The 72,089-nt window shown below is 37.5% G+C and overlaps 1 pseudogene; it reads left to right on the top strand.

Annotated features, from left to right (window-relative positions):
* Positions 1-41,104: 41,104 nt before the first annotated feature.
* On the top strand, positions 41,105-46,775 carry LOC140889276 (caffeic acid 3-O-methyltransferase 2-like; annotated as a pseudogene).
* Positions 46,776-72,089: the final 25,314 nt, after the last annotated feature.

Here is a 72,089-nt window from a genome sequence, read left to right as displayed (position 1 = left end):
CCTTTTGAAAATTATGGTTGGCTGATATTATTCGGGACCATAGTTTGTCAATTGGACTCCATGTTCTCACTAAGGAAAACAATTTCCCGTTTTCACTAGAGGGTAGTGAAATCGTTAAAATATTGGGAGTGAGATTCATAAAATAAATTTCGCCTATTTTATGTCTTAGTAAATTAATTAAACAATCATCGATAATTGTCTGTTTCATCTCAGTAATCCACATGTTTCTATTCTCCAACAAAACAAACTCATTGGCGCAAACAATACAGAATGATTCCATAAGTTAAGATTGTCCTAAGTTCGGAAAAGATTTTCTAAGTGTTAGAAAAGGCTTCTCCGAAAAACAGCCCCGGCTGATGTAACTGCCGAAAGGTTGGCCGAACTAGAGAAGTGGTTGGACCATGATCTCAAGGCCAAATGTTATATGCAAAATTGGACAAGTCTAAACAAGTTTGCCATCACTGCAAGAAACCCGGTCATTGCAAACGTAACTGCAAGGAATACCTCAAGCAGTTGCGAACTGCAAAGGGTATGTTTTACATTAAAATAAATGTTTTTCTTAATACTACTTCTTGGGTATTGGATACCAGATGTAGATCTCATATTTGCAATGAGTTGCAAATGATGACAAGAAGTAATAGGCTAAGGATGGGTGAGACCCAGTCAAGGCTCGGGAATGGTTCCAGAGATAAATCCAAAGCTATAGGAGACATTTATTTTTGCAGAACAATTTTAAGTTATTTTTGAGAGATGTTTTATATGTTCCGGATTTGGTCAAAAACATTATTTCTGTTTCTATGCTTGATAGAGATGGTTATTCTTGCAATTTTGTGAATGAGATTTGCAATATTTACAAGAATGAATGTTTGATTGGAAATGGACAACTTGAAAACGATCTATACAACTTAAAAATAAAAGACGTTCCAATAAATTATGTTGATAAACCGGCAACAACAAACAAAAGGAAAATCGATAGCCAAAACCCGGCAAACCTTTGGCACGCTAGGCTAGGTCATATTTCCTCAAGGAGGATGAACAAGCTAGTGGGAGAGGGCATGTTTGATATGTCTGATATTAACTCTCTACCTACTTGTGAATCCTGCCTGAAAGGAAAAATGACTAAATCTCCTTTTAAGGGGAAACCTGAGCGTAGTCAAAATCTGTTGGATTTGATCCATACAGATGTTTGTGGTCCATTTAGAGTTGGTACTCAATATGGCCACACCTACTTCATTACCTTTACTGATTATTATTCGAGGTATGGGTATTTATATTTAATGAAATATAAGTCTGAAGCATTTGAAAAGTTCAAAGAATTCAAGGCTGAAGTAGAAAACAAGCTAGGTAAAAGTATTAAAGCACTTCGATCGGATCGAGGTGGAGAATACTTAAGTACCGAGTTTTTGGACTATCTAAAAGAGAATGGGATTCTCTCTCAGTGGACTCCTCCTATGACACCACAACTTAATGGTGTATCGGAGCGTCGTAATCGAACTTTGTTGGACATGGTTCGGTCCATGATGAGCTTCACTGAGCTTCCACCTTCGTTTTGGGGCTATGCGCTTGAAACGGCGGTATTGTTGTTGAACAACGTCCACACTAAAGCAGTGGACAAAACATCATACGAGTTATGGAATGGCAAAGCTCCTAAGTATTCGTACTTGAGGATTTGGGGATGTCCTGCTTACGTGAAGCGGACAGTGGGAGATAAGTTGGATAGTCGATCCAGCTTATGTTATTTTGTAGGGTATCCGAAGAATTCAATCGGATATTATTTCTATTATCCTGCTGAAACAAAGGTGTTTGTTTCAAGGAATCCCACCTTCTTGGAGAAGGAGTTCTTATTGGATAAGAAAGGCGAGATGATGGAACTCGAAGAAATTCGAGAAGAACCCGAAATACAAAATAACGATCCTACACCTCAGGAACCATTGCTGGACACGCCTATACCTAGAAGATCCGAGAGGACTTCTAGACCTCCTATTCGATATGGTCTTCTTCTTGAAGGGGATCAAGATGAACCCGATGTTGGATGTGATCCAAGAAACTTCAAAGAAGCAATTTCTGATGCGGATTCAAATTTATGGCTTGAAGCTATGCAGTCGGAAATAGATTCGATGCATACAAACCAAGTTTGGTCTTTAGTAGATCCTCCCGATGGAATTGTTCCAATAGGGTGTAAATGGATCTACAAGAGAAAGCTTGGGCCTGATGGTAAGGTATTGACCTACAAGGCGCGATTGGTGGCAAAAGGTTATACTCAAAGACAAGGAGTTGACTATGATGAAACCTTTTCACCAGTTGCAATGTTCAAGTCCATAAGAATCCTTATTGCCATAGCTGCATGGTATGACTATGAGATATGGCAAATGGATGTGAAGACTGCTTTTCTTAATGGAGACATTAAGGAAGAAATCTATATGAAGCAGCCTGAGGGGTTCACATCCATGGGAAGCGAGCATAAGGTATGCAAGCTTCAGAGATCAATTTATGGTCTAAAACAAGCATCAAGAAGTTGGAACCAGAAATTTGATGAAACAATAAAGGATTTTGGTTTCATCAAGAACCCGGAGGAACCATGCGTGTACAAGAAAGTAGTTAAGGATGCTGTGACATTCTTAGTACTTTATGTTGATGACATCCTACTCATTGGGAAAGATGTAGGGATGTTGCAGTCAACAAAGATATGGTTATTAGGTAGATTCTCGATGAAGGATTTGGGTGAGGCATCCTATATTTTAGGGATACAGATCTATAGAGATAGATCTAAGAGAATGATAGGACTCACTCAATCAACCTACATCGACACCATATTGAAACGGTTTTCAATGGATGGGTCCAAGAGAGGACATCTACCCATGTGTCATGGAGTTTCTCTATCCAAGTCAATGTGTCCCAAGACAGATGAAGAGATAGAGAAAATGACACATGTACCATATGCGTCAGCCATAGGTAGTATCATGTATGGGATGATATCTACCAGACCGGATGTAGCATTTGCTCTGAGTGTCACGAGCAGATATCAAGCTAATCCCGGTCAAATGCATTGGAAAGCCGTGAAGGACATTCTTAAGTACTTACGAAGGACTAAGAATATGTTCATGGTATACGGAGGAAGAGAACTAAAATTGGAAGGCTATACCGACTCTAGCTTCCAAAGTGACGTGGATGACTCGAAGTCAACCTCTGGATTTGTGTTCATACTCAATGGCGGTGCTGTCTCTTGGAAGAGTTTCAAGCAGGACACCACAGCTAATTCCACCACTGAGGCTGAATACATTGCAGCATCAGCTGCTGCTAAAGAGGCCGTTTGGATGAGGAATTTCGTCCAAGAGTTGGGCGTCATTCCTGAAGTTGTTGGTCCAGTCCCGGTGTACTGTGACAACACGGGTGCCGTTGTTCAGGCAAAGGAACCAAGGTCTCATCAAAGATCCAAACACGTACTGAGGAAATACCACATCATCCGGGAGATTGTGGAAAGAGGAGACATCACTGTCGAAAGAGTGGCCTCTGCAGAAAATATCGCTGATCCACTTACTAAGCCCTTGCCAGGACCATTATTTGACAAACATCGCGAAGCAATGGGTCTACGTAGTATGACTAGTTGGCTATAGGGCAAGTGGGAGATTGAAAGAGTGGGTGCCCGGTAAGCCAACTTGTGGCTAAGGGCTTTGATGACTCTTTGTATAAACAATCTTTTGTTTAATATTATTTACACTTTTATTAAAGGCAATGACTTTATCTTTCTTCATATTGTTATATTGTGATATACTATTGTTGTTTTGATAAAGACCTTGAATATACTATAGTGTATGTAAGATGTGGTAGAACATGGAGATGTCTATCATGAAACACATCTTATAGTCACTGTATATTCTAAACTGTTCCTAGTCGATTGAGCCGTCCGATAATAAGGATAAGGATCGCTCGAGTTTGAGACTAGCATTTGCGATGCAGAGTACCACGTTTCATTGGTAAGGAACATAGAGATGTTCGAAGCATGCAAATGGATATTCATATGATGAATGATCGAACTACCCTATCCGGACTTTCCAAGTGGTTATCACTTATCGAGTGGATATAGTCCGCGGTTTTGGTTGTACACCATTAGTCCTTACTACTTGAAACATCATTGAGACTCTATATGCTAGTACTGTGCTTTGACTCGTTTACCAACTCTATTGGGGTCATCAGGTGTCGGGATTGGGTACGGTTACAACACATATAGGAGTCGATGCTTTGTTGTCAAGGATTCACCACATACTTGCAAGTGTGGATATCCTATGCGATCTGAGGAGATATTAGTGTGACGAATCTCTGGCCAGAGTACATGATGTGATTTAAGAAATGGTTTCTTAGTAGCACATGCGATGTCACTATTTGATCTTCAAGATGTATTGCATAGTTATCAAATCTCGAGCGACTCTCGATATATCAATGGTTGTTGATTCGATCGGGATATATGGATGAAGGGACCGTACTGTACGCTAACCAAAATCTATTGGTTCTTGTAGGCACTATCAGTGATACCTAGGGAATCATGGGGCAATGTTGCTAGGCGCTCATACCATGATTCGATGGGCAAGTCGGAAATTGTTGTTCCGAGTCACAAGGAGTTGTGAGCCCACGGCAAGCTGTATCCCTGAACCATTGAGGGTCACACAGTGTAATGGATTTTTAATCCCCGTTGAGATAGTTAAATTTAAAGAGTTAAATTTAATGAACGAAGAAGTTGGACTTCTTATTTAAGAGTAGAGGAGTAAGATTTCCTAAAATGACATAGGGATGGACATTTTTGAAAATCACTGAATTCGGATTCAGAAAAATTTATCTTGACTTTAAAGGGTGCAGAAATTGTTTCTGTGCACATTGGTGAAATCGGTTTATCAATCGGAGTCACGATGAATTTTATATTAATTTCTGAACATGCGGGCTTTGTTTGTCGGGCTTGAACTTATGACTAATGGGCCCTAAGCTGTTAGTGGCCTGCATTATAAATAAGTTATTGCAGTACAGAAATTACACAGAACAGGTCACAATTTTCGAAAACCTAAGTATTTTCTATCAATAGTGGCCGCCCCCCCTCCCTCTCTACTCGGTAAAATCCAGCCTGTGATTTTGAATTACAGTCTGGTTTAACGGATCAAATTCGTTAATCTCTTCGTAGAAACTTTTGATAGATTTTCTAGTGCAATCTATCAGAGGGATTAAATATCCGTTCGTGGACCTGATTGAAGAACAGTTCGTCCATCAGTTCCAGGGATATACAACAAGAGCAGAGAAATCTGTTGGTGTCCAAAATCTCGATTCGAGATTAAAGGTAAAAATTTTATAATCGTTATTTAATTTTTACACACACAATTTAATCGTAAGGTTGATACCCATTATGGAATCGTTCCATATAAAAATTTTAAACTTCCGCTGCACCGGGTATCAATCCTGATTGATCTGATCGCCGCGTTTTCCTACACAATACTCCTAGTAGAAGAAGTGACAATGTTGACAATATTGTCCAAATGAAAAAAGAATTCCCAAACAATACTGACATCTTTGGCTGCAGAAACCAATGTCAGTTGTAATCGATGGGCAAAACTGTGAGACCTCGGTTCTAAACATCTAATCAAGGAGTAAACTAACAAGCAAGCATTAAAAGCCAAGAATTTTTTTTTTTAAATGGGAAGGGGCCGCGCGGGCGCGCACGGCGCCCTGGTTGCCGCGCAGCCGTGCCCTCCAGAGGCGCGGCCACGCTACTCCTGCTGTTCCTACTTCGAAAAACAATCCAAAGTATATTTAAAGCTCGGGAGAGTGCAACAATCATCGCCCAAACAACATAATCATGCATTGGTACACAAATACAACAACATACAATACAAGAACTAATAGAGTTGTTCAACTGCTCAGCAGGATAGAACATGCATCGGTGCTAGCTATTACAAGCCGAATATAAAACATAACAAGTTCTAAACACATGCAAGACAACCTCCAATCCCAGTTCGAGTTCTAAACACGCTTCAAAACATAACTATATTTTCAAGCTAATACGACTTCTAAACCGAGTCCCACGACTAACTCTCCCTCTTGTTGCTAACCAGGTCTTCGCTGACTTGATCCCATCCCACATGTTGCCAAGTACACATACAAAACAAAGTAACAGCCGGATAAACCGGTGAGAAAGATACTCCCAGTAAAAGCAACATAACAAGTAATGCAATCAATAAACATGCTTCCAAGGCAACATGTAATAAATATCAACGTAATGAAATGCATTTCTTTAAATTTGGATATCGATTCTGATAAACGAGGGATTGTTGTTGTGCTTTTGGGATCCCGAGGATGAGATCACGTAACGACTCACCGACTCTCCCAATCGAGGTGGTGCCACGTATCCCACTTGATGCGATCATGGATAGCTCGCCTATTGATCAAGTGATTAAGGATCCGTTGGAGATGCCAAGAGGACCGATTACGAGAGGACGAGCTAAGAAATTCAAAGATGCGCTTCAATCGTTGATAATGGACATTGGAATGCTTGAAGATCATTTGGAGGGATGTTATAATCTTATTGAAGTCCAAAAAAAGTCAAGAGAGTAGAGGAAATATCAAAGAAAACATAAAAAGAGGTGACAAGACCCGAGAGGTATGCGCGCCCGCGCCTCATTGACGCGCACCCGCGCATGGCGGACAGGACCTTAAGCGCGCTCGCGCCTGCCCACGCGCGCCCGCGCCTGATCCGTTGTTTTTAAGATTTCAGGACAGAGTCCTATGCGCGCCCGCGCCTGCCCACACGCGCCCGCGCCTGCACTCTCTCTCACACAGTTCGGCGTTTTGTGTGTGTGCGAGACTTTTTGATATTTTGGCATTATTTTCTATTTTTGAGAGTTTTATTCCTACTAGGAAACTTTTAGGAGATATCTTTGATATCTTTAGCTATATTTTGAATGATTTTGCGATATCTTTTATTATTTTGTAGTTGTATTATAAATACAACATATACATTCATTATTAATAATAACAATTAAGATTCCAGATTATTGATTACTCAATACAAAATTCTCTCTATAATTTTATTAAGCTTTTGCTTACCCAAAAAAATCAAACTTATCAAAGTTTTCAACTTTGTGGCGTTTGTCGATTGATTATCCTCGTGGGTTGTCAGAAACAGGTTTTCTGAAGGTCCCGTTGTGATCAATTGTTTTCTTCGTGATTAATGTTGCTAGTTTCGTTGTAAGCTAGAGGTGGTTAATCCAAAACTTCTTACTTGTTTTCAAGATCGGGAAATTTCTTGATTTCTTTTGTTATTGGATTGAGAGTACGATTTTAATATAGTCGTGTTTGCCTTCCATACATTAAGAATTCATATCATTTGGTATCAAAGCAAAGGTTTTGAATCAAGTAAGTATCTATCTTCATCTATCTCTGTTCTTCGCGTTCTTCGTTCTTCTTACCCGTTCTTCATCGTTCTTCGTTGGAATATTTCCTTCGTCGAATTTTTGTGTCGTTTCTTTCAAACTTGTTATCCAAGTATCGTGTCTTGTGCTACAAGTTATAAAAAAAAAAATCGATCAAAAAAAAAAAGAAAGGATCGAAAGCTTAAAAAAAAAAAAGAAAAAAAAAGAAATATTGAAGAAGCAAGATAACTTGTTGTCAATTGTTCATCCTTGGGTTCAAGTCAAAATTCGAGTGTTCATAAAAATTCTTCATCTTGTTTTTGTCAGTCTTCGAGAGTCAATCTTCAAGTGTCTAGGGGTTGTAAACTTGAAAGTTTGATTGAATTCTACATAAAGCAAAAGCCTGCATAAATTGAGTGAAAAAAAAAGAGTGGTTGAGTAAATTCTTTGGAGTGAATTGTGAGAATTTGTGTGAGGTAATTTTATTACTAACGTTTTCTTGCAGGTACGATGAGTTCTTCTAGCCAAAACTTTTCTCAAGGTCAAATGGATGAATTGACCAAGATGATGATGTCGGCTTTGGGGCCAATACATGAGAAGTTGGATAAGCTTGAAGTTAGTGGAGGTGATGGTAAAAATAAAAAGAAAATATTTGAGGAAGATGATGATGGTGGAGAGGATGAAGAGAGTTTGGGTGAAAATTGGGGTAGAAATAGGAGGGTTCATGAGGGTGAAAGAAATAGAAGGGGAGCTGTGAGAGGAAGATACATCGAAGGGAGTCAAGAGGATGGGAATATTAGTGGGATTAAGATGAAGATTCCTTCGTTCCATGGAAAATCCGATCCGGAGGCTTATTTGGAGTGGGAGATGAGAGTTGAATCGGTGTTTGATTGCCACAACTACAATGATGCGAAAAAAATAAAACTGGCGGTGTTTGAGTTTGTGGATTATGCTCTCATTTGGTGGGATCAATTTGTTACTTCTAGGAGGAGGAATAGAGAGCGTCCCATTGAGACATGGGAGGAGATGAAGCAAATATTGCGGAAGAGATTTGTGCCTAATTACTACTATCGTGATATGTTTAGGCGTTTACAAAATTTGAAGCAAGGTTCGAAGAGTGTTGAGAATTACTTCAAGGAGTTGGAGGTCACCATGATTTGAGCTAATATTGAAGAAGATCGTGAAGCAACTATGGCTCGTTTCTTATGTGGTTTGAATAGGGATATTCAAGACCAAGTGGAGCTTAGACATTGCATGGATCTTGAGGAGATGGTACAATTGGCCATGAAAGTGGAACAACAACTCAAAAGGAGAGGTATGGGTCGAAACTCTACTGTTGTGGGTTCTTCTACTCCTTGGCGTCCAAACGTTTGCAAACGAGAGGATGTCAAGCCGGTGTCCAAACCAAAAATCGACACCAAGCAAGAAACACCAAAGCAAGGAGTGCAAGGTAAATCTGAAACTCCTAATAATCGTTCTAGGGACATTAAATGCTTTCGATGTCAAGGTCTTGGTCATATTGCTAGTCAGTGTCCTAACAAAAAAATAATGATTGTGAATGATGGTGGTGAGGATGAATCGGAGAGTGAGGAGGAGAATTATGATGATATGCCTGCATTAGAGGATCCCGATGACGAGGGATATAAGGCAGTCGTTGGAGTTGTTGGTGACTAGGAGAGTGTTGAATGTGCAACAAAAGGAAGAGGAAGAAAATCAAAGGGAAAATTTGTTTCATACTAGATGCTTTGTGAAAAACAAAGTGTGTAGTGTCATCATTGATGGGGGTAGCTGTACCAATGTCGCAAGTAGCGAGCTTATTGAGAAATTGAGTTTGCCTACTTCAAAGCATCCTCAACCCTATAGATTGCAGTGGTTTAATGATAGTTCTGAAGTGAGAGTGACTAGGCGAGTTGTGGTGCCTTTCTCAATTGGGAAATATGGAGATGAAGTGGTGTGTGATGTGGTGCCTATGCAAGCGTGTCATATCTTGTTGGGTAGACCGTGGCAATTTGATAGGAAGGTGACACATGATGGGTTTAAAAATCGTTATTCCTTTACTATGAAAAAGGAATATGTTGTATTGTTGCCTATGACTCCAAAGCAAATATTGGAGGATCATTTGCAAAAGAAAAATAAAGAAGAGGCCAAAAAAAAAAGTGAACAAAAAAGTGAGATGGCCTTAGAAAAAAAGAATGAAAGAAAAAAAAATGAGAAAAAAATTGAGAGGAAAGAGGCCGATAAAAAAATATACATGGCCCAAAAGAGTGAGTTGCGAGAGATTTTACATGTGCATACTCCACTTGTGTTGATTTTCTATAAGGAGATTCTCCTTAACACAAATGATATAGCCGGAAATCTTCCGAGCAATGTTGTTTCTCTCTTGCAGAAATTTGAAGAATTATTTCCGGAGGATTTACCTCAAGGACTACCACCTTTGAGGGGAATTGAGCATCAAATTGATCTTGTGCCCGGAAGTGCGTTACCGAATCGTCCAGCTTATAGGAGTAATCCGGAGGAAACAAAAGAGCTACAAAGGCAGGTAAGTGAACTTCTCGATAAGGGGTTTGTGCATGAGTCGATGTCTCCTTGTGCTGTACCTGTTTTGTTAGTGCCTAAGAAAGACGGTTCATGGAGAATGTGTGTTGATTGTAGAGCCATTAACAATATTACCATCAAGTATAGGCATCCTATTCCTAGGCTAGATGATATGTTGGATGAATTGCATGGTTCTAGCATTTTTAGTAAAATTGATTTGAAAAGTGGTTATCATCAAATTAGGATGAGAGAAGGAGATGAGTGGAAAACTGCTTTCAAAACGAAATATGGATTGTACGAGTGGTTGGTTATGCCATTTGGGTTAACTAATGCACCTAGTACTTTTATGAGATTGATGAATCATGTCTTGCGTGCTTATATTGGAAAATTTGTTGTGGTATACTTTGATGATATCTTGGTGTATAGCAAAAATTTGAATGAGCATGTTGAACACTTGAGAATTGTGCTAATCACACTAAAGGCTGAGAATTTGTATGCTAATTTGAAAAAGTGTGTGTTTTGTACAAAAGAACTTGTGTTTCTTGTTTTTGTTGTGAGTGCTCAAGGAGTCAAAGTTGATGAGGACAAGGTAAGTGCAATTCGAGATTGGCCAACGCCTACTTCAATTGGCCAAGTTCGGAGTTTTCATGGTCTTGCAAGTTTCTATAGGAGATTTGTAAAAGATTTCAGCACTTTGGCGGCTCCTATGACTGCGGTGATAAAGAAGAACATTCCATTCCATTGGGGCGAGGAGCAAGAGAAGTCTTTTGATATTATTAAGCAAAAATTAATTAATGCTCCTTTACTTGTATTACCTGATTTTTCTAACACTTTTGAAATTGAATGTGATGCGTCAGGTGTAGGAATTGGAGGTGTCTTGATGCAAGGTGGGAGACCAATTGCATATTTCAGTGAGAAGCTAAGTGGAGCGTCCTTGAATTATCCTACCTACGACAAAGAGTTCTATGCCTTGGTTCGTGTTCTTGAAACAACATTATTTGAGGCCAAAAGAATTTGTGATTCATAAGGATCATGAGTCTTTGAAACATCTCAAAGGACAACAAAATCTGAACAAGAGACATGCCAAGTGGGTGGCGTTTGTGGAGACTTTTCCCTATATTATCAAGTACAAGCAAGGGAAAGAAAACGTGGTAGCAGATGCTCTATCACGAAGGTATGTGCTTCTATCTACTTTGGACTCTAAGTTTTTGGTATTTGAGTATGTGAAGGAGTTTTATGCCAATGATCATGATTTTGGTGAGATTTATGTGTCATGTTTGCATGGTTCGAAGAATAAATTTTTTATGCATGATGGATATCTGTTTAAGGAAGATAAATTGTGTGTTCCTAAATCGTCCATACGTGAATTACTTGTTAGGAAATCACATGGGGGTGGATTGATGGGGCATTTTGGTGTGGCTAAAACTTATGATACTCTGCATGAACATTTTTATTGGCCACATATGAAGCATGATATTGAGAGTATTTGTGAGAGATGTGTGACTTGTAGGAAAGCTAAGTCTAAGACACAACCGCATGGATCGTATACCCCACTTCCTGTTCCTAGTGAACCATGGGTAGATATTTCGATGGATTTTGTTTTAGGATTACCAAGATCTAAGAAGGTGAGGGATTTTGTGTTTGTGGTGGTTGATAGATTTTCGAAAATGGCTCATTTTATTGCTTGTCATAAATCTGATGATGCATCTCACGTTGCGGACTTGTTCTTTAATGAAATTGTTAGATTGCATGGCATGCCTAGGAGTATTGTTTCCGATAGAGATACTCGTTTCTTGAGTTACTTTTGGAAAACATTATGGTGCAATCTTGGTACTAAATTACTGTTTTCGACTACATGTCATCCTCAAACGGATGGTCAAACTGAGGTTGTTAATAGGACATTAGGAACTTTGTTGCATGCTATAATTAAAAAGAATTTGAAGAGTTGGGAAGAATGTTTGCCATTTGTGGAGTTTGCATATAATCGTAGTGTGCATTCTACTATAAAATTTTCACCATTTGAAATTGTGTATGGTTTTAATCCTTTAACCCCGTTGGATTTGATGTCTTTGACTATGAGTGAAAGGGTTAGTATGGATGGAAAGAAAAAGGCTGAGTTTGTGAGAAATTTGCATGAGAAGGTGAAAGCGAACATTGAGAAAAAGAACTTGCAATACACAAAACAAGCAAATAAAGGTAAAAAGAAGGTTGTATTTGAACCGGGTGATTGGGTTTGGTTGCACTTGAGGAAGGAGCGTTTTCCGGAGAAGCGGCGTTCTAAATTGTTACCTAAAGGCGACGGACCTTTCCAAGTCGTGGAGCGGATCAATGACAATGCCTACAAATTAGATCTACCAGGTGAGTATAACGTCAGTGCTACTTTCAATGTTTCTGATTTGTCTCCATTTGATGTAGGAGATGATCAAGATTTGAGGACAAATCCTTTTCAAGAAGGGGAGGATGATGCGATCATGGATAGCTCGCATGTTGATCAAGTGATTAAGGATCCGTTGGAGATGCCAAGAGAACCGATTACGAGAGGACGAGCTAAGAAATTCAAAGATGCGCTTCAATCGTTGATAATGGACATTGGAATGCTTGAAGATCATTTGGAGGGATGTTATAATCTTATTGAAGTCCAAAAAAATTCAAGAGAGTAGAGGAAATATCAAAGAAAACATAAAAAGAGGTGACAAGACCCGAGAGGTATGCTCGCCCGTGCCTTATTGACGCGCACCCGCGCATGGCGGACAGGATCTTATGCGCGCTCGCGCCTGCCCACGCGCGCCCGCGCCTGATCCGTTTTTTTTAAGATTTCAGGACAGAGTCCTATGCGCGCCCGCGCCTGCCCACACGCGCCCGCGCCTGCACTCTCTCTCACACAGTTCGGCGTTTTGTGTGTGTGCGAGACTTTTTGATATTTTGGCATTATTTTCTATTTTTGAGAGTTTTATTCCTACTAGGAAACTTTTAGGAGATATCTTTGATATCTTTAGCTATATTTTGAATTATTTTGCGATATCTTTTATTATTTTGTAGTTGTATTATAAATACAACATATACATTCATTATTAATACTAACAATTAAGATTCCAGATTATTGATTACTCAATACAAAATTCTCTCTAGAATTTTATTAAGCTTTTGCTTACCCAAAATAATCAAACTTATCAAAGTTTTCAACTTTGTGGCGTTTGTCGATTGATTATCCTCGTGGGTTGTCAAAAACAGGTTTTCTGAAGGTCCCTTTGTGATCAATTGTTTTCTTCATGATTACTGTTGCTAGTTTCGTTGTAAGCTAGAGGTGGTTAATCCAAAACTTCTTACTTGTTTTCAAGATCGGGAAATTTCTTGATTTCTTTTGTTATTGGATTGAGGGTACGATTTTAATATAGTCGTGTTTGTCTTCCATACATTAAGAATTCATATCACCACTCCCCTAGACTTTGGTGCGACTATAAGGAGTATGCTGAATCTAGGTGAACCTCTACACCCAGGACACTCACAGTATAGCCCCCAAAACGTCTAAACAAAAAGGGTTGTTCTGCCCGCTGAAATCAAAGTTGGCTCAAGATGAATGCATAAGAAAGCATAAGACATAACCCACATAACAAAAGCTCAATCAATCAACAAAATACGAGTTCCAAATGCTAGAACAAGTATAGATGCAAGTATGTGATTTTTAAGGGAAACTCGAGAACCAACTGTCCCAAGTATGCTATCCCGCTAACAATGACTGCTTTTACCTTTCAATGAAATTAGTTCCAACTCTGGAAAAGCTAAAACAAAATATTGTATCAAAAACTATACAACCTAAAAAACAACAACGACTCAAAGAAAATCTCTTTACCGTTCTTCTTCCAACTCTTGACGATCAAATGCTGTTAACTCCTGGCTTGAAAACTCCAAACGAAACTGTTCAGATACAAATAGATGATCAACAACAACGATCAAACTTACAAGCCAAAGTTCAACAACTCAAAATGGTTCGAAATCTCAAAACTCAAACCGACGGCATAACGGCTATAAACTGAACAAACCGGAAACGCAGACAGCAGTTCAATATCGATATCAACTCATATCAATGCCCAAAACAACAAAAACAAAGCATACCCATCAATCTCAAACTACAAATTTTCGAACAAGGCTTCCAAAAATCAAAACAATTCCGAATGTCGCTCTATTTCAAAACCGACAGATAATAAACGATCAAAACTCTGCCAAGAACAACATACTCGAATCTCAAACAATTCTAACAACATCCGAAAAATAGAACGTATCTGATCGTAAAAAAACTTACGATATAACGGAGCTCTTGCTGCAGTGATTGCTAATCTGCCTTTAGAATTAAATTCCAACGAACGGATCGATCGGAAATCAAAACCACAAAGCTTGAGAAATGTGTTGGGGCATAACAATGGAGGGGAAGCCGGATAGGGAAAAAGAAGAATGAAGGAGAAAAGTCAAAAGGTGAGTAGATAATATATAAAATTCACTATTTGCATTTTAGTCCCTGAAATTTTCAAAATTTGCAAAATAGATCCTGATCAAAATCAAGTCGGCTCTTGAACTCTGGAAACTCTGATTATCTCAAATAAGCTCAATTAAGATAAAAATGGGTCGTTAAGAGATTTCTTCCTCGAAATTAATAAGAATCACAACTCATAAGATAGAATAAACAACTAAAGAGAGTAAGAAGAACTCACGTCATCCGAATAACTCAAAAAAACGTTGTCTCATGTCGGATTCTGCTTCCCAAGTTGCTTCCTCGACCCTGTGATGGCTCCACTGCACTTTCACCAACGGAATCAACTTGGTTCTGAGCTTCTTTTCTTTCCGATCAAGAATCTGAATTGGTCGTTCAAAATAGCTCAGAGTCTCGTCTTACTCGGCTTTGTCAGGCTGAAGAATATGAGAAGGATCTGGATGATACTTCCGCAGCATAGAGACGTGAAAAACATCGTGAATACCAGATAAAGATGGAGGAAGTGCAAGTCGGTAGGCAAGATCGCCTATCCTTTCGAGAATCTCGTACGGCCCGATGAATCTCGGAGATAACTTCCCTCTCTTCCCAAACCTGACAGTACCCCTGAAAGGAGAAATCTTAAGGAATACATGGTCTCCCTGCTCGAAACTCAGACGTCTTCATTCTCAACTGAATGATCTTAACTTGTTCTGCCATATCTCTAAGCATCTCCGGTCCCAAATCTGGTGACTCGGACAATTCATCCCAAAACAAAGGAGATCGGCACTTCTTGCCGTACAAAGCCTCAAAAGGAGCCATACCGATACTCGCTTGGAAACTGTTGTTGTAAGAAAATTCGACAAGAGGCAAAGAATCCTGCCAACTAGTGCCAAAATCTAGCACTACTGCTCAAAGCATATCCTATAACTTCTGGATAGTCCGCTCAAACTGTCCATCGGTCTGAGGATGATAAGTTGTACTCAGATGCAATCGAGTACCAAGTTCTTCCTGAAGACTGTGCCAAAAGTGCGAAGTGAATCTAGGGTCTCGATCTAAAACGATCGACTTTGGCATACCATGCAGTCTCACAACATTGCTAACATACAACTCAGCCATCTAATCATGACGATACGTCATCCTGTACGGAATAAAACAAGCAGACTTTGTCAATCGGTCGATCACTACCCAAATAGCATCGCATCCTCGAACGGATCGTGGTAGCTTCGTGACAAAATCCATAGAAATGTGATCCCATTTCCATTCAGGAACAGACAGACTGTGCAACAGACCACCAGGTCACTTCCGCTCTGCTTTCACTTGCTGACAGTTCAAACATCGAGATACAAACCTCGCAACATCGGTCTTCATTCTTTCCAACCAGAACTGGTTCTTCAGATCGTTGTACATCTTACGACCTCCAGGATGAACACTGAACCGACTGCAATGAGCCTCTCAGAGAATACGCTGTCTCAACTCCGAGATATTAGGCACAACAATATGGTTATTCACAAACAAAACATCATCTCTAACCTGGAATTCAGACTGATGCCCAGATCTGACTTTCTCTACTGAAACCTGAATGCTCGGCTCAGACTTCTGTGCTTCTTTGATCGCAATAAACAACTCCGGCTCGGCTTGAATAACAAACACTCTGATAGTCTTCCTATCTGTTTCAAACCCCAAACCAGAAGTGTAACAATCATCGATCAACTGAGAAATAGTATAAAGAGATAAAGAACAAAACTTTCGGCTCAAGGCATCTGCAACTGCATTCGACTTTTCCGGATAATACTTGATTTCGCAGTCAAAATCTTTCAACAGATCTAACCATCTTCTCTGTCTCATATTCAGCTCTGCCTGTGAAAACAAGTACTTAAGACTCTTATGATCAAAAAAGATCTCGAAAGACTCACCATACAGATAGTGACGCCAGATCTTCAGAGCAAATACAATCGCAGCTAGTTCAAGATCATGAACCGGATAACGAGTCTCGTGCGGTTTCAGCTGCCTCGATGCATACGCTATCACATGATTATGCTGCATAAGAACACATCCCAAGCCTTGGTTAGAAGCATCACAATACACCATAAAACCTCCAGTACCTTTTGGAATAGAAAGGATCGGAGCACTGGTCAGTCTCCTCTTCAGATCAAAAAAGCTAGCATCGCAATCTGCAATCCATATAAAAGGCGCATTCTTCTGTGTCAGTTGGATAATAGTCTTGGCAATAGATAAGAAACCCTCGATGAATCGGCGATAATAACCAGCTAAACCCATAAAGCTTCGGATCTCAGGTACTGATGTCGGTCTAGACAAATTTATAACCGCTTCAATCTTGCTGGGATCGACAGAAATCCCATCTTCAGAAATGATATGACCAAGGAAGATAACTCGATCCAACCAGAATTCACACTTAGATAGCTTGGCAAACAACTGTTCAACTTGCAAAATCTGTAAGACAATCCTCAAGTGCTCTGCATGCTCAGTACGGTTCTTCGAATAGATAAGAATATCATCGATGAAGATAATGACAAACTCAACTAAATATCGCTGAAAGATACAGTTCATCAAACCCATAAAAATCGCTGGAGCGTTAGTCAAACCGAACGGCATGACTATAAACTCGAAATGACCATACCTCGTTCTGAATGCGGTCATAGGAACATCTTCCTCTCGTACTCTTAGCTGATGATAACCTGACCTCAGATCAATCTTCGAATAGACAGAATAACCCTGCAGCTGATCAAAAAGGTCATCTATTCGGGGTAAAGGATACAAGTTCTTGACTGTAGCTTGATTCAGTTGACGGTAGCCTATACAGAGCCGCATAGAACCATCCTTCTTCCGAACAAACAGAACAGGAGCACCCCAAGGCGATACACTAGGTCTGATGTATCCCTTGGAAATCAAATCCTCAAGCTGCTCCTTCAATTCTCTCAATTCAATCGGTGCCATACTATACGGAGCTTTGGAAATAGGTTGAGTATGTGAGGCCTCGATTCTAATCATAATCTTATAGTAAAGAAATTGATCAACACAATTAAACATTAAGGATTAAGACATCAAAATATATATATATTTTGAAATGAATAGTGCCCGCTCGATTGGTAAGATCTTACCGATCGAGCGGCCAAAGAATTCTAAAGCCACTGCCCAGAAATTAGGACGCCCGCTCGATCGGTGAAATCTTATCGATCGAGCGGACAATAAATGTCCAGTTCTCTGACTCGGTACAGGGGTGCTCGCTCGATCGGTAAGATTCAACCGATCGAGCGAGATGCTCTGTACCAGAAAATTTTGGTTTTACTTCTCCAATTCCAACTTAACTCAAACCATACAATAATAACATAAAATCTCAATCAACAAGATACAAAGGATTAGGTATAGAGTTATACAATCCTCACAAAATAACATGCATAAAAATCCATCTAGTTCGGACTTATTCAATACAAAAAGGAGTTCGAATACATAAACGACTCCTAGCATCCAAGCCTCACTCTATCCTCTCAACCATCTAATCATGCTGCCTCTGACTCGGTCCTGCCCCGCCTGTTGCCAAGTACACATACAAAAAAAGACAACAGCCAGATAATCCGGTGAGAATAATATTCCCAGTTAAAGAGACTAGCATACAATATCACATAATATATCAAAACATGATATATAATCAAATTCCACATATACCTCAAGTAATTCATTCAATTGCGGAATTAAAATGATATGCATGGCTTTAAAATTTCTGGATTATCAGACTCAGATAATCAAAAGGAATTATTCTTTCTTTCTTCGGTTTGGGATCCCGAGGTTAAAATATCCAACAATCACACCAAACTCCCCTTTCGAGGTGGATGAGGTATATTTTAATCCTCTAGACTCTAGGGAATTACAGTGAGTTAATCGACACTTGTAGTAAATCGCCTACCAAGGCCACTCAACTATAATCTCCAGATCGTCTAATTCAAAATGAATAATCAATCGACTCAAAATGAATTTATATGAAATCTCATGCATTCAATTATCAATTCAATCATAGGTTCAAATAAGCATATAAACATGCAATAAGTGATTTCTTCTAGGACACCCGAATCAATCCGGATTCAAGTTAATCGTCCTATTTCATTCCAAAGTCATCTTATACCTTCTTGTCGTTCACAATCTTCAATCTGTAAAACAACAAATCTCAATTCAATATCTATTCAAGTTCTACGATCGATAAGTAAAAAGTCAATACTATACCGGCTCAATCTTCCAAACTGATCGAAGCTGCAATCTCGCAACTCCAAGCACTTCGAATCAATCTAACAGAAGAAGTCACAAGATCAATATCGATAGAAAAACCTCATCAAACTCGGTATAATCAAATCAACAGAAATGACATTTCGAAACTCAAACTGACGGCATAACGGCTATAAACTGATCAAACCGAAATTGCAGATAGCAGAATATCAATTCCAAATACTCAAACCAATCATCTAAAATCATTTCCAAGTCAAACCCAACACATCTCAAAAATCTAAGTTTCGAAAATCATAAGAAAAATCATATCAAATCCGATCGTCGATATATCTCCGAACCATCTTAGATATACTATCACAGCAACCTCAAAACATCCTCTCCGAATATCAATCAATTCTAAAGACATCAGAAAATTCAAACCTCGTAGAAATAAGAGAAACTTACTTCCAAACGGAGCACTTGATGCTGTGATCGCAGTGAAAGAGTGGGTGCCCGGTGAGCCAACTTGTGGCTAAGGGCTTTGATGACTCTTTGTATAAACAATCTTTTGTTTAATATAATTTACACTTTTATAATGGCATTTACTTTATCTTTTATCATATTATTATGTTGTGACATACTATAAGATGTTTAGATGAAGACCTTGAATATACTATAGTGTGTGTAAGATGTGGTAGCACATGGGGATGGCTATCATGAAACACATCTTATAGTCACTGTATATTCTAAACAGTTCCTAGTCGGTTGAGCCGTCCGTTAATAAGGATAAGGATCGCTCGAGATTGAGACTAGCATTTGCGATGCCGAGTACCACGTTTCATTGGTATGGAACATAGAGATGTTCAAAGCATGCAAATGGATATTCATACGATGAATGATCGAACTACCCTATCCGGACTTTCCAAGTGGTTATCACTTATCGAGTGGATAAAGTCCGCGGTTTTGGTTGTACACCATTAGTCCTTACTACTTGAAACATCATTGAGACTCTATATGCTAGTACTGTACTTTGACTCGTTTACCGACTCTATTGGGGTCATCAGGTGTCGGGTTTGGGTACAGTTACGACACATATAGGAGTCGATGCTTTGTTGTCAAGGATTCACCACATACTTGCTAGTGTGGATATCCTATGCAATCTGAGGAGATATTAGTGTGACGAATCTCTGGCCAGAGTACATGATGTGTTTTAAGAAATGGTTTCTTAGTAACACATGCGATGTCACTATTTGATCTTCAAGATGCATTGCATAGTTATCGAATCTCGAACGACTCTCGATTTACCAATGGTTGTTGATTCGATCGAGATATATGGATGAAGGGACCGTACTGTACGCTAAACAAAATCTATTGGTTCTTGCAGGCACTATCAGTGATACCTAGAGAATCATGGGGCGATGTTGCTAGGCGCTCTTACCATGATTCGATGGGCAAGTCGGAAATTGTTGTTCCGAGTCACAAGGAGTTGTGAGCCCATGGCTAGCTGTATCCCTGAACCATTGAGGATCACACAAGTAATGGATTTTTAATTCCCGTTGAGATAGTTAAATTTAAAGAGTTAAATTTAATGAACAAAGAAGTGGGACTTCTTATTTAAGAGTAGAGGAGTAAGATTTCCTAAAATGACATAGGGATGGGCATTTTTGGAAATCACTGAATTCGGATTCAGAAAATTTATCTTGACTCTAAAAGATGCAGAAATGGTTTCTGTGAACATTGATGAAATTGGTTTATCAATCTGAGTCACGATGAATTTTATATTAATTTCTGAACATGCGGGCTTTGCTTGTCAGGCTTGAACTTATGACTAATGGGTCCTAAGCTGTTAGCAGCCCACATTATAAATAAGTTATTGCAGTACAGAAATTACACAACAGAGGTCACAAAATATTTTCGAAAACCCTAGCTGTGTTTTCTCTAAAGTGGCCGCCCCCCTCCCCTCTGCTCGGGAAAAATCCAGCCTGTGAATTTTGAATTTTCAGTCTGGTTTAACGGATCAAATTCGTTAATTCTCTTCGTAGAAACTTCTGATAGATTTTCTAGTGCAATCTATCAGAGGGATTAAATCTCTGTTCGTGGACCTGATTGAAGAATTGTTCGTCCATCAGTTCCTGGGATATACAACAAGAGCAGAGTAATCTGTTGGTGTCCATAATCTCGATTCGAGATTGGAGGTAAAAATTTAATTGTGATTTAATTTTTACACGCACAATTTAATCATAAAGTTTTGATACCCATTATGGAATCGTTCCATATAAAAATTTTAAACTTCCGCTGCACCGGGTATCAATTCTGATTGATCTGATCATCGTTCTCCAACAGTGGTATCAGAGCCAGGTTGCTCAGATCAAGCGATTAAATTAATCGATTGTACAAAAAATTTTAAGCCTCGGTTTTTGAAACAAAATAAATTTTTTAAAAATAAAATTTTTTTTTTTCGGGCAAACCACGGGCAGCGATTGGATCGCTTCCCAGGGCAGCGCACGGCGCTGCCTAGGGCAGCGATCGTCGCTGCCCTAGGGGCAGCGACGGGCTGCCCGGCCCGAGCCCCTTTGGTGCGCGCTCCCGGGCGGTCCGGGAAAAATTAATTTTTTTTATTTTAAATTAAAATTTTAATATGTTAAAATTCTATTTTGGTCCGATCGAAAATTGTTTTTGATTGGTCCACGAGGCGTCGGATCGAATTGTTCGAGTCCGAAAATTTTAAAATTGATTTTTGGATAAATTTGAATTTTTGGAAAATTTATAGATTTTATCCGTTAAATCAGATTTTATGAAATTAATTATTTTTGGTACAATTGATGATAAGATATGATCTTATGGAAATATTGAGTAAAATATGATTTTATATATAAAATTGGATTTTATATGTAAAATATGATTTTATTTGATAAAAAGATAAAATATGATTTTTTATGTAAAATAAAATTTTATATATGGAATATGATTTTATCCTTTTAAATTAAATTGCCAATGCATGTTATCTAATAAATTAATTTTGAATTAAATATTATTGGATAAGGATGATCGATTGCCATGACCAATTTTGTAGGTGTATGTTAGGAATTTACATTTGTTTTTATTGTTGTTGGATTTATTAATGGGCCTGGTTTATGGCCCAATATGAATTGTCATATGTAATAAAAGTGGGCCTGGTTTATGGCCCGTTCCCACCCCTTGAAATGTATCCCCTACTTGTCATGGTTATTTATTGTAAATACATTAGACTTAGTGGGAGATGAAGATTTGAAGACGGAGGTCGGCCCATCAGACAATAAAGACTGAAGAAATGTAAATTGGAAGCTCAATGTAATAGGATTGCATTGCATACCTGCATATTACCTAGGATTGGACTTAGACTCGTGATTGGCAACCACGGGTCGATTAGAAATGGAATCGATCATCCTATATAATATATGATATTATCGTTGTATGCATGTTTTAGACTAAATTGTATGAATCCCGCAAGCATACAAATTTTAAATGATGAGACAAATTTTCAAAATTAAAATCCCTCATTTTAAATATGATTTAAAATTGATATCAAGATAAATAAAGGAAATTTAAATATTGTTTAAATGTTCCTACCTTCCATCAACGATCAATGTATGAGATGCTACCCGCGGATACGGTCCGGCTCATATTATTGGGGGGGCCCGTTCGTCGGAAAGCTGTACATTGGATCGACACATGTTGTAAGTTGGGTGGAACTCCCATGGGATCGGCTCATATTATTGGGGGATCCACATGGCGACCGTCCATCACAACTTAATATTGATGGGTCATCTTGACATGTCACAATAAACGGCGTCATATTATTGGGCCCTTATTGGACATGAAGTAAAAACGTGGAGGTTGCTTTGGAAGCAATTGGGCTCTACATTTTGAAAATTATGGTTGGCTGATATTATTTGGGATCATAGTTTGTCAATTAGACTCCATGTTCCCACTAAGGAAAACAGTTTCCCGTTTTCACTAGAGGGTAGTGAAATCGTTAAAATAGTAGGAGTGAGATTCATAAAATAAATTTTGCCTATTTTATGTCTTAGTAAATTAATTAAACAATCACTGATTATTGTCTGTTTCTTTTCAGTATTTCATTATGATGAATTCGCGCAATCCACTATTCTCTATCCTCGAACAAAATAAACTGACTGGCGCAAACTATACGGAATGGTTCCGTAAGTTGAAGATTGTCTTGACTTCGGAGAAGATGCTCTACGTGTTGGAAAAATCTCCTCCGAAGGAAGCACCAGCTGACATAAGTCCGGAAGAGTTGGCCAAACTTGATACATGGTGGGACCATGATATCAAGGCCAAATGCTATATGCAAGACTCGATGTCTGATGAACTCCAGAGGCGATTTGAGGATACCGTGAATGCTGCTGACATTCACGTACAACTCAAGGAACTTTTTGGGGCTCAATCGAGATCTGAAAGGTTTGCTACTGTAAAAGAGCTAATGACGTGTCGCATGCGTGAAGGGACTTCGGTCCGTGATCATGGGGTACGAGTGATTTGGCTCATACAGAAGTTGGTAACGCTTGATTTGGTGTTGGAGCATGAACTCAACGTGGACTTATTACTTCTCTCTCTTCCTTCTTCGTTTGACGGATTTGTGGTGAATTTCAATATGAACAAGATAGAGGCCTCCCTTGAAGAGATGGTCAATATGCTTGTAACATATGAATCCACTTTAAAGAAGGATAAACCGGCTTTCTTGGTGGGCTCCTCTTCTTCTGCTAAGAAGGGGCCAAGTACAAAGGGTAAGAAACGTTCTGCCCCACCCAAGAAAACCGGACCCGAGAAGAAGTACAAGACAAAGGCTTCAAACATGGAAAAGTCCAAGGATGTTTGCCATCACTGCAAGAAACCCGGTCATTGGAAACGTAACTGCAAGGAATATATAGAGCAGTTGCGAACTACGAAGGGTATGTTCTATATTGAAATAAATGTTTCACTTAATACTACTTCTTAGGTATTGGATACCGGATGTGGATCTCACATTTGCAATGATTTGCAGGTGATGACAAGAAGTCGCAAGCTTAGAATGGGTGAGACCCAGCTAAGGCTCGGAAATGGTTCTAGAGTTGAAGCCAAAGCTGTGGGAGACGTTTATTTAATTTTGCAGAACGATTTTAAGTTACTTTTGAGAGATGTTTTATTTGTTCCAGATTTGATTAAAAACATTATTTCTGTTTCTATGCTTGATAGAGATGGTTTTTCTTGCAATTTTGTGAATGGGATTTGCAATATTTACAAGAATGAATGTTTGATTGGAAATGGACAACTTGAAAACGATCTATATAACTTAAAATTAAAAGACGTTCCAATAAATTATGTTGATAAACCGGTAACAACGAACAAAAGAAAAATCGATAGTCAAAACCCGGCAAACCTTTGGCATGCTAGGCTAGGTCATATTTCCTCAAGGAGGATGAACAAGCTAGTGGGAGAGGGCATGTTTGATATGTCTGATATTAACTCTCTATCTACTTGTGAGTCCTGCCTGAAAGGAAAAATGACTAAATCTCCTTTTAAGGGGAAACCTGAGCGTAGTCAAAATCTGTTGGGTTTGATCCATACAGATGTTTGTGGTCCATTTAGAATTGGTACTCAATATGGCCACACCTACTTCATTACCTTTACTGATGATTATTCTAGGTATGGGTATTTATATTTAATGAAATATAAGTCTGAAGCATTTGAAAAGTTCAAAGAATTCAAGGCTGAAGTAGAAAACAAGCTAGGTAAAAGTATTAAAGCACTTCGATCGGATCGAGGTGGAGAATACTTGAGTACCGAGTTTTTGGACTATCTAAAAGAGAATGGGATTCTCTCTCAGTGGACTCCTCCTATAACACCTCAGCTGAATGGTGTATCAGAGCGTCGTAATCGAACTTTGTTGGACATGGTTCGATCCATGATGAGCTTCACTGAGCTTCCACCTTCGTTTTGGGGCTATGCGCTTGAAACGGCAGTATTGTTGTTGAACAACGTCCACACTAAAGCAGTGGATAAAACACCATACGAGTTATGGAATGGCAAAGATCCTAAGTATTCGTACTTGAGGATTAGGGGATGTCCTGATTACGTGAAGCAGACAGTGGGAGATAAGTTGGATAGTCGATCCACCTTATGTTATTTTGTAGGGTATCCGAAGAATTCAATCGGATATTATTTCTATCATCCTACTGAAACAAAAGTGTTTGTTTCAAGGAATGCCACCTTCTTGGAGAAGGAGTTCTTATTGGATAAGAAAGGCAAGATGATGGAACTCGAAGAAATTCGAGAAGAACCCGAAATACAAAATAATGATCCTACACCTCAGGAACCAATGATGGACACGCCTATACCTAGAAGATCCGAGAGGACTTCTAGACCTCCTATTCGATATGGTCTTCTTCTTGAAGGGGGATCAAGATGAACCCGACGTTGGATGTGATCCAAGAAACTTCAAGGAAGCAATTTCTGATGCGGATTCAAATTTATGGCTTGAAGCTATGCAGTCGGAAATAGATTCGATGCATACAAACCAAGTTTGGTCTTTAGCAGATCCTACCGATGGAATTGTTCCAATAGGGTGTAAATGGATCTACAAGAGAAAGCTTGGGCCTGATGGTAAGGTATTGACCTACAAGGCACGATTGGTGGCAAAAGGTTATACTCAAAGACAAGGAGTTGACTATGATGAAACCTTTTCACCAGTTGCAATGTTCAAGTCCATAAGAATCCTTATTGCCATAGCTTCTTGGTATGACTATGAGATATGGCAAATGGATGTAAAGACTGCATTTCTTAATGGAAACATTAAGGAAGAGATCTATATGACGCAGCCTGAGGGATACACATCCATGGGAAGCGATCATAAGGTATGCAAGCTTTAGAGATCGATCTATGGTCTCAAACAAGCATCAAGAAGTTGGAACCAGAAATTTGATGAAACAATAAAGGATTTTGGGTTCATCAAGAACCCGGAGGAACCGTGCGTGTACAAGAAAGTAGTTAAGGATGCTGTGACATTCTTAGTACTTTATGTTGATGACATCCTACTCATTGGGAATGACGTATAGATGTTGCAGTCAACAAAGATATGGTTATCAGGTAGATTCTCGATGAAGGATTTGGGTGAGGCATCCTATATTCTAGGGATACAGATCTATAAAGATATATCTAAGAGAATGATAGGACTCACTCAAGCAACCTACATTGACACCATATTGAAACGGTTTTCAATGGATGGGTCCAAGAGAGGACATCTACCTATGTGTCATGGAGTTTCTCTATCCAAGTCAATGTGTCCCAAGACTGATGAAGAGATAGAGAAAATGACACATGTACCATATTCGTCAGCCATAGGTAGTATCATGTATGGGATGATATCTACCAGACCGGATGTAGCATTTGCTCTGAGTGTTACGAGCAGATATCAAGCTAATCCCGGTCAAATGCATTGGAAAGCCGTAAAGGACATTCTTAAGTACTTACAAAGGACTAAGAATATGTTCATGGTATATGGAGGAAGAGAACTGAAATTGGAAGGCTATACCGACTCTAGCTTCCAAAGTGACGTGGATGACTCGAAGTCAACCTCTGGATTTGTGTTCATGCTCAATGGCGGTGCTGTCTCTTGGAAAAGTTCCAAGCAGGACACCACAGCGGATTCCACCACTGAGGCAGAATACATTGCAGCATCAGCTGCTGCTAAAAAGGCCGTTTGGATGAGGAATTTCGTCCAAGAGTTGGGCGTCATTCCTGAAGTTGTTGGTCCAGTCTCGGTGTACTGTGACAACACGGGTGCCGTTGCTCAGGCAAAGGAACCAAGGTCTCATCAAAGATCCAAACACGTACTGAGGAAATACCACATCATCCGGGAGATCATGGAAAGAGGAGACATCACTGTCGAAAGAGTGGCCTCTGCAGACAATATCGCTGATCCACTTACTAAGCCCTTGCCAGGACCATTATTTGACAAACATCGCGAAGCAATGGGACTACGTAGTATGACTAGTTGGCTATAGAGCAAGTGGGAGATTGAAAGAGTGGGTGCCCGGTGAGCCAACTTGTGGCTAAGGGCTTTGATGACTCTTTGTATAAACAATCTTTTGTTTAATATAATTTACACTTTTATAATGGCATTTACTTTATCTTTTATCATATTATTATGTTGTGACATACTATAAGATGTTTAGATGAAGACCTTGAATATACTATAGTGTGTGTAAGATGTGGTAGCACATGGGGATGGCTATCATGAAACACATCTTATAGTCACTGTATATTCTAAACAGTTCCTAGTCGATTGAGCCGTCCGTTAATAAGGATAAGGATCGCTCGAGATTGAGACTAGCATTTGCGATGCCGAGTACCACGTTTCATTGGTATGGAACATAGAGATGTTCAAAGCATGCAAATGGATATTCATACGATGAATGATCGAACTACCCTATCCGGACTTTCCAAGTGGTTATCACTTATCGAGTGGATAAAGTCCGCGGTTTTGGTTGTACACCATTAGTCCTTACTACGTGAAACATCATTGAGACTCTATATGCTAGTACTGTACTTTGACTCGTTTACCGACTCTATTGGGGTCATCAGGTGTCGGGATTGGGTACAGTTATGACACATATAGGAGTCGATGCTTTGTTGTCAAGGATTCACCACATACTTGCTAGTGTGGATATCCTATGCAATCTGAGGAGATATTAGTGTGACTAATCTCTGGCCAGAGTACATGATGTGTTTTAAGAAATGGTTTCTTAGTAACACATGCGATGTCACTATTTGATCTTCAAGATGCATTGCATAGTTATCGAATCTCGAACGACTCTCGATTTACCAATGGTTGTTGATTCGAACGGGATATATGGATGAAGGGACCGTACTGTACGCTAACCAAAATCTATTGTTTCTTTCAGGCACTATCAGTGATACCTAGGGAATCATGGGGCGATGTTTCTAGGCGCTCTTACCATGATTCGATGGGCAAGTCGGAAATTGTTGTTCCGAGTCACAAGGAGTTGTGAGCCCACGGCTAGCTGTATCCCTGAACCATTGAGGGTCACACAAGTAATGGATTTTTAATTCCCGTTGAGATAGTTAAATTTAAAGAGTTAAATTTAATGAACAAAGAAGTGGGACTTCTTATTTAAGAGTAGAGGAGTAAGATTTCCTAAAATGACATAGGGATGGGCATTTTTGGAAATCACTGAATTCGGATTCAGAAAATTTATCTTGACTCTAAAAGATGCAGAAATGGTTTCTGTGAACATTGGTGTAATTGGTTTATCAATCTGAGTCACGATGAATTTTATATTAATTTCTGAACATGCGGGCTTTGCTTGTCAGGCTTGAACTTATGACTAATGGGTCCTAAGCTGTTAGCAGCCCACATTATAAATAAGTTATTGCAGTACAGAAATTACACAACAGAGGTCACAAAATATTTTCGAAAACCCTGGCTGTGTTTTCTCTAAAGTGGCCGCCCCCCTCCCCTCTGCTCGGGAAAAATCCAGCCTGTGAATTTTGAATTTTCAGTCTGGTTTAACGGATCAAATTCGTTAATTCTCTTCGTAGAAACTTCTGATAGATTTTCTAGTGCAATCTATCAGAGAGATTAAATCTCTGTTCGTGGACCTGATTGAAGAATTGTTCGTCCATCAGTTCCTGGGATATACAACAAGAGCAGAGTAATCTGTTGGTGTCCATAATCTCGATTCGAGATTTGAGGTAAAAATTTAATTGTGATTTAATTTTTACACGCACAATTTAATCGTAAAGTTTTGATACCCATTATGGAATCGTTCCATATAAAAATTTTAAACTTCCGCTGCACCGGGTATCAATTCTGATTGATCTGATCACCGTTCTCCAACACGCAGATATCTACTTCAGATCAAATTCCAACGGACGGATCGAGTTAAAATTGAAATCACAAAATCTTGGAAGCTTTTCTGTTGCCTTCAATGGAGATAGGCGACTTGGAGAAGGAAGGGAGGAAATGAAGAAGACTTAGTCAAGTCTCTAAGTTATAACAAATCTCCTTTTTGCGTTTTAGTCCATGAAATTTCTAAAAATTGCAAAAAGGTCCCTGATTAATAAAAATCGGCTCTCGAATTTTGAAATCACTTAATATCTCAAATAACATCAATTAAGATAAAAACGGGGCGTTACAATTCTCCCCCTCTAAAAATAGATTTTGTCCTCAAAATCAGTAATATCAACTCATAAGAAAGAATAAGAATCAAGAATAGAATAAGGACTCACGTCAGATAAACAAATCCGGAAATCTCTGTCTCATATCAGATTCTGTCTTCCAAGTCACTTCTTCGACTCCGTGACGACTCCACTGAAATTTCACCAACGGGATCGATTTGGTTCTGAGTTGTTTCTCCTTTCTGTCAAGGATCTGAATCGGTCTCTCGAAATAACTCAGAGTTTCATCAACTTCGGCTTCGTCAGGTTGAAGAACATGAGAAGGATCGGGGTGATATTTCCTCAACATCGAGACGTGAAATACGTCGTGAATTCCAGATAAAGAAGGAGAAAGTGCTAATTTTTAGGCTAGATCGCCTATCTTCTGCAAAATCTCATACGGACCGATGAATCTCGGTGAGAACTTCCCTCTCTTCCCAAATCTAACAGTACCTCTAAATGGATAAATCTTCTGGAATACTCGGTCTCCCTGATCGAAAGATAGAGGTCTGCGACGAATATTCGCATACTTCGCTTGTCGATCCTGAGCAGTCTTCATTCTCAATCGAATAATCTTCACCTGCTCAGCCATATTACGAATCATATCTGGTCCCAAGCCTGGGGACGCAGACATCTCATCCCAGTACAGAGGAGATCTGCACTTCTTTCCATACAACGCTTCGAATGGTACCATTCCTATACTCGTCTGGAAGCTGTTGTTGTACGAAAACTCAACGAGAGGCAATGAATCTTGCCAAGTAGTGCCAAAGTCAAGGACCACTGCTCGTAACATATCCTCCAGAGTCTGAATCGTCCGTTCTGATTGACCGTCGGTCTGAGGATGGTAAGCTGTACTCAAGTGCAAACGAGTACCAAGAGCCTCCTGTAGACTGTGCCAGAAATGAGAAGTAAACCGATGATCTCGGTCTGAAACAATCGATCTCGGCACACCGTGCAATCTGACAATCTCTCTAACATACAACTCGGCCATCTGATCGTGACGATATGTTATCGGATACGGAATAAAACAAGCAGACTTCGTCAAACGATCAATCACTTCCCAAATGGAATCACATCCTCGAACAGATCGGGGTAGTTTCGTGACGAAATCCATCGAGATATGATCCCACTTCCATTCCGAAACAGATAAACTGTGCAGAAGACCACCCGGCCTCTTTCTCTCGGCTTTCACATGCTGACAGTTCAAACAACGGGATACAAACCTCGCAACGTCAATCTTCATCTTCTTCCACCAAAACTGACTCTTCAGGTCATTATACATCTTTCGGCCTCCTGGATGAACACTGAACCGACTGCAATGTGCCTCTCGCAGAATACTCTGTCTCATCTCAACAATATCAGGCACGACAATACGATTATGCACAAATAAAACATCATCCCTGACCTGAAACTCAGACTGGTTTCCAGATCTCACTTTCTCTATCGAATTCTGAATACTCTCATCGGATTTCTGTGCTTCTCTGATCGACACAAACAACTCTGGCTCGACCTGGATAACACAAACTCTGATAGGACTCCTATCTGATTCAAACTCCAATCCAAAATTGCAACAGTCGTCAATCAAATGAGACACACCGATGGTCGAAAGAGATAAAGAACAAAGCTTGCGACTCAAAGTATCGGCAACTGCATTCGACTTCCCCGGGTAATACTTAATCTCGCAGTCAAAGTCCTTCAATAAATCTAGCCATCTCCTTTGTCTCATATTCAACTCAGACTGTGAAAACAAGTATTAAGACTCTTATGATCCGAAAAGATCTCAAAAGACTCACCGTACAAATAGTGACGCCAGATCTTCAAGGCAAAAACAATAGCAGCGAGTTCAAGATCGTGAAATGGATAGCGAGTCTCGTGCGGTTTCAACTGCCTCGACGCATATGCTATCACGTACTTCCTCTGCATAAGAATACATCCAAAACCAAAATGAGAAACATCGCAATACACCATAAAACCTCCAGAACCTGATGGAATAGAAAGTATCGGAGCACTAGTCAATCTCTTCTTCAACTCAATGAAACTGTTCTCACACTCTTCAGTCCAGACAAAAGGTGCATTCTTCTGAGTCAGCTGGGTAATCGGCTTCACAATATAAGAGAAACCCTGGATAAATCTGCGATAGTAACCAGCTAAACCCATAAAACTTCGAATCTCAGGCACAGAAGTCGGCCTACGCCAGTTCATAACTGCCTCGATCTTGTTGCGATCGACAGAAATCCCATCTCCCGAGATAATGTGACCAAGAAAAATGACTCGGTCCAACCAAAACTCGCACTTTGACAGTTTGGCAAACAACTGTTTGGTTCTCAAAATCTGTAAAACAATCCTCAGATGCTCTGCATGATCAGCACGGCTCTTCGAATAGATCATGATATCGTCAATGAAAATAATAACAAACTCATCTAGAAAACGCTGAAAGATTCGGTTCATCAACCCCATAAATACCGCTGGGGCATTAGTCAAACCGAACGGCATGACAAGAAATTCAAAGTGGCCATACCTCGTTCGAAACGCAGTCTTAGGAACATCCTCTTCACGAACTCTCAGTTGATGATACCCAGACCTCAAATCTATCTTCGAATAGATACACGAACCCTGCAATTGGTCAAAAAGATCATTTATACGAGGTAAAAGATACCTGTTCTTAACCGTCGCCTGGTTCAATTGGCGGTAGTCAATGCATAGACGCATAGAGACATCTTTCTTTCTAACAAACAGAACAGGAGCACCCCAAGGCGATACACTAGGTCGAATTTATCCCTTGGCAATCAATTCTTCCAACTGCTCCTTCAATTCCTTCAATTCAATCAGAGCCATTCTATACGGAGCTTTAGAAATTGGCTGAGTACCTTACGTCAATTTGATGCCAAATTCAATCTCACGAATAGGCGGTAATCCCGGAAATTCATCCGAGAACACATCAGGAAACTCTCTAACCACTGGTATATCAATCAACTCAGGGCTAGACTTCAAAACATCGACCGCATAAATCAAAAATCCCTCGGCTCCTTTCTGCAACAATCTAGTCATAGACAATACAGAAATCAAAGGAATTCAAGAACGAGAACCCTTACCAAAGAATCTCCACTCGTCTGGCATCTCTGGTATGAAACGGACTATCTTCTGAAAACAATCTACTGTAGCCCTGTACTTAGTCAAAACATCTATGCCAACTATGCAGTAAAAGTCAGACAAACCAAGTACAATACAGTTGAACTTGATCAAATTTCCTTCAAAACTCAATCCACAATTCCTAACAAAATTCCTCGAAACAATTCCTTCACCCAAAGGTGAAGTAACAGAAACTACAGCAGGTAATGGCTCAAAAGGCAAAGCATGCATCAACACAAATTTCTCAGTTATGAAAGAGTGAGAAGCACCTATATCTATCAAAATATTAGTAGGATAATCAAAGATCATACAATTACCTGCAATCACATCATCAGGTGTAGCCTGAGCCTAAGCCTGATCCTCATTCAGAGCATACACTCTCGCCTGCTGTCTAGGAGGTTGGTTCAAATTTTGGTTGCATCCTTGATGATTCTGTTGTTGAGGTTGGAAAGAGTGAACTGCATTCAATTGCCTCTAAGGCTGAGATGACTATCGAGAAGCATTTCCACTCTGTGCTTGCTCAGAGCCCAGTTGAGGACGAAGGCTAGCATAATATAACAATTCCCAAATATTCCCGTACACTGGTCACTGGAGTGACGACCTCCACACTTGCTACAAGAAGTACCAGAGGAACCTGAACCTTGACTGTAACTGTTCTGTTTCGAGCCACCAGAACTTGAAGAACTGCTTCATGAGTTCTTAAACTGCTTTCCTTTGGGACGAAAGTAATTCTTCTTATTACCTCCACTACTACCACCTTCAGTCCTCGGTGGTTGATTCTGGTATTGGGACGGTTGGGCCTGAAACTACCTCTATTGTTGTTGAGGGGCAAACAAATTACCTCTCTGCCTTATCAGTCCATCTTCCGCACCCTTGGCATGATCCATTGCATCACAAAAGTTATTCGGGCTTCCGGTATTCACCAAAACAAAGATATCAGGGTTCAGACCGTTAATAAAGTGGTCAGCTTTCGCTTCGTCATTGTCAAAAATGTGTGGAGCAAACCTCAATAGACTGTCAAATTTGGTAACATAATCTTCGATACTCAAATTTCCTTGCTTCAAATTTGCGAACTCGGCATTCTTATCCTTACGGTATGAAACTGGAAAGAATCGTTTATAAAACTCAGTCTTGAACAGAATCCAGTTGATAAGCGTACCTTTATTCTCCATGGCTTTCTTAGTCGAGATCCACCATTTCTTAGCCACTCCGTGTAGCTGATGAATAACCAATCTAATTCGCCGGTCATCGGAATAGTCAAGAGAATCAAAAAGCTGATCTATATCATCCAACCAGCCCTCGCAATCCACGGGATTCTCCGTACCTTTCAAGATCGGTGGTCGGAAAGACTGAAACCTCCTCAGTAATGTTTCCATAGGGGTAGCCGTGGCATCCATCTGATTCTCAACCGCATCGCCCTGGTCATTTTGAGGAGTCACTACAGGTGGAGTTTCAGTCGTAGCAAAAATTGGCGGAGTATTCAAGTTCAATATTCTTCGAGTACCCATCTAAAAACAAGGGATTAGGACACAAATATCTCAATCTCAAAATTCCAGTGTCCCACAACCTCTGATCTTCTAACACAATTCAAAAGATGGAACTCGGATCCAATGAATGATTATAGTTCATATCTCAATCAATCCATGCTTTATAAATTAAATCACATAATCATTTAATTCAAAAAATTCTCAATCAATAAAGCATGCTCACATCGTATTTAATAAATCAATTAAATAACTCAAACACATGCGAGAAGCCAATACAAGCAGACTCGATCTACCCCGCTCTCTTCTAAATTCAGTCCAAGATCTTAACTCTATGATACCACTTAATGTGAGGCCTCGATTCTAATCATAATCTTAGAGTAAAGAAATTGATCAACAAAATTAAACAATAAGGAATAAGACATCAAATTTTTTTTTTGAAATGATTAGTGCCCGCTCGATCGGTAAGATCTTACCGATCGAGCGGCCAAAGAATTCTAAAGCCACTGCCCAGAAATCAGGATGCCCGCTCGATCGGTGAAATCTTACCGATCGAGCGGACAATAAATGTCCAGTTCTCTGACTCGGTACAGGGGTGCTCGCTCGATCGGTAAGATTTAGCCGATCGAGCGAGATGCTCTATACCAGAAAATTTTGGTTTTTCTTCTCCAATTCCAACTCAACTCAAACCATAAAATAATAACATAAAATCCCAATCAATAAGATACAAAGGATTAGGTCTAGAGTTATACAATCCTCACAAAATAACATGCATAAAAATCCATCTAGTTCGGACTTATTCAATACAAAAAGGAGTTCGAATACATAAATTACTCCTAACATCCAAGCCTCACTCTATCCTCTCAACCATCTAGTCATGCTGCCTCTGACTCGGTCCTGCCCCGCCTGTTGCCAAGTACACATGCAAAAAAAGACAACAGCTAGATAATCCGATGAGAATAATATTCCCAGTTAAAGAGACTAGCATACAATATCACATAATATATCAAAACATGATATATAATCAAATTCTACATATACCTCAAGTAATTCATTCAATTGCGGAATTAAAATGATACGCATGACTTTAAAACTTCTGGATTATCAGACTCAGATAATCAAAAGGAATTCTTCTTTCTTTCTTCGGTTTGGGATCCCGAGGTTAAAATATCCAACAATCACACCGAACTCCCCTTTCGAGGTGGATGAGGTATATTTTAATCCTCTAGACTCTAGGGCATTACAGTGAGTTAATCGACACTTGTAGTAAATCACCTACCAAGGCCACTCAACTATAATCTCCAGATCGTTTAATTCAAAATGAATAATCAATCGGCTCAAAATGAATGCATATGAAATCTCATGCATTCAATTATCAATTCAATCATAGGTTCAAATAAGCATATAAACATGCAATAAGTGATTTCTTCTAGGACACCCGAATCAATCCGGATTCAAGTTAATCGTCCTATTTCATTCCAAAGTCATCTTATACCTTCTTGTCGTTCACAATCTTCAATCTGTAAAACAACAAATCTCAATTCAATATCTATTCAAGTTCTACGATCGATAAGTAAGAAGTCGATACTATACCAGCTCAATCTTCCAAACTGATCGAAGCTGCAATCTCGCAACTCCAAGGACTTCGAATCAATCTAACAGTAGAAGTCACAAGATCAAAATCGATAGCAAAACCTCATCAAACTCGGTATAATCAAATCAATAGAAACGACATTCCGAAACTCAAACTGACGGCATAACGGCTATAAACTGATCAAACCAAAATTGTAGACAGAAGAATATCAATTCTAAATACTCAAACCAATCATCTAACATCATTTCCAAGTCAAACCCAACACATCTCAAAAATCTAAGTTTCAAAAATCATAAGAAAAATCATATCAAATCCGATCGTCGATATATCTCCGAACCGTCTTAGATATACTATCACAGCAACCTAAAGAACATCCTCTCCGAATATCAATCAATTCTAAAGCCATCCAAAAATTCAAACCTCTTAGAAATAAGAGAAACTTACTTCCAAACGGAGCACTTGATGCTGTGATCGCAGATATCTACTTCAAATCAAATTCCAACGGACGGATCGAGTTAAAATCGAAATCACAAGAGCTTGGAAGCTTTTCTCTCGCCTTCAATGGAGATAGGCGACTTGGAGAAGGAAGGGAGGAAATTAAGAAGACTTAGTCAAGTCTCTAAGTTATAACAAATCTCCTTTTTGCGTTTTAGTCCCTAAAATTTCTAAAAATTGCAAAAGGTCCCTGATTAATAAAAATCGGCTCTCGAATTCTGAAATCACTTAATATCTCAAATAACATCAATTAAGATAAAAATGGGGCGTTACAGAGTACCTGACACCAAATCGATGCTGAATTCGTTCTCTCGAATAGGCGGCAATCCAAGAATATCTTCCGGAAACACATCCGCAAAATCTCTAACCACTGGTATATCAACCAATGTTGGGCTAGATTTCAATACATCAACGGCATAAACCAAGAATCCCTCTGCACCCTTCTGTAACAAATGAGTCATAGATAACACTAAAATCAAAGGAATTCTAGATCTAGAACCCTTACCAAAGAATTTCCACTCATCTGCCATTTCAGGTCTGAATCTGACAACCTTTAGAAAACAATCGACTGTTTCCCTGTACTTGGTTAAAGCATCTATACCAACAATAAAATCAAAATCTGATAGCCCAAGTACAATACAGTCGAATTCTAAAAAATTCCCTTCAAAACAAAGCTCACAGTTCCTGACTAATCTGACAGAAACAATTTCTCCACCCAAAGGTAAAGTAACAACTACTATAGTAGGTAACAACTCAGTAGGCAAAGCATGCAACAACACAAATTTCTCAGAGATAAAGGAATGGGAAGCACCTGTATCTATCAAAACATGAGCAGAATAACCGAAAATCGAACAGTTACCTGCTATAACATCATCTGGTGCTGCCTGAGCCTGATCCTCTGTCAAAGCAAAGACTCGTGTCTGCTGTCTCGGAGGCTGCACTAGAGTTACCTCCCTGTCTTTTCTGCTGCTGTGGCTGGAAAGAGTGAACTGCAGAAGACTGTCTCTCAGGCTGTGCTGTAGGTCTATATGAACTCCCACTCTGAGCTCGATCTCTATTATGCTGAGGGCACACCTTCGAAAAGTGTCCCGGTTGCTGACAGGTATTGCAGTTCCCAAAGACTCCTACAAACTGGTTGGATAAGTGTCTACCCCCACACTTGCTGCAATACAAAGGTGATGATCCAGAACTCTGTCCTGAACCGAATTGCTTGGAACCACTGGAACTAGAAGAACTGTTCCCCTACCTCTTGAACTGTTTCCCTCTTGCTTTGTACTGATCCTTTCAGTTTTCCCCACTGCTTCCACCTTCATACCTCTACTGCTGGTTCTGATCCTGAGGTGGCTGATTCTGATACTGAGACGTTTGGTTCTGAGACTGTCTCTGCTGCTGAGGTACCATCTGATTACCTCTCTGTCTCCACAAACCCGCTTCAGCTCCCTTTGCGTGATTCATGGCATCCGCAAAGTTATCAGGCCTAGCAGTGTTTACCAAAGTGAAGATGTTGGGATTCAAGCCATTGACGAACTGATCGGCTTTGGCTTCTTCATTGTCGGAAATGTGTGGTGCAAAATGCAGCAAACTGTCAAATTTGGCTACGTACTCCTCAATGTTCGGATTCCCTTGCCTCAGATTGGCAAACTCGGCTCCCTTGTCCTTTCGGTACGAAACAGGGAAAAACCGCTTATAAAACTTAGTTTTGAAAAGAGACCAATCAACAACTGTACCTCGATTCTCCATGGATCTCTTCGTCGTGATCCACCAGTTCTTAGCAACAACACGAAGCTGATGAATGACTAACCTTGTTTGGCGGTCGTCAGAGTAATCAAGGGAATCGAAAAACTGATCAATGTCGTCCAACCAGCTTTCACAGTCAACCGGATTCTCGGTACCTAGCAACAAAGGCGGATTAAACGACTGAAACCTCTTCAGCAAGGTTTCCATAGGCGTCGCTGTAACATCCATCTGAACAGTTTCAGTACTAGCTTGCTCAGTCGTAGGAATAATTGGCGGTGGGTTTCTGTTAATCACTCGACGAGGACCCATATGATAATCAAAGGTTAGGACACAAGATATCTCAATCACTGCAAATGGTACCCTTAACAACCTCTCATAAAATCGGATACCCGCCGATAACAAAAACAGTTATATCTCAAGTAGTTAATACTTTATAAATTAAATCACAAAATCATGTAATTCAATTAATTCTCAATTAATAAAGCATGCTCGCATGATATTAATTAAACAATTAAAGAACTCAACACATGCGAGGAGCCAATACATACGGACTCGAACTACCCCTCTCTTCTAGTTCGACCAAGAATCTTAACGTTCTGATACTACTTAATATGAGACCTCGGTTCTAAAAATCTAATCAAGGAGTAAACTAACAAGCAAGCATTAAAATCCAAGAACATTTTTTTTAAACAGGAAATGCCGCGCGGCCGCGCCCTCCAGAGGCGCGGCCGCGCATGGCGCCCTGTTCGGGGGGCGCAGGCCGCGCGGGCGCGCTACTCCTGTTGTTCCTGCTTCGAAAAACAATCCAAAGTATATTTAAAGCTCAGGAGAGTGCAACAATCATCACCCAAACAACATAATCATGCATTGGTACACAAATCCAGCAACATACAATACAAGAACTAATAGAGTTGTTCAACTACTCGACAGGATAGAACATGCATCGGTGCTAGCTATTACAAGCCGAATATAAAACATAACAAGTTCTAAACACATGCAAGACAACCTCGAATCCCAGTTCGAGTTCTAAACACGCTTCAAAACATAAACTAGATTGTCATGCTAATACGACTTCTAAACCAAGTCCCACGACTAACTCTCCCTCTTGTTGCTAACCAGGTCTTCGCTGACTTGATCCTACCCCACCTGTTACCAATTACACATACAAAACAAAGCAACAGCCGGATAAACCGGTGAGAAAGATACTCCCAATAAAAGCAACATAACAAGTAATGCAATCAATAAACATGCTTCCAAGGCAACACGCAATCAATATCAACGTAATGAAATGCATGTCTTTAAATCGGGATATCAATTCTGATAAACGAGGGATTGTTGATGTGCTTTTGGGATCCCGAGGATGAGATCACGTAACAACTCACCGACTCTCCCAATCGAGGTGGTGCCACGTATCCCACTCCCCTAGAATTTGGTGCGACTATAAGGAGTATACTGACTCTAGGTGAACCTCTACACCCAGGCCACTCACAGTATAGCCCCCAAAATGTCTAAACAAAAAGGGCTGTTCTGCCTGCTGAAATCAAAGTTGGCTCAAGATGAATGCATAAGAAAGCATAAGACATAAGCCACATAACAAAAGCTCAATCAATCAACAAAATACGAGTTCCACATGCTAGAACAAGTATAGATGCAAGTATGTGATTTTTAAGGGAAACTCGAGAACCAACTGTCCCAAGTATGCTATCCCGCTAACAATGACTGCTTTTACCTTTCAATGCAAGTAGTTCCAACTCTGGAAAAGCTACAACAAAAGATTGTATCAAAAACTATACAACCTAAACAACAACAACGGCTGAAAGAAAATCTCTTTACCGTTCTTCGTCCAACTCTTGACGATCAAATGATGTTAACTCCTGGCTTGACAACTTCAAATGAAACTGTTCAGATACAAATAGATGATCAACAACAACGATCAAACTAACAACCCAAAGTTCAACAACTCAAAACAGTTCAAAATCTCAAAACTCAAACCGACAGTATAATAGCTATAAACTGAACAAACCGAAAACGCAAACAGCAGTTCAATATCGATATCAACTCATATCGATGCCCAAAACGACAACAACAAAGCAAACCCATCAATCTCATACTCCAAATTTTCGAACAAGGCTTCCAAAAATCAAAACAATTCTGAACGTCGCTCTATTTCTAAACCGACAGATAATAAACGATCAAAACTCTGCCAAGAACAACATACTCGAATCTCAAACGATTCTAACAACATCCAAAAAATAGAACGTATCTGATCGTAGAAAAACTTACGATATAACGGAGCTCTCGCTGCAGTGATCGCTAATCTGCCTTCAGAATTAAATTCCAACGGACGGATCGACCGAAAATCGAAACCACAAAGCTTGAGAAATGTGTTGGGGCGTAACAATGGAGGGGAAGCTGGCTAGGGAAGAAGAAGAATGAAGGAGAAAAGTCAAAAGGTGAGTAGATAATATATAAAATTCACTATTTGCGTTTTAGTCCCTGAAATTTCCAAAATTTACAAAATAAACTCTGATCAAAATCAAGTCGGCTCTTGAACTCTAAAAACTCTGATTATCTCAAATAATCTCAATTAAGATAAAACGGGGCGTTACAAAAACAATAAACATAATATGCATACATACAATCTCTATGAAATAATGTCTGAAGTCCATTCCATGCGTCACACATATTGTTAGCACCATCATATCCTTAGCCTCTAATTTTCTTAACCTGGAGGTCATGATAAACAAGAACATTTAATATATTTTTTTTCAGATTCAATGAGGTAGTATCACTAACACTTTTGATGTCAAGAAATTTTTTTATCAAAATCCCATGATTATTCACAAACCTCAAGATAAAGGTCATTAGCTCTCTTTTAGATATATCTCGTGCTTCATCAACAAGAATACAGAAACATTTATCTCCAATTTATTCACGAATCATTTGTCGCACTTTATTGGCCATAATATACAAAATCTCTTTCTGAATTTTTGGAGCAATATATTGGGCATTTTTTTTAGCATTCTCAAGTACAACTTCATCAATTTTTGTACTCATTTTTGCAAAAGCCTTCACTAGTTCAATAAAATTCCCACTATTAGATGAAGATAAATATTCATCATTACCTCTAATGGCAAACCTTGAAGTGCTAGCCAGCGAATAAGTACAATTGAGGTCCTCAAATGCAAACGATTTTTCTACTTTTTCTCTTTAGATTAGGCATGCATAACTTTGTCGATATGTTGTGTGACGTCACGAATTTTAAACATTTACTAAAATAGTTGCGGAAAACTGGAGGGGAAATGTTTCAAAATTTTAAACAATGCAGGGGATGTGTCACACTAAAACAAAATGAAATTCAAAATCTAATAATAACAATATAATTTCGTGAGTCCATCACGCACAAAATATTTGAAACACAGATGCAATCCTACAGTCAAAACGAATTAAAATACGACACGTCAAAACCTACTAGTAACATTTAAATAGGATGATAAAATGTGAGTTACAATAAACAAACTACGTACATAAAATATATTTGAAAATAATCGACGAATCCTCACAACAATATCGAACTGAAATAAACATTAAAAAGATTAAATACTTGAAATCCTTAAAACCTTTCAATAAAAAATGACAATAAAATAATCAAATCCTGAATCTTTAAAAATTGAACACGTCTAAAAGTAGCGGCTGCGGATTCCCACGTCTAAATAATAATAATAATAATAATAATAATAATAATAATAAAATAAACATGTTTGAGTACGCGTACACAATAATAGCAATAATAATAATAATAATAAAGTGAAAATTTTGAATTGCAAAGTGAAGACGCTGCCCGATGGCGGCGTCTAGCGGCAAGTTCTACACCAAGGATGATGATGGAGTTTCTCTGGCCCCTTTGTTGTTCATGAACCTAGACAAGGTTCACTCGGAGACTTGGCAAGTATCCTTTAATACGTAAAAATATATAATATATGACTACTTTCTGTTTATATTTTATATAAATATGCATGTGAACATCTACTAATTAAGGTACGTAGTGCATTTCCAATACCTATTGGATATAACAGGACGTCAACTCATAAGTGCTTACGGTGGATGCTCGAATATTACCATACCAAATTAAATCAATTATATATATGCATATAAATATTAATCATTAAGAATTGTTTGGATTTATATATATATATATATATATATATATAAGTACCAACTGAAAGATACAATTCTGGAGGGAGGAGTTGTTGCTTTCGACAAATCACATAAGATGAACATGTTCGAGTACGCGCACACAGATCCTAAATATAATAAGGTTTTTAATAGTGCCATGTCTAAGGATGATTTTTCGGTATACCTTACTAAAAATATTGGTATGAGAAAAATTCAAACCGATACCGATAGTAAAATTTCGAAACTTTGGTACGAAAAAATCCATATTGATATCGTATAGATATCGAAAAAAATTCGGTATAATGAAAAAATGTCTGTATATCGAAAAAATTTCGGTACGATATACCAAAATTCCGATATTTCGGTACGGTATGTCAGCCCTAGCCATGTCCAATTCTTCGACGATTTTGATGAAAGAAATAGTTGAGAAGTATGAGGGATTCAAAGGTCTGGGTACTTTGGTGGATGTGGGAGGTGGAATCGGGGTTTCACTGCACATGATCCTATCCAAGAATCCAATTATAAAGGGAATTAATTTTGATTTGCCACATGTTATTCAAAACGCACCATCTTATATATATATATATGTGTGTGTGTGTGTGTGTGTATGTATTTTTATAAAGTGAATGGGAAGTAGATGGTTGATTGACGTAAAACTTGAGTAATTGGCCGGCTTTTTTTCATATATTCAGGCGTGGAGCACATTGGTGGAGACATGTTCATTTGTGTTCCCAAAGGAGATGCCATTTTCATGAAGGTAATTAAGTTGTTTTTATTCACGTTTTATTGTTATGTGTACATAGAGTACTCTTACATAAAAGGTTACAGACTCTATTTAATTAAAAAAGTATCTCAATTAAAAAACTCTTTTAAAATTTCTTGCTTTTCGACCTACAATTGTTTGTCTTGTTCAAATTTTTTTAATGAAATTATTATTATTTTATTTTAGTATTTATTTTGCAGTTTTAGGGGTATTAAAATTGAACACGACCCGAGTCGAACAAAAAAATATCGTATTAGAGTTGAGGTTTTTGAGTTCGGATCAGGTCCGGTTGGACCCAAAATTTGACCCAAAAATATTAATCGGGTTGGGTTAGAGATCTGGGTCAACCCGAAATGACCCAATTTTTTTTAAACTCATGATTTATAGAATTTAAAAATGTTGACTATATTTTTATATATATTATATATTTGAAAGAAAAATATTATATATTGTATCATATATTATCATCACATAATAATTTTTAAAATTTTGATTTTAAAAATAATTTTTTATTTTGTTTAATAATTATGTTTTAAATTTTTAAAATTAAAATTTAATAATTAAATGATATATAAGAGAGACTTTGTTATTATGTATTTAAATCATAATATATTGATTATTACAATGTGTATTTAATTATTTTGTTTAAAAAAACAAAAATCAAAAATAAAATCGGGTTGGTTTGGGTTGATTGGATTAGTCGGGTTCAGGCTGGTTTGATTTGGTTATTTTCAGATTTATTTGGATTCGGGTTGAGAAATTTTTTGGCAATATATTCCTTGCCATCAACACAATCCAAACTCATCCGATCCACCCAAATTGATACCCCTATTCAGTTTCACAAGATTTACGTTGAGATAATTATACATCATGAGAATTTTTTTTACTTTTTGAATGATATTTATGATTTTAGTTTAATATTTTTTTCTCGAATATTTTTTTCCATACTTCGCCAATCAAACTGAGTTATTTGAAAACAATAGAATTCAATGTATATATATATATATATACCATTGTATGCAATCACTGAAAGATCACAATATTTTTTATCAAATATTTTGAAAAAAATTATAATTTACTGTTTTCAAATAACTCAACTTGATCGGTCAAGTACGGAAAAATTTTTTGAGGAAAAAATATTAAATTAGAATTATAAATATTATTGAAATTTTATAGCATATAATTAAGATTCTCAACGTGAATCTTTTAAAATGTACAATAAAATAATAAAAAGTTTAAAAAAAGTTTTTTTCTTATAACATTTTTTTAACAAGACAAACAATTGTAGTTTAAAAAAAACTATTTTTAAAAAAGTTTTTGGATAATTTCTTGATTTAATATAACGTGTAACTCTCTATATAGCATTTTATGTATACATGTCATTATCCTAAAAATTAAAACAGCACACCTTGATGCTATATGTTGGTGAAGTCTTTTCATAATTTTGAAAATGTCCTTTAACAATTAAATTTTATATTTTACAAACCTCCTTTGTCCCCGTACTTATTTCTACTTTGCTCACAAGCCCTTTCTTCTCTTCTGAAGCGAAGTGCACTGGTGGGAGATTTCAAAGGATTAAGATGTGCTAGAGATGCCTCGGTGATTTCTCATCTTTTCTTTGCCGATGATACTTTATTGTTTGGGCACTCTGATCGCGATACAAGTATTATCATTCGGAACATTTTACGAATTTATGAATATGCTTCGGGACAGTGTATCAATCTTCACAAATCATGCATCACTTTTAGTCCCAATACTTCTAATGACATGAAGAATACTATTTTCTCTTGTTTAAATATGCACCGTAATGAATCTTTTGATGTCTATCTCGGACTTCCGTCTTTTACGGGGCATAGTAAACAACGGATGTTTGATGCCCTTAGAGAAAAAGTTTGGCGTAAGCTTCAGGGTTGGAAAAGCAAATTGTTCTCGGCTGGAGGAAGGGAGGTTTTGATTAAAGCTGTGGTACAAGCTATCCCTTCTTACACCATGAGTATTTTCAAGATACCAGCAGTTCTATGCAAGAGGATTAAGACAATGATAACAAAATTTTGGTGGGGGGCAAAGGGGGATGAAAAGAAGATTCATTGGAGGAAATGGAATTTGCTGTGTCGTCACAAGGCTCAAGGTGGGTTGGGTTTCCGGGATTTAATTTCTTTCAACCAGTCATTATTGGCTAAACAGGCTTGGCGCCTTCTTACCAATCCCAACTCTCTTGCGAGCAAGTTATTTGAAAAGAAATATTACCCAAATGGAACAATCCTACAAGCAACACTCGGACATAACCCCTCTTTTACTTGGAGGAGTATTCTTTGGGGTAGAAATCTTTTTCAGCGTGGAGTGAGATGGAGAATTGCGAAGGGCTCTAAGGTTTCCGTGTTAAACGAGCCTTGGTTGTTAAGACCGAGATCTTTCAAGCCTATAACAACCGCTAACCAGAATATATTGCACCTTAATGTAGGAGATTTGATGACGAATGGAGGTGAATGGGACTGGACTAAGGTGGCTAATTCGCTTTGGGAGGTGGATCAGGAGGGGGTATTACTAATTCCAATTGATAGAGAGGAAGGGGCTGATAAAATAATTTGGCACTATACTAAAAATGGTGAGTACACGGTCAAATCGGGCTACCAATTAGCTATGACGTGCGAGGAAGGCACAAGCCTTGGGATGAATTGTGGTCTTACAAACAGTCTTTGCAAGATGTGGAGAATGAAGATTCCTAACAAGGTAAAAATTCATATTTGGCATCTTATTTTCAATGCTTTACCAGTACATCTCAATCTTCATAGAAGAGGTATAAAAGTGGAAGTAAGTTGTCCAAGATGTGGCTCAATATCGGAAGATATCATTCATGTTTTTTGGTATTGCAAATTTGCTAGACAAGTTTGGAAGTTGACTGAGTTTTGGCCTTCACTGAGCGTCTTTATGGGGAGAGATTTTGGAGATCTATTTCACTGGATATTTGAACAAGCACAACATTAAAAGTTGAAAAAGTTTTTGTTAATATGTTGGGGCTTGTGGTTAAATCGTAATCGCTTGATCTTTGAAGGAATCTCCCAATCGCCTACAAATATCATAGCCCGAGCTTCGAGCATCGGTGAGGCGTTTAATTCCACTCCGCATAATTATCAGCCGATGGTTAGCCGAATTAAAAGGATGGTTTACTGGAAGCCGCCGCCTGTGGGTGAATTGAAAATTAATGTCGATGCAGCAGTTCTTCAATCTTCTGAACACTTTGGGATTGGCATTGTTGGGAGAGATGCGAATGGGCACACATTAATCGCGGAGGGTAGAATAATCAAAGGCAAATTCACTCCTCTTATTGCTGAACTCATGGCAATTAGAGAAGGAATTTTGAAGGCCATGAGTACTGGTTGGACGAACTGGACAATAGAGTCGGATGCTCTAGCTGCTGTGAAGGTTGTCTACAAGGAGGAACCATTCTCGATGGAGGAACCTATTGCCAGGCACATTAGATTACTTTGCTCTTACAATCACAGAAAATGGGTGCAACACAGTCCATGAACATCGAACAGAGTGGCAGACTTTTAGCTCGATTGTGTTTATTATCTGGGAACAACTTGGCTTTTGAGAATGCAATTCTTTTGTGTATCTCATCTGTTGTAAAAATGGACTTGAGAAACTTTTGAATGAAAGTTTTTTCTGGCTCAAAAAAAATCCTATATCAAAGTTAAATATCTTATTTTAAATATTTTGGTATGCCGGTGAAACCTACTATTTTATTTTATTTTTTGCAAAAACTTCTACTCTTTTATTTAAATGCAAAAACGATTTTATTTTATATATATTTTATATCATATATACCTGTGTGTGTGTGTTTGTATATAAACAAGAGGTTTTTCCCTTGCAGGGAAGAGCAAAACTTAGTTCTAATATACATTTTTTTTTCCGAAGGTTCTAAAATAGAATTTAGGTATATATAATTAGTAATTACTCAAAAAATTCACAAATTGAAGGCGGATTACATACCATAACGATATTGGCTTAAAAAATTCAAAGTCGAAACTCTATGTCATCAAAGGCATTTATTGGCCTATCACTATTTTCTGCCTCCTAAATTATTTAAAACTGTTCAAAAATATTATTATTAGAATAAAATATATTTTATTCAATACATAAATTATATTAACAAAATATTCACATTCCACCAGATTTATAAAACGCAAGTTTTCCATTATATCTTATGATTATTTTTTTAAAAATGAAAAAAAAAATTGCATAAAAATATTGAATTTCTTTTTGTTATCATATATCTTTATCCACAGTGGATCCTTCATGACTGGAGCGACACACATTGCATAAAAATATTGAAGAGATATCATGAAACAATTCTCAATAATGAAAAAATAGTGTTGTGGAGCGTGTCTTTCCAGAGAACCCAAACGATGGGCGGCTTAAATGTAATTTCCAAATTGATTTGGTTATGCTAGCGTGTACTCCCGGTGGGAAGGAGAGGACAGAAAAGGAATTTCATGCATTGCCAAAGCAAGCTGGATTCAAAGAATCTCGAACAGTTTGTTGTGCTCCCCCGCTCTGCACTTTGGAGTTTTAAAAATAAATAGATATATTAATATTATATAAATAAATAAATATGTAATATTGGTAAACATAATTTCTGTTCTAAAATAAAACTTTGTATTTTCTGTTGCTCTTGAATCTCACTTACGAACATGAAACGCTAATATTGTGTTGTATGTCATTGTGAATGAAGATCCAAAAGCTATAATTGATATATTATGGCTGCATATTTACTTTTGTCATTTCAAACCACTTCATTTATATTGTTCCAAATACTTCACATTATCATCGCTACAACAAGTGCTTTCTGTTAAAGAATCCATTTGATAAGACAAAATCTTAGTTTTTGTGCTAACACAAAAGTGTTTTTACTAGAACAAGTTCAAGCAGACCAGATGAAATGCTGAACAAAACCAAGAACGCATTCAATCTTTATTAAATTGGTCTTATAAGCATTTGATCTCTAACTAAAATGATAAGATATCTCTTATTATATTAGTAATTTTATTGAACCAAACATTCTGCTGAACAGAACTAGGATCCTTCTAGATCGATCTTCATTTCCAGATTAGTTCACACAACCAGATCAGTTCAGAAAATCCAGAATAGATCAATTATTACAATCGAACTTCATTCCTACCTTCATTTAAGATTGATCTAGGTTTTTGAAAAAAAAAACATAGAGAATAAAGACGTTATTCCTATATCTAGCTACATTACAATTGCCTCGTACAATCTGTATTATATTTGGAAATAAGATAAAGACACATGGTGAATTTTGGTGCATTGTCGACTATTTGTGGAACATATTCTCATCGGTTAGATTTTTAAACATTGGACATTCTCTCCTATAAATACTTGAAGATGTACGCAGTAGCAGCTCCTTGAACTTTTGAATCATCAAGCAAACAAGTGTTCCTTAAGCTCTTACAAACTTCACTCAAGCAAAGAACCAGATCGAATACTTCGAGCTACTATCACGCGCTTATTGATATATCAGATCAAATTCAGCCATCAAATTGTGATACACAGTCAAGCTTCAAAGATAAAAAAAAATGGCATTTATTTTTTTTGTAACTATATCAGAAAGTGTTCTGATTTTGAGATTGTATTGCTAGGAGTTTTAGTCAATGGTTAATTGGATTGGATTTTTGCAAAGTATTATATAAATCAAATTCTTCTAGTGGAAATATTTTTGAAAACAGAAAAAGAGGAGACGTAGAAGTTTTAGTTTCGAACTTCCATAAAAAAAATCTTTTGTGGCCTTTAATTTTATTTATTGTCACTTTCAGTCTGCCTAAGTTTCGAGTGTAATTTAGTGCGCGAGAGTATTTTCTTCTAATCAGATCAGTTCTCACAAGCAAATTTTTAACAATCGAGTTCGTAATCAACTCAGTTAATGAAAAACAAGTTTTTGAAAAAATTTTAAAGTATGTATTCTCATATCTAGCTACATTACAATTTCCTTGTGAGATCTGTATTATATTTGAAAAGAAGACAAAGACACATGCATAGTGCATTCTAGTGCATGGTCACTATTTGTGGAAAATATTCTCACCAGCTAGATTTTAAACATTGGACATTCTTTCTTATAAATATTTAAAGATGTAACGTCCTCTATTTTCTTAACTTAAAATAATAAATAATTAAATTCTATGAGTATTTTTTTAATAAATAATATATTATAATAATAATAAACGGGGTAGGAAATAACGTGAATAAATAAAACTACGTTTTAAAAATAACTGGCATAAATCCAGTAACTTTACTCAACCAAAATATTCAAATACTGCGTAAGCTAAATAAATCTCCCAATACATATATGAAAATAATCTGACAGTCAGGAAAAGTAACTGGTGAGATGCTTTTCCTTATGACTCAACTTCCATTCTCTGATCAGATGCGAGGCCATAAAAAAAGTTTTGGAAACAAACACCTTCTGCAAATCTGTTGAAAGGATTTAAGGGTGATGATGGGCTCGATTGCTGCATGTGGATGAAGGATATATATAATTTGACTGAATCTGAATTTGAGGAATTCGCTATGCATGGTTGGGTAGTTTGGAAGGCTGGGCAGCTCTAATGTGGAGTTAAAAAGTAAGAAAGAGACGCAATGGGTACCGCCAACTGAGCACATGCTCAAAGTGAATGTTGATGCAAGCATGGACGTGAATCTTAATCGGTTTAGTGTGGGTGGCATCATACGAGACTGGAAAGGAGACTCCTACTAGCGTTTGGTAAACAAATTAATCAACCGTTCTCGGTGGTTCATGGTGAACTTCTGACTATCTTAGAAGGTTTCAAGCTCATGTATGAAAAGAGATTCAGAATGTTCAGGTGGCTTTGGATTTTTTTTATTGACGGTGCATGCAATCATGGCTGATCAGGACGATCTGGGCTACCAGGGTATGTAAGCTGCAGAGATCATAAAAAGGTTGCAAGAAACTTCAATCTCTAATATTCTTCTTGTTCGACGCACGACAAATTCTATAGCTCATAATATTGTTGTTTTTTCTTCTTCCTCCCAATTATCATTTGTTCGGATGAATGAAGAGTTTCTCTCGTGGTTGTTTAGACTTGTAATAAACAAGTACAGTCAATAAAATCACAAGTTTTTGCCTAAAAAACAATACATAAACTGTTCTTAAAACCATCTGTGGAAGCTGCATGGTCATGATCTGCGCTGCCACACACTGACCACCTCTCGTCAGACAGCACCACCTTACTCCTCATCACCTGCAACAATAAAGTATAGGGAGCCTAACGGCTCAACAAAAAATATCTGGTAGTAACAAAAATATGTAAAAAAACACTATAACATTAAATTGCACTTTAAACATCATCTTTCACTTCTTAAACCTTTTAAAACAATCAAGCATACACACACAAGAACACATTCCTCAACCCTTCCTTTAAACATTCAAACCTCACATCAAACACATCGCAAAGAAGACTTAGACATTCTTGTGACATGTGGCTCAGAAACTTTCTTCTGCTTTATAAATGGTCGCTTGATCAAGCTTATACAAGGATATCTAGGTTTGGAGGGGCAATATGACCCAAAGACCTTATCCAATACTCCGTCACGTGGAGGGGTATTATGACCCGAACGTCTTATCCAACATTCCGTCAACCTCATGTGGCGGGGCATTATGACCCGAAGGCTTATCCAACATGCTGTCAACCTCTGTCGTAACTTTACCACAAGTCATAAAATATTTTTCCTCGCTTCTTTATCTCAATTATCAATTCAAGAACACACACACAACAGAACACACACACGCACACACAAACCAAAACAAAGCAAAACCGACCCGAATACGGACTCGAATATGCCAAGAATACGGATCACACACACACTAAACTTACACGGTACACACTAACTCATACACACACATATTCACGCATCCACATACACTCGCATACACTCATACATGCACACACACACACACATCATGCACACACAGTACACACACAAATACATGTACTGTTCACATATACGTACTATAGTGACCCGAGACGTGATCACCTACTAATCAGAACTTAAGCATGCAATTAATCAATAAAATAATCTTAATCAGGGTAACTGCAAAATCTTAAAATAAATAGTACCAGGTATGCAAAACCTAGTTGTCAACCCTGATATCCAGCCTTGGTCACCACCTAACCTCCCTGATCGGAGAACTACCTGCAACTGCCAGCCAACAGAAAAACAACCGAAAGTGAGCCTAACATGCTCAGTACGAGAGTATGATTATACGGTATTATACGTGCATGTATGCAAGTGAAACTAGGTATCAAGACTCTCAGGTCAAAAACAATATCAATAGACCGGGCCCAGGGTACATAGCACGCTGCGCCGTCGCCTCAGGAGGTGGCTCATATACCCAGTGGATAATGGTGACTTGATACTAGTACATTTGTCCAACCATCATGGTGACCTGACACAAGACTTACGTATCCAACCATCCACAAATCGTAGGGTGAGCGCCCTATTACAGGTTACCTCTAAGGTAAAAAGCTCAATAGGCATATGAATGCAACATACATTCATGATATTTTGTATCATATAAATCATGCAATCACATAATACATGCAAACACATAATACATGCATACTCATTTGGATATCTCGAATAAATACTTCCATACCTTTATAAGGCAGGTCCTAGAAACTCTCATCTAGATCCAAGTCTACCATGCAGCACTACAACATAAATACCATGCATTACCTAGCATGCCAAACATAACCTACTAGGATCTAAAAGCCTTAAATAAACTATAGTCTACTCCCTATTTACTATATGGAATCAAAGTCATACCTTCATCCGTCGTCAGCCCGCTGATATTGTATGCCTCAGAGCCTGGACATAGCCTAGCTACGACCCCTGGACGCCTCCTCAGAGCTCCGCCGTCTGGCCGCTACTACGGACATTGTTCGCTATAAAAAAATACTAATTCCAACTCCAACTCTTAAAGAAAGTGTCCCAAAGCCCTTAAAATAAAGGCATGACGGCAGAGGAGATGAAATTTTTGCATTTCAAAAGTGAGCCCTCGGACCCCTATTAATAGGCCGAGTTCGGATCGTCCGAACCCCTCTTCGGATGGTCCTATCCTTGCATGAAGTCCACGTTGCATGCAGACCAAGTTTGGACGGTCCGATCCCTTCTTCGGATCGTTCGATCCCACTCGACCAAAATACCTGTAAAAATCCTTTTGACAACTGTCCTGGGGGAGTTCGGACCGTCCGTTCGATCTCACCACCTCCTGAACCAAAACACAGCCTCCGAAGTCCCTTGGGTTTGGACCCTTCGAACCCTATTTTGGATCTTCCAAACTTCCCAAGCCCAAATAAGCCCAATAAGAATTTTTCGGGCAATCTGGACCCAATTCCTTGGTCTGTTAGGTCTTATTAAAATCCCTTAATCATGTTAAATCTAAACATTATTAGCAACTTAATCTTGTAAAATGGGACTGAGCTGCTACTACATTCTCCCCCTACTTAAGATATTTCATCCTCGAACAATCTTAAGTATTGAATGCAGTTATCACTGAATAAACATCCTTTATTCAGGATGAATATTTTACAAGATACTACTGAAATACAACATTTTCCAAGCAATTCTTGATAATCTGTACGCATACTGTTCTCACGTTCCCAAATGGCTTCTTCAGTACCTTGATACAACCACTGAATTTGTAACGCCCCAAATTTATCTTAATTGACTTTATTTGAGATAATCGGAGATTACAGAGTTCAAGAGCCAACTTGATTTTGATCAGGGTCTATTTTGGAAATTTCAGGGACTAAAACGCAATTTTAGAATTTAATAGATATTTATACTTGGGATTGACTTCTTTTCTTCATTTCCTTCCCCTCCAAGCCGTATCCCTCCATTAGAGCCGACTCCAAGTTTTCTTAAGCTTCCAGATTTCACCCCGAGCTCGATCTGTCCGTTGGAATTTAATTCTGAAGGCAGATTAGCGATCACGGCAGCGAGAGCTCCGTTATATCGTAAGTATTTCCCCGATCAGATTTGTTCTATTTTTTGGATTTTTTTAGAATCGATTGAGTTGCAATTATGTTGTTCTTGGCAGAGTTCTGATCGTTTATTCTCAGTCGGTTTTGAATTAGGACGTCGTTCGGAATTGTTAGGAATTTTGGAAGTTTATTCTAAAATTGAGTTTTGAGATTTGTTGGGTTTGAACCTTTATTGTGGTTTTAGCATTGATATGAGTTGTTTGAGATGCTGTACTGCTGTCTTTATTTCCGGTTTGATCAGTTATAGTCGTTATGCCGCCAGTTTGAGTTTTGGAATATCAATTGTTTATATTGATGAGATTTTGGATTTAGGAGTTGGAATTGAGTTTGAATGGTTTTAATTGGATGGATTGACTTTGGAATTATTTTATATCTCCTTTCAGATTCAGTTGCAGATCGTGGAGTCCTGAATTGGCAGAATTCGAATCGTTGAAAAAGTGATCAAGGTTTGGTATCGAGGTTACTCTTTTCCTTGACTTGTATTGAGTGATGTTTTGATTGAGCCTTTTGTGCTTGTAGCTTGTTTGGATTGTAGCTACGCCAATCAAATAAGAGGTAAAGATAACTTTGGAATGGAATAGGACGATTAACTCGAATCCGGATTGATTCGAGTGTCCTAGGGAATATCACATACTTGCATGCTACTTGAAGTTTATGTAGTTTGTTGTTTGATTTGCATTTGCATTCATATTGAGCCAATTACCTTTGTTTTGCGGGCAAGAGAGGCCCAGAGGAATTAGATGTTCTGTGGACTATAGTTGAGTGAAATTGGTTAGCAGATTTTTTTACCAATTATCGAGAAACACTCCCTATAGATGCCCAGAGTCTAGAGGAGTAAAATATGCACCGTCCACCTCGATCGGAAGAGTCGGTGTGTTGGTGATATTTTGTCCTCGGGATCCCAAAAAGAGAAGAGAACCTGTACCTTGTGATTATCCAGACTTGATAATCCTGGTTTAAAGACATGCATTGCATTTTATGCATTACCCAGAGTCTATTGGAATTCTTGTTTGGTAGTTTCATATATCATGTTTGATATATTATTTGATATGCATGTTTTGTCTCTTTTACTGGGAATTGAATTCTCACCGGATTTATCCGGCTGTTGTCTTGTATTTGTATGTGTGCTTGGCAATAGGTGGGGCAGGACCGAGTCAGAGATCGCATGGCTAGGTGGTCGAGTTGGTAGAGTGAGGTCTTGTTGTTGTAGAAGTCAAATATGTAATCAAACTTAGATTGTATTCGAACTTGTATTGTATTGTATTGAATTGAATAAGCTAGACTTAAGAATGTTCTATTAGTTTGAGATTTTATAACTCTAGAACTACCTTGTAATGTAATATGCATGTTGGAAATGTTGATGCATGTGTTAGATTGAAGATTAAATGGTGTTTGAATTGTTGAAAGTCTGCCCTGTTTCTGTTTTTTTTTCTGGGCAGAGGGCGCGCTCTATCTCACGAGTTCGCAGGATCGAGCGCGGCCCTCATATTTGTTGAGGAAGAGACCTTGCAGAATTTGTGCGCTCGATCCCATGAGTTCATAGGATCGAGCGCAGCACCTAAGTTTTTTCGGCAGTGTTTAAGGCATGGATGGTGCGCTCGATCGCACGAGTTCATGCGATCGAGCGCAGCCCTTATTTAAAAAAAAATTCTTTTCTTTTAATCTTGTATGCTTTATTATTGTTTATCTCGAGATTAGATGATTAGAATCGAGGTCTCACAGAATTAGAACAAGAGAAATAATTATTTGTTGCGTGAACTATATCTCATGTCATTGTCCAATAATTCAATTAGACCAATAAACTCTAGAGATATCTCTTTGGTAAACCAACTGTACCAATCCTTGGTTGAATAAATTCTGGTCTTATCACTTGTCGCTCCCCAACTTTTTCCAAGAACAGTGGAGTATAAGTCCTAAGAACACGCTTGAAACATGTCTTCAAGAGTACTAATCGTGCGTTTTAACTGCCCGTCAGTATCTAGGTGATGTGTTGTACTCAAGCTAAGAGTAGTACCCATAGAGCGCTAAAGACTCCCCCAGATCCTGAAAGTAATCCTGGGGTCTCGATCACTGGCAATGCTCACAGGCACTCCGTGAAATTGAACAATCTCCTGGATGTACAACTGTGTCATCCTGACAAAACTGTAGTCCGGGTTATATGGAATGAATGTGCAAACTTGGTGGTCGGTCCACCACAACCCAGATAGCATCACAATTCCTCGAGGTCACCAGTAAATGGGTCACTAAGGCCATTGTGATCAACTCCCATTTCCACTCAGTAATAGGTAAACTGTGAAGCAATCCTCCATGTCGTCAGTGTTCTGCCTTGACCTGCTGATACACCAAACATCTAGAGACATACTGATACACACTTCTCTTCATTCCTTTCCACCAGAACCTTGTATGCAGATCCTTGTATGCCGAAAGGATTCTCATACTTAATTACTAACACTTGTCATAACACCTGTGACAATGTCGTTGTTTACAATTTTTGATTTCTTGAACCCTTCAAGTTCTTTTCTTGGAAATATCAATATTTATTCTGTTGACTCAAAAGTCTATTAGTACAATCCCTAGTACAAATATAATGACATCTATCTCATAACTTGATATAACACCTGAAAAATAAGAATAGTGATTATCCTACCACGGATAATAATAATTCCTTATAAAATTCTGACTTGTGACACAAGATGAACAAAACTGTTTCATATCACTTTGGAAAAGTCCTTAAATCAAAACAATCTAGCTAACCCCTGACTCGATCTCATCGAATCAGATATATCAATGGCCTAACTCATCCAATAGATATCTCAGAAAATCAGTGACAACAATCCCGCTAGACCTGGTAACTTAATCTCAGCTGCTGTCCATTTTCCATGTCTAAACACTTGATGCTATCCTGTTAGTAACCATAATAATTCAAACACTTTCTAGATCAATTTCTGACAATATAATCCCAGAATTATTGCATAAAAGTTTCTGAGAACTGAATATCTGAGTATTGTACCCATCCTATCAGTTCCTTATCATCAAGTGATGAAAAATTTCAATTGTTCCTTCTACAAGAACATTTTCCTCCCCCATTATGAGGTTACAACATCTGTATCTATCACAGATAATTTTTTAAAAGTAAAAACTTCTTATCAACTCTCCTTAAATAGAAGGAAATCCAAATGTTGAACTAGCATGTTCCTTGGAAACAACTATTTCCATCTCTGAATGCCTCAGACAAATAGTCACAAATAATCACTAGGCACAAAACTTGCACCAACTTAACTGGCCATTTAAAAGAAGACATGAACACCTAAGTGCTCAAATTTCACTATCCAAGTGAATTCTAATACTGACGAATCCATACTGTAACTTAGCAGGTAAATGACATCTGTCATTCACTAACTATATCAATCATCAGATAGATCTCAAATTCTTTTAATGTAAAATATTCCTAGTCGGGAAACACTTATCCATCACTGTTCTGACAAAAAAAATCAAATATCTTTTCAAAGTTATTAAACTGACACTAAATTATACTTTAACGTAACTGTTGCAATGATTTCTAGACTGAGAAAATTTTTCACCCCTTTCTGAAGTACAAAATACTTCCAGAATATCATTGGAAATGCACTCCTCCATGTCTATCATTGATCATATTTGCTTGATAACCCATCAATTAATTTCCAATTCTTACAGGGATACTTACCTAAGTAAACTCATCACTTAGAATTCCTTGTTCATATAGTAATCAAGACCCTGATCACTAGTTATACTTCTGATAGAATCATATAATACAGGGTAAATCCTCCTGGTTCTCCCCCAGTATCACGTGCGAGAACTATCCGTCCATAATATTCACTTGTCAAGGAATCATTTCCAAGATTATTCTGTCCACGGAAACCAAATTCTGTATCTCTGATGAAGTCAGATGATATTTAATTAAATCCATGTGCACTAACCCAGCACCAAGAATAATTCCAGAAGACTCAAATAAATCCTGAATATTCTCCTGATAGTTATACCCATTGCTATGACTGTGCATACAACGAGACTGAGGTAAGTCTTCCTATAATGCCAAACTGGAACAAAAAAATCCTTCCAGAGTACACAAGCATAAGGTCGCACTTACTATACCATCTCAGAATCCGACAGTCATCAGCATTTTGGCATAACTCATCCCTGAGTTTATGATATTATGCAACATTCTTATCTGGACCAAAATCACTGGTCAAGGAAAATTCTCTTACAGATGCACAATTCAAATCCCGAGTCTGCAAACATTTGACAGTTAAATCCTGTTGAATATAAATTCAACTAAACTCTAGAATTAAATCCTCGAAATCCCAAATCAAAGACTTAAACTTATCCGCTCAGAACGATTATTTGTCAAGGAAAAATCTATTCCAAGACTGTTCTAACAACAGGACATCTGTATCTCTAACAGATGATAACTAAACCTTGATACCACTCCTGGTATCTATTCAATTCAAAGTTATACCTTGTTGTGACTGTTGCCAAATATACAGACTGAGTAGCCTTCCATATATATACGCTGGAGCACAAAGGCCTCCAAATAACCTCTGAAGTATGAAAACTTCCAGAGCAATACCAACTAAGGGTCGCGCTCCCTCACGTATAGTCCTGATCACAGTCCACAACTCTTGGTATTAATTAGCCTGACATTCTAATGAAAATCCATCATCACAAGGCAACAACCTAAAGAGGTCAAAAACAACCAACTGTTCTAAAGAAATCCGCCTAGAACAAACACCCATGCCCCCTGATGAATCACATCATCTCAGGCAAACAATTGGTTTACTAGAATATTCTAGGTAAAACATTTACAACTATTCCTCTAAAACATGCAAAATTATCAAATATACATTTGAACAAATTATCAATCTTTTATTCAATAAAACCAAGATAATCTCAAAGATTACAATACTTGAACCACCAATCCAGGTTTCTAATAAAATCTTTATTACAACCCCATGTAATACAAAACTTAATCAAAAGATTACGCTGAAAGATGTACATTTAATAACCAAAAGCTTTAATACATCTGATTCAACTGCTTACAACTGAAATACTATTTACAATAAAACCCAAAACAATATTTAAACTCCTGCGAAAAACATTCATTCCGACTACATATTTTGAACGTGGAGTTTCCGTCTGCTACTCATGTCAGCATACCTCTTTTATCACAAGCTCTAAAAGATTAAATCTTTCTAATCTACCGGATCCTTCCAATATTGTTGGGTTCCTTATCTGGTAGATGAGACAAGATTTTTTCGTCAATCTCTCCAACTACTAGTGGAGAGTCTTCTGGGGTGGCTTTCTTGGTCGACGCATAATGGATGACTACATGTCACATATTCCGTTCAACCCTGAGAAGTTCCTGGCATTGAAAATTGGATATTCTCTTCCAGCTCCATCCTGCTGGGATCCACATAATACGAACCTCTGCTGCCAACCTTGGAAATGACGATCTTGGAAAAGCCTAGACATCTTGCTATTCCAAATCCTGATACTGCTATCGTCATTGTATCCAACTTGTAATCCTACAAAGGATAACCCAATATCAATACTATGTCCCAAAGAATCTTATTACATGCTCTGATACCATAAATGTAGTGATCCGAGACGTGATCACCTACTAATCAGAACTTAAGCATGCAATTAATCAATAAAATAATCTTAATCAAAGTAACTGCGAAATCTTAAAATAAATAGTACTAGGTAAGCAAAACCTAGTGGTCAACCCTGCTATCCAGCCTTGGTCACCACCTAACCTCCCTGATTCCGGGAGAACTACCTGCAACTGCCCCATGGAATAGGGCATCCAGCCAACAGAAAAACAACCAAAAGCTAGCCTAACATGCTCAGTATGTGAGTATGAGTATTCGGTATTATACGTGCATGTTTGAAAGTGAAACTAGGTACCAAGACTCTCTTGTCAAGAAACAAGCTCAATAGACCGGGCCTAGGGTATATAGCACGTTGCGCCGTCACCTCAGGAGGTGGATCATATACCCAGTGGATAATGGTGACTAATACTAGTACATGTGTCCAACCATCACGGTGACTGACACAAAACTTACGTTTCCAACCATCCATAACTTGTAGGGTGAGCACCCTACTACAGGTTACCTCTAAGGTAAAAGGATCAATAGGCATATGAATGCAACATACAGTCATGATATGTTGTATCATATAAATCATGCAATCAGATAATACATGCAAACACATAATATATGCATACTCATCTGGATATCTCGAATAAATACTTCCGTACCTTTATAAGTCAGATCCTAAAAACTCTCATCTAGATCCAAGCCTATCATGCAGCACTACAATATAAATACCATGCATTACCTAGCATGCCAAACATCACCTACTAAGCTCTAAAAGTTTTAAATAAACTATAGCCTACTCCCTATTTAATATAGGTAATCAAAGTCATATCTTCACCTGTCGTCAGCTCACTGATGTCAAATGCCCCAGAGCCTGGGCATAGCCTAGCTATGACCCCTGGATGCTTTGCCAGAGCTCCGCCGCCTGGCCGCTACTACGGACACTGTCTGCTATAAAAAAAAATACTAATTCCAACTCCAACTCTTAAAGAAAGAGTCTCAAAGCCCTTAAAATAAAAGCATGACGGGAGAGGAGATGAACTTTTTGCATTTCAAAAGTGAGCCCTCGGACCCCTATTTATAGGCCGAGTTTGGATCGTCCGAACCCCTCTTAGGACGGTCCGATCCTTGCATGATGTCCACGTTGCATGCAGGCCAAGTTCGAACGGTCCGATCCCCTCTTCGGATCCTTCGATCCCACTTGATCGAAACACCTGTAAAAATCCTTTTGATAACTGTCCTAGGGGAGTTCGGACCGTCCGATCCCAAGATCGGATCGTCCGATCTCACCACCCCCAAACCATAACAGAGCCTTCGAAGTCCCTTGGGTTCGGACCCTCCGAACTGCCCGAGCCCAAATAAGACCAATAAGCATTTTTTGGGCAATCTGGACCCAATTCCTTGGTTCGTTAGATCTTATTAAAATCCCTTAATCATGTTAAATATAAACATGATTAGCAACTTAATCTTGTAAAATGGGACCAGGCTACTACAACATGCGTAGGATTAGTCATGTACCTCCAAAGCATCGAAACATGGAACACATTATGCATTGCAGAAAGATGGGGTGGTAAAGCCAATCTATAGGGTTTTTTTTTATATTTAATTTAAAAAAAAATTTAAATTTCAAAAATAATTTGAAATAGAGAGAGTTACAAAAATACCTCAAAACGTTCTTGCAAACAGCGGACCCTGAAAAAAAAAATGCAGGGTCCGCTATTAAAGAGAGCGAACGCTGCAAATTGCAGCGTCCGCTCATGCTGGCAGCGGACGCTGCCAGCATATACATGGGGACTTGCGTTTGCAAGTCCCCAGGTACACCTTTTTTTTTTATATATATTTGTTTTTTAATTAATTAATTATATAATTAATAATATTTTGTAAAATTATATTTAATAATTTAGTAGTATGATCATTTTTTCTTTCAAAATTCTAAATTTTGAATTTGATAATCTTTGAAAAATTATTAAAGAAACAAAACATAAAATTTACGGTTAAAAAAATTTTATTGATTAAATAAATTTACGATTTAACTTAATTTTGGTCAGTTGAGTTATATATTTATTTTAATCATTTGGATTTGTGGAGATCCCTCGTTTAAGTGGATAAATCTAGAGTAGTTAATTCAAATCTATTTAAACCAAACTGATGCAAAAATGCTATTACAAAATTTCTCAATCCGAAACAAAATCATATCGAAAATTAGAATTAAAATTTATGGTTAACAAATTCAATTGATTAAATAAATTTTTTTGTGATCAGTTATCAATATATTTTGATAAATTTATTTTAATATAAAATTTATTATTTTGATAAATTTATTTTATATTATATTTTTTAATATAAATTTTATTTTTTTATTAAAAATTAAAAATTGGTTAGCGGAGTTATTGACTTATTTTTAATTAAAAAAATAAAATTTTAAATTTATATTAAAAAATGATATAAAATAAATTTATCAAAAAAATAAAATTTATATTAAAATAAATTTATCAAAATATGTTGATAACTGATCACAAAAAAAATTATTTAATCAATTGAATTTGCCGAAACAAAATCATCTCGAATATTGTGAACTCGAACTGACTGGAATATATCCAAATTAATTCTCTATGTCTATTAATAAGAATTTGCAGAGATCCAAACGAATTAAAATAAGTCAATAACTCCGCTAACCAATTTTTAATAAAAAAATAAAATTTATATTAAAAAATATGATATAAAATAATTTATCAAAATAATAAATTTTATATTAAAATAAATTTATCAAAATATGTTGATAACTGATCACAAAAAAATTTATTTAATCAATTGAATTTGTTAACCATAAATTTTAATTCTAATTTTTGAGATGATTTTGTTTCGGATTGAGAAATTTTGTAATAGCATTTTTGCATCAGTTCGGTTTAAATAGATTTGAATTAACTACTCTAGATTTATCAACTTAAACGAGAGATCTCCACAAATCCAAATGATTAAAATAAATATATAACTCAACTGAACAAAATTTAAGTTAAATCGTAAATTTATTTAATCAATTTAATTTTTTTAACCGTAAATTTTATGTTTTGTTTCTTTAATAATTTTTCAGACCGATTATCAAATTCGAAATTTAAAATTTTGAAAAAAAAATGATCATACTACTAAATTATTAAATATAATTTTACAAAATATTATTAATTATATAATTAATTAATTAAAAACAAATAAAAAAAAAAGAAAGAAAGGTGTACCTGGGGACTTGCGTTTTTGCAAGTCCCCATGTATATGCTGGCAGCGTCCGCTGCCAGCATGAGCAGACGCTGCAATTTGCAGCATCCGCTCTCTTTAATAGCGGACCCTGCATTTTTTTTTTTGCAGGGTCCGCTGTTTGCAAGAACGTTTTGAGGTATTTTTGTAACTCTTCCTATTTCAAATTATTTTTGAAATTTAATTTTTTTTAAAATTAAATATAAAAAAACCCCAATCTATAGGCTAAAGTCCCCACTCGCTCTGGAATCTCAAATGGTCTGATGAAACGAGGGCTCAGCTTCACTTTCTTCCCGAATATCATCACTCCTTTCATCGGAGCCACCTTCAAAAAAATGTGATCACCCACTACAAACTCTTAATCGCGTCTGCGCCTGTCTGCATAACTCTTCTGGAGACTCTGAGCGGTCCTTATACGTTGGTGAATCTGAACTAACACCTCAGCAGTCTGCCTCATGATCTTTGGTCCCATCTCAACTCTCTCTCCAACATCATCATAGTAAATCGGAGTCCTGCACTTCCTCCCATACAAGGCTTCATAGGGAGCCATCTGAATAAAATCCTGATAGTTGTTATTATATGTGAACTCGATCAGTGGCAACTTCACATCCCAGCTCCCTCAAAAATCCAACACACACGCCCTCAGCAAGTCCTCCAATGTTTATATTACTCTCTCCGACTGACTGTCTGTCTGTGAGTGAAAAGATGTGCTGAATTTCATCCTAGTACCCAACGCATGATGCATTATTCTCCAAAAACCGAACGTGAAACATGGATCCCTATCAAAAAAAAGATCAACACTGAGATACCATGCAACCTAAAAATCTCCTTCAGGTACAGTTTGACGTACTTACTCATGCTGTAGGTCATCTTAATTGGCATGAATTGGGCTGATTTGGTAAGACGATCCACTATCACCCATATAGAGTTGAAACCTTGCACTATCCTCGAAAATCCCACAATAAAATCCATGCTGATATGCTCTAATTTCCACTCCGGGATAATAAGTGGCTTCAACATCCCAGCTGGTCTCTGGTGCTCTTCCTTCACCTGCTGACACGTGAGACACTAACTCACAAATCTAAAAATATCATGCTTCATACCTGGCCATCAGTACAAACGCTGCAAATCCTTGTACATCTTCGTACTCCCTGGATGGATGGAATACAGAGATTGGTGGGCTTTGGTCAGAACCTCCTGTCTCAGTGTGTCATCAGTTGGAACCCAAAGTCTGCCTCGGTATCATACGATACCATCCTCTACTGTGTACAGATCACTGCCCCTCTCCATGGCTCTCTATCTTCATTTGATTAGCTGCTCATCATACTGCTGTCCCTCACGTATTTTGTCTCTCAAGGTCGACTGTAATTCAAGGTTGCCAACTTAACCGATACTTCTCGAGTCACAAACACCAAGTCGAACCTTTGCATCTCCATCAACAACTGTCTCTGGACTGTCAATTGTTCCAACCCTGTTGACTTCCTGCTCAGTGCATCAGCCACCACCATGGCCTTCCCTGGATGATAGTTAATCATACAGACGTAGTCTGTCACTAACTCCAATTAGCGACGTTGCCTTATGTTCAGCTTTTTTGCGTGAAAAAAAAATACTCGAGGCTCTTGTGATCTATGAAGATCTCACATCTCTCGCCATAAAGGTAGTGCCTCCAGATCTTCAGTGCAAAGACTACTGCTACTAACTCCAAATCATGAGTACGATAGTTTTTTTCCATGTCTTTAACTGCCTGGAGGAGTAGGCAATTACTTTCCCATCCTGCATCAGCACTACTCCCAAACCTGACGTAAAAACATAAGTGTAAAACACATAGCCTCCTTGCCCAGATGGCATCGCTAAAACTGGAGCCTCGATCAAGGCTTGCTTCAGCCCCTCAAAACCCTCTTGGCAATCCGAACTCCACACGTACTTGACCCCTTTCCTCATCAAAGATGTCAAAGGTAGGGCCATATTCGAAAATCCCTTGATGAATTGTCTGTAGTATCCTGCCAATCCCAAGAAATTGCATATCTCGCTGACAGTCTTAGGCACTGGCTAAGTCCTCACTGATTTCACCTTAGCTGGGTCCACCTCGACTCCTTATTAGGAGATAATATGCCCCAAGAACGCCACCTTCTCTAACCAGAAGTCACACTTACTGAATTTGGAAAACAACTGTCTTTCCTTCAAAATCTGCAACACTGTCCTCAGATGCATGACATGCTCCTCTCGACTCTTAGAATATATTAAGATGTCGTCAATTAAAACAATCACGAACTGATCCAAGTATTGTTGGAATACTCGGTTCATCATGCCCACGAATAGTGAAGGATCATTCGTCAGTCCAAACGGTATAACCATGAACTCTTAGTGGCCATAGCGAGTTCTAAAAGCTGTCTTATGAATGTATGCCCCTCTAATCTTCAACTGATGGTACCCCGAAGGAAGATCTATCTTTGAGAACAATTTTGTCCCTTGAAGCTGGTCGAACAAGTCTCAATCCTTGGAAACAGGTATTTATTCTTCACTATCAACTTGTTCAGCTCCCTGTAAACGATGCACAACCGCAAACTGCTATCTTTTTTCTTCACGAACAGCACTGGAGCGCCCCAAGGTGATGAACTAGGGTATATGAATCCTTTTTCTAGCAACTCCTGAATCTGGTCTTTCAATTCCTTCATCTCTGTAGGTGCTACTCTGTAAGGAGCCTTAGACACTGGTACTGCACCCAGTACTAGATCAATGGAGAACTCGATCTCTCTGTCTGGTGATAGTCCAAAAATATCTTCAGGAAACACTTTTGGAAACTCATTAACCACTGCAATATTTAATAAATTTTGTCCTTTCAAAGAAGCCACTCATCGAATCTTTATGTCTCCCTGCACTGCCTGAAATGAAATTTGACCTCCATGTCCCTACGTGAACGTCCTCTACCTGCCATCTGTCTCATACAGTCCAACAGACCACCATGACCAAACACACATGACACCTCAATGCAAAAGCAAATAACTTTACTGAACAAACATATTCTATTTTTACCTCAATAAATAAATCATCAAAACCTCATAACAATTAAGATAACTTGAAAACTTACAAACTTGCGGTGAATCTGAACAAATTTGGTGTGGTGAGAGTGGCACAAATCCCCGAGACCATGTTCAGATATCAAGTTGTAACGTCCTCTATTTTCTTAACTTAAAATAAAAAATAACTAAATTTGTTGACTATTTTTTTAATAAATAATAATAATAATAATAATAATAATAATAATAATAATAAACGGGATAAGGAATAACATGAATAAATAAAACTATGTTTTAAAAATAACTGACAGAAATCAAGTAACTTTACTCAACCAAAATATTCAAATACTGCATATGCTAAATAAATCTCCCAAGGTATATATGAAAATAATCTGGCAGTCAGAAAAAATAACTAGCATATAATAATAAATATACTATTCAATCCTCAACAACTTTAAAAAAATGCATAAAAAGTTCTTAAAAACATTTGCGAAAACTGCATGGTCATGATTTGTGCCGCCATACGCCCTCCACCTCTCGTCAGATAGCATCGCCTTACTCCTCATCACCTGCATCGATAAAGTCTAATGATCCTAATGGCACATCAAGAAATATTTGAAAGTAACAAAAATATGTAACTCTATAACTTTAAATTGTACTTTTAACATCTTCTTTCAGTTCTTAAAATTTTTAAAACAATCAATCATACACGCACAAGCACACCTTTCTCAACCCTTACTTTAGACATTCAAACACATCGCAAAGAAAACACCTCAACTTTCAACTTTACTCCTCAAATTATCTCACAAAATAAAATATTTTCTTGCGACCTATCGCTCAGAAACTTTTTTCTGCTTCATAAATGGTCGCTTGATTAATTTTATACAAGGATATCCAGCTTTGGAGGGGCATTATGACCCTAAGGCCTTATCTAATACTTCGTCATGTGGAGGGGTATTATGACCCAAAGGCCTTAGCCAACACGTTATCAACCTCTGTCGTAACTTTACCACAAGTCCTAAAATATTTTTCCTCACTTCTTTACCTCAATTATCAATTCAAGAACACACACTCCCATACACAAAACAAATAATACACACACTCACACTCACACGCACACGAATTGAACACACACTCCCACACACTAAAAATCAAACACACACACACACACAAATCAAAACCAAGCAAAACTAACCCGAATACGGACTCAAATATGCCAAGAATACGGAACACACGCACAAAAACACACATTATACACACTAAGCACACATAGTAATCACAAACTCACACACACACACACACACACATATTCACACATCCACATACACACGCACACACACATCATGCACGCACACACAGAGTACACACACAAATACGTATACTGTTCAAGTTTACGTACTGTATACGTGAAAAGTAACGTATAAATACTATATTTTTGCAAACCCTTTTGTTATTTCACTTTAAAACATACACACAATCCTTCAAACTTTCATATACATATACATCCTTCAAGAAATCAATTTATTTCAATCAAATTCATATCAACTATACTTTGAAAAATATATGACAATATCGACGAGTCAAAGAACAGATTAGAACTTGCCTTAGAACGTAGAGATCGAAGGTTTGGAGATGAAACGAGGATCGGAGTGTGGTCGGAACCTGGTCGGAAGCCAAGATTAAAGCCTAGTCGCCCCCTTTCTTTTCTTTCTGCCTCACATCTGAATCCCTTTCTTCTCTTTTTTTTTCTCCTATCGTTCCTTTCTCTTTTTTTTAAATGCTTTTCTTTTTTTTATTTTAAACGTTTTCCTTCTTATTTTGTGCTATTAATTTCCTAGTTTGCTATTTAATATTATCTACTAGCTATTTTAATATTTAATTTTATTAATATATTATCTAATATTAATTAACTAGTCTAAATATTTACTAAGTTGGTAAAATTTTTGTCTTTTTCTAAATATCTCTTAACAATGTTCCATGACATCCACATAACATTGTGTCCATTATATGAGCAAATTGAGACTTCATAAATACATTGATAGCTTCAAAATAACTTCCAATAATTTATTTGTCAATAAATCTAATCTGCAAAATCTCACTTTAAATGGTTCGTAACAATTAACCGAGTTTTATAATCATCAAAACATAATATTATGAGACTTGTTAATGCATTAAAAACATTAATCTCATCACACGAGATTTGTATGCGTTTAAGGCGTAACACTCTATCTCCAACAATCGCATTTGTTGACAGGTAAGTACATTGGCTTCTGATAATTTTTGAGTCAATACTTTCTTTGCCGCCGAGACATTTTGATGCGAGCGTAGTAAATGCACCTTCAAAGGAGTCGAGAGTGGATGATTATGGCTTTCCATGAAAGTACTGACAACCCAATTAGGACCAGTTTGTTCCTTGATAATTGAAATTTTTGACTTACATCCAGTTCTAACTTCATCACGAGCTCTTTCCTATTTCGGTTGATCGTCTTTTGCATTTTTCTTTTGCCGGAGTTCATCTGTATGTCCTTCTTTAAAGCACACAAATTTTTCCAGACAACTTCATTTGTAATGTTATTTTTCTTACTATTGCTCATTCTCACGCTAAATCCGGCTTCTCGTGCATATTGATTATAATACAAAAATGCATATTCTAATGAAGCGAATTTCATCCCAATTTTTGGATTTCGATCGTTCGCTACTTGAGGAATGAATAACTGCTCATCAGTGTTTTTTTTTTCATTTCTTTGGGAAAAAATGACAAACACACAATTTAGAACAATATGATGATTTTGTAAATCAACCAAAGCGACTCATGAATACATGAGATAAAAAATAGACAAGTGTGTGGACAAAGAAATTAAATCTGAAGAAAAAAAAGCACCACACATGAAATTTTAAAAGATTGAGTCAAAATTTTATATCCAGTTCAATAATTAACAAAGAAGAACAAACAATTGAAGTAAATAAAAAATTGAAAAGTATCACTTTATACATTGGTCAACCGCCTAGCTCACCACCATTAATTCATGAATTTCTACTGAAACAAGTTCCAATTAGAAGGAAGAATATGACATTTCAGCTCCACAAATCACGAAAAAAGGGATTTCTGGAGGCACATAATGTCAGACATATTCATGAAAAGAAGATTGATCTATGCAATTCCAAGGATCCATTCAATCCACTGTTTGTTCGATTAATCAATTCATTCAATTCAATTATTGAAATAAGGCGATCATTAGATCAATATACAATGCTATCATCATTAGTAATGATAATTATAAACCATATAGTAATGATAGTCTAAATAAATGGAAGGATTTCGCTTCTCAGGTGAAACTGGCACAAGTATATCACAACTATTCATATAATTACTCAATTAATTTGGCCAATTCATAATTATTTAGTTTCTACAATAGAAAAAAATTATTTCTGGAAAAGAAAAACCAACTTGGTAATTCACAACTATTTATCTTCTCCCAACAGAAAAAAATTACTTCTGAAAAAGAAAAACCAACCTTAATTCCAGTTTCATAGCACAAAACTTAATATTTGCATGTAAAATCTTTGAGAACTTAATATTTAAAAACAAAAAACCGAAACAAAGGAGAAGAAATCAAAGGGAGAAGTAATTGTCAATAGTTTCCAAAATCCATTAATAAAAACCCTAATCGAAAAGAATATATAATAATTCTAAAAAAAAAAAGAAAATAATATGAAATCGAAAAAAATCTTCATATTGTACACACAAAAAGAACAAAAATAATTTGAAGAACCAACTAGAAAACTTGAAAAAAAAACTTCAACAAATCAAGAGAGAGTGAGAATTAATTAGCGCAAACCTTGGTAAAAGTTTCACCGGAGCCTCGGCGACGGCGGCGGAGATTGGACGGCGTGGTCGAGAGTGATTTCTGGAGTAGCGATCAAAGGGGCTGTGAGGAGAAGAATTATTTTCTGTGTTTTTTGAATTTTTATTGTTTTGCGTATTTAATTAATTTTTTAAACAAATTTAAAACAATTGAGGTGTGTGCCAGGTGGGCGCCAGCTCACCGGTGCCTACCATGGTACACACAATTGTTGTGTAGTATAGAATATCTGTATATATATAGATCACATAATACATACATACATATATATATATATATATACATATATATGTATATATATATCAATATATATACATGTGCACGTACACACATGCACGTTAATACATATGTATATATTTATAGAGGACTTTTCAGTTGCCCAACAATATTTCTCCAGCTCGTCTCTGACCACTATCGGGTTTTAGTTGTTTTTATTTTTATTTTTCTCATAACTAAAACACGGTACCGGGTTTTAGTGGTTGGAGACGAGTTGGACATCATTGGTTGGGCAACTGAAAATTTCTATAAATTTATATATCTATATATATAAATATATATATATATATAATATTTATATATATATCAATGTATATACATTTACATGAATGCATCATGGGCCCCTTTAATCCAAGTTCAACTAGGATAAAAATTAATTAAATCTATTAAGACTTTAATTATTTTACATGATGGGCTTATTCTCTTACAAGTCTATGAATGATGCGCCAATTACAGTGCACTCATCATAATCTTGATCGATGATCCAATATCACTGATATGACAACCTTAACATTCTTGTCATTATGATGCACATTTTGATTTCTGAAATCACTAAAATACAACTGCTAATTTTGGAATACTTCTACTGAAAATTAGACAAATGCACTAAAATTTCTATAATCTCTTATAAAGTCATTTATAAGCTTATCGTTTAATTCTATTAAACTTATTTATTTTAAATCCAACTCTTTGAATTTATTATCTCAACGAGAACAGGGAAAACATGTTCTTGTGTGACCCTCAATGGTTCAGAGATACAGCTAGCCGTGAGTACTCTTTGTGATTTAGGTCATTGTCCTTTATGAGGGTTTACCCTAATTTGCCCCATTCTATGCATCAACACATTGATCATAAGAATGTCAGAATTCATTTTTAATTGGATCCATCGAATCATGGTAAGAGCGTTAGTTGCATCACCCCATTATTCCCTAGGTATCACTAATTGTGCTTGGAAGAACCAATCGATCATGGTTATCGTATAGTACGGTCCTTTCATCTCATATACCCCGATCAAATCTGCAACTATTAGTTCATTGAGGGTTGCATGTGAAGTTCGATAATGATGTTATACATCTTTGAGAATACATAGTGGAATCGCATGTGCAACTAAGGAACCACTTTATCTTAATGCACATTTCATACTCTTGCCAGAGATTTCATGCACTATTATCTCATAAGTTCACATATGATATCCACAACCATAGTTGAGCGGTGAATTCCCGACTACAATACACTGGCTCCTACATGTGTTGCAACTGTACCAAATCTCGCCACCTGAAGAATCTCATGGAGTCGGTAAACGAGTCAAGCACAGTCCTAGTATGTAGAGTCTTAATGTTGTCTCGGGTCGTAAGGACTAATGATGTACAACCATAACCACGATCTTATCCACTCGATAAATGGTAACCACTTGAGAATTCCGAGGGAGGGTAGTTGAGTGAACTTATTGTATGAACACCAATATGTCTGATTGAACATTCTATGTCCATACAAATGAAACGTAGTACACAACATCACAGATTCTAGTTTCGAGCTCAAGCGATCCTTATCCTTATTTTTGACAGCCCGATCGACTAGTAACTCGATTTAGAATATACATTAATTTAAAATATGTGTTTCATGATGATCATCACATGTACAACCTCATATTTATTTACTATAGTATATTCAAAGTATTTATCTATGCATCTTGCATGGGTATTCAAATAAAGTAAATACCAAAATTGAATAAAAGAGTAATTATATTAAAATAAAATTTTTTTTATTACACTTGAGTCAATAAAATCCCTAGCCAATAGTTGGCTTGCAGGGAATCTACTCTAACAATGTTTTCATGGACGACCCAAATAGAAAATTTTGTTTCACAAAGTTGAACCATGAGACAATCTAATAGGTGTTTAATTGTTTAAAGGAATCATTTGAAATTTTTCCATAATTGAATGGATTTCAAATCCAACATACAGACTTAAAAAATAACTTATTAGGATTTAAATGTCCTTTTAAATATTTTTACCCAAACAAACAAATAAGTTTAAAATACGTAGCTGCAACTCAATATAATCCATGTAACTTTAGTATCTAAATCTAAATAACAACAAAAATCCGAAGAAAGATAGCTCCTACAAGCACTGCCCTTGCTGGCTCAACATCCGCTCTCTTTGATTCCATATAACCTAAGACTCTTCTCATTGAATTGGGTGTCCAAGAAACACAAAATCAAGGACATGAGCAATAAATAATCACTACAAGAAATATAAATTTTTGCGACATGCAATGTGCGCGCTTTGCACTGTGGTGCACGCTGTAAAATTGTAGTCATTGAAAATGAGGCACTATCCGCAGCGTGCGGTGCGCGCTGTCGTTAAAATTAACAACGGCGTGCACCACATGATGTTGAAAGTTAGTCACTATTCACCGCGTGCAGCGCTCACTGTAGTTAAAATTAATAACGACATGTTCTGCATGCCGTTGAAAATGTGGCACTATCCGCAGCGTGCAGCGCGCACTGTCGTTGAAATTAATAACGGATTGCACCGCATGCCGTTGAAAATGAGGTACTATCTGCAGCATGCGGCGCATGCCATCATTGAAATTAATAATGACGTGCACCACGTGCTATTGAAAATTAGTCAATATTAATCACGGCGTGCGGCACGCGCTGTAGTTAAAATTAATAACAAGCACCGCGTGTAGTTAAGAGTTACATACTATCTGTGGCGTGCATTGGCACCGCGTTCATTTAAGAGTTACACACTATCTGCGGTGTGAATTGTGTACTGTAGTTATAACTAACAACGTCATACACCGTCTGTCGTTGAAAGCTAAACACACTTTACAGCCTGTCGTGTGCGCTGTAAATGAAATTTTCAACAACATACACCACATGTTGTTGATGAGGTGTTTTTATTAAGTTTATTACGGCATGCATTGCAATCTGCCGTTATGATTAATAACGACATCTAGAGTTATCTGTTAAAGTTATATTATATTATATATATATATAAACCAAATTTAAAAAATGAAATCGAATCTCAAACAAATTATCACACCACATCCAATCATTATCACCACATTTTAGAAAAATCATAAAATAACACAAAAATAAATTAATTAATATAAATTCGTATTTATCTAGTAAGAGAAATAATAAATAACATAAAATGAAAATTCGGTACAAAAAATCTATGAATCTATCATTAGTACGATTTGTATCACTCACATAAAAATAAAAATTTAGAAAACCATGATATTGTGCTTCCTACCACATCATCAAGAAAATTCATTTCAGAATTCGATAGAATTAGGTCCACATGTTCTACAAAAACTCTATCAACCCAAACTTTCCACCAAGAAGAACATATAGAACTTTTACAGTTGGATCTGTGGATGCAATTCGACCTTCTACAACAACACCATCACCACACCAATGAAGTAGCTTACATTTTCTTAGGATCGATCTCTTGCTTGAAATAAGCATCTTTACTCAATGAATTAAATCACTTCAACGACAGAAATATATTCAATCGAGCATTTGAATTCTTGAATCTTCAAGAATGAGTACAATTGTTATAAAAAACTTTACTCGAGATATGTTTATGGTTTTTTGGAGACTTAACTGCTCCTACGTCACCCATTTTTTCTCACAGGGAAGGTTACTACTTTGGTTTATAAAACATCTTGTATATAACCCACTTCAATCATAAGACTTATACTTTGCCTATATCGAAACTCCTAGAACACAATAAAATTTAAGACAAAACGTCTTAACA

Source organism: Henckelia pumila, chromosome 3 (assembly GCF_033568475.1).
Source record: "Henckelia pumila isolate YLH828 chromosome 3, ASM3356847v2, whole genome shotgun sequence".
NCBI classification, from domain to species: domain Eukaryota; kingdom Viridiplantae; phylum Streptophyta; class Magnoliopsida; order Lamiales; family Gesneriaceae; genus Henckelia; species Henckelia pumila.
The sequence above is the reverse complement of the archived record's forward strand: the minus strand, read 5'-3'. Positions and strand labels throughout refer to the sequence as shown.